This window comes from Rhipicephalus microplus, unplaced genomic scaffold (genome assembly GCF_043290135.1).
Source record: "Rhipicephalus microplus isolate Deutch F79 unplaced genomic scaffold, USDA_Rmic scaffold_20, whole genome shotgun sequence".
Lineage (NCBI taxonomy): Eukaryota > Metazoa > Arthropoda > Arachnida > Ixodida > Ixodidae > Rhipicephalus > Rhipicephalus microplus.
The window spans coordinates 9,760,493-9,832,010 of NW_027464593.1; the positions used below are offsets into that span (position 1 = coordinate 9,760,493).

Here is a 71,518-nt window from a genome sequence, read left to right on the forward strand (position 1 = left end):
AGTTCATGAGGCGCAAACATCTTGGCAAAACACACCGCGTTAGTAGAGGCGGGTACGGCGCCTACGCCACCTACGTCTAAGTGCTGCGTCGTCTGCTCAGCTGCACGCGCGCCTGCACCAAGGCGGCACCGTCAGCGAAGGAGGTGCAGGAAACTCGTGAACCGGTGCTGCACCTCTTCTGCACCTTTCGAAACGAATGGCAGGGTTCAGCGGTCGTCATTGCTGCACCGCTGAAACGAATGGTAAGGTGCAGCACCTCGTGAACTGGTTCACGTGGTGCAAGCGAATCGAACGGACCTTATGTTCGCAGCCTTGCCGACAGTGAAATTTGTAAGGTGTAGTGCGAATTGTGACTTCCGCCATGAAAGCTTCCTCCATGCTTCATCTGGAGAAACGAACATCGCACGCGCAATAATGCTTCAAGGTTTCTTCCCGAGGGCTAGTAGCTAGCGCCGCCGTGTCTAATCTTAGGAAAAAAAAAAAAAAAGCGGCCGACAAGTGCGCGCCCTGGTAGGTGTTCTGTGTGCGCGCCCTGCGAATACCACGTGACCTGCGCGCACTTGCAGAGTGCGGCAAGTGATTTCGCGCTCGTTCGCGTTCGTAGAGAGGAGCACGGAGGCTGACCGCTGCAGGTTAGTTTGTATGAAACTACGTGCTCGCCTCCCGTGTTGTGTTGTGCCGTTTCGAGACACGTCCTTAAATGTTGAGTATCGTGGTGGTGAGTTATTGTGCGGTTACTGCTGGAAGCATACGTTCTTTGCTCGTTGTTAGCGCGTCCTTGGCCTGTCAGAACAAACGCTAGGCCTCAGCTGTGCTCGAGACCATGGCTACCTTCTCTGCGGCGCGTTCGACATGAAAGAGTAGCCAAATGCGAAGCCTTTGTCGCCCAATCATTGACAACCTTTGCGTTTTGCACAGCGTAAACGCATTTTTCATTAGCTTGAACTGAACCAAGTTAACCGACGGGCAGTGTTAGCGCGTACTTGTCAAAAACGGAACACGTGGTTAGCTGTGGCACTCGGACGATTGTATTGGCGGCAGTATGTTTTCTTTATGGATTTTTGAACCATTGCCTTATCGCAGTTCCTACTCGATGGACGCCCTGAAGCGTCCAGTCGCATGGTTGTCATATTCTTACGGTGAAGCATTGCGAAAAGCTCGCCGCGTTTCTTGGCGCTTCTTTGTGCGGGACCCATTCAGTCCCGTTTCCCTGTTTTTATTGAAATGAATTACGTGTGTTTTTTTCTGTTGCAGGAGGCTATGGCAGACTCGCTCAGTGGCTACACGGCGGGAGGTTTCGGGTAAGCTCACTTGTTTATACTAACGTCAGCTTTATTACGGTACGCAAGACGCCGCCGCAGACCATGAAACAGTTTTCTTTGTTGTTTTGACAGTGCTTCCTCAAAACAGGAAGTTTTGTCTGCCGTTGTTTGTACATTTCTTCTGCAGGGGGTCGGAATGATTGTCTGGGTCTCGGTTCGTTATTTTTCTTTACTTTGCTCGGAAAAATTCGGTGGCTGCACCCGTTTTCACCGGGATTTATGGGGTAGCGAGCTCTGTAGTTTCGGAATGGTCGGACTGCGAGCAGTGAGGGCGTAATCGTGTACCGTTCTGACCTGTGTTAACGGTTGTCGGATAAGGAGGGCAATGGAGGTAGTAGGCTTGGCGCCGTTTTGTTTGCGTTCGCCTTTGGTATCTGCGTATTTTATTGTAGCTAAAAACGTCCGGTCAGGCTCCTAATTCGTACGCAACCTCCGACGCCCGGTTTAGTACTGCCGTAGCAGTACGTGCATTCGGCGTCTCGGAGGGAAGAAAAAACTCCGGCCCAGCTAGAGGCGCGAAGTGGTGTAGTCGCCTCAACGGACGTGGCGCCAGTTATTTGAGACGTCGCTTGTATCGGTGCCCGTGCAGGAGGCGCCGTCCCCAACTTCACACCTTGCGTCTTTTGTTTTTCGTCGTGGGAGCTTGTATTAGCATTGGTTAATAAGAAAGCTAGTTATGCATATTGGTGGGTTGGTTGTCTTGGGAACTGGTTGGTGTTTGGGAAGTTCATCATACAACATAATTTTCCCATCTTGGTGATCTTGCTGCAGCTGTGCCTACAACTGTGTTAGCCTGTTGCAAAAGAACGGCCTGAGTGATGTTTTGCTTTAATTTGAGTATGTAGGCTGGCAGTTCATCAGTTTCTTCGATACGGTGTTTAGTAAATTGCACACTAGCCCTGTGCAACAAGAAAACGCAAGAAACCAAATAAAGGAAAGGCAGGAGACATCATCATTTACTTTTAAGGGCTCCTCGTGGAGCATTACTTCAGGGCGGGTTGTAACGATAGGTAACTGAGGGTGACAAGGAGGCATAAATACTGGTTGGAAAAACAAAGCAAAAATGAAAGAAAAAAGAAAACAAGAAAATTAGGAGGCAGACACTCTCAAAGAACAGGGCTGCTATTCAAACTGCTGATAACAATCACATGTCACAAAGTGCATTCCAATCTGATATGGCAGTCGGTAGAAATGCGTAGTTGAGGAAAGTTATAATACAGTTTATGGAAAAGGCAGAGACTTGCTATTTTGTGATGGGATGACAGAGGGGTAAGACGAATCGATGTTTTTATCTTAGTGATGCAGAGTCTAAAATTAAGTTATAAAACGAGCAGTTCGGTTTTGTATTGCCTATAACTCCTGGATTAGGTACTCTTGATGGGGGTTCCAGGTAAAGGATGCGTATTCAAGTTTAATGTGTATGAATGTTTCGTGTGCCATTTGTCTTAACTGCAGGCAAAGCAAATGTAAGTGACAGTCTGATAAAACCTAATCTACAAACCCTTGCAGAAAGTGATGTGGTATGTTCTGACCAACTTAAATTATCAGATTTATACGCTGAGGTACCTATAAGTAAGATTCCACCTGTGCTAGCTTAGCATTGTTTATCGTGTAGGTGATGTTTCTTATGGGTGACGTGCATGAAATTGCATTTTGATACATTTAACTGCATGAGCGAGATCGAGCACCAGTTTTGGATTAAGGTTAAGTCATCCTGCAGTAACGCCCGATAGTTCGTAGTAGAGAAATATACGTCTGTACAGAATGCAGTCATCCACGAACAGATGGCTGATGAAATTTGAGCAGGAAGGTGATTGATAGATTAGGAACAGAAGCGGGCCAAAAACGGAGTTTGTGTTAAAATTGTATTACCATTCAATGGTGAATGGAAAAAAGAATGGCTTTGCATGCATAGTAACTCTTTTGCAAATGGTCTATCGGCTTCTCTCCTTCTGGCAGTCTTTCGTGGAGAAGAGGTTAAGCAAGGAGTAGGTGCGTACTTGCAGGCATAGCAAGATTCTTCAGCTGATGTCTTGACCAAATGTGAAGAAACTTAATGATTTGTAGAGGAGCACAGGCTTTTTTAATAAAGCATTTCAGGGGCACAGCATGTCAATCGTCCATCAGTTTTGCGTGGCGCAATTATGCTCGCAGTAAACATCGGCTGTGAAAAGGCTGGCAATGCTCAAAACTCGGTTTAATTGAACAAACAGGTTCTCAAATAATTGCATGACCCCTCTACTTTCCGTGTTTCACTGTTGCTGTGCTTATCCGATACTGGAAACATCCTGACAGAATGTGTTGCAGACGAGGCGTATAGAATGTATTAACAAGCAGGAAGGCAGACTCTGCAGACAGTGGTGCACATGTTGTCCACAGGGTCGAGTATTCCTGCGAGATTCTGCACGTTGAGGAAACTTCCCTCTTCTACGCTTTATAATCATTGATGCTTTAGTAAACAGAGCAGTGGGAACTTTCCCGTGTGACGCGCTTTGTCAGCTTGCACAGTAATGCAGCCGCCATATCTTTTTCTCTGTGGCACACCTGCAGTGTGTGGTGCTGTCGGAATTGTGTGGTGCCATTTGGAATTTGGTGTGTGTGTTCAATTGAATTGGCAAAAAAAAAACATATGCACTGTGAAGAGTTGACTAGTTGTTTACCGGTATCTCACAAAATGCATGACAGCAACTTGCTACTGCAGGTCGTGGTGGATTTTTCAAGCATTCTCTTAGTGTGGCTCTCAACTGACGTTTTCAGAGAAACCCTTGTTCCTGTTGCTGTGCCCTTCCTCATTTACTTGGATCCTTTGAGATGTAAGGTAGAAAAAATGGTTTTATGATAGGGTATGCCGGAAACCACATGTTTGAAGTTGTTGTACCATGAAGCTGATGGGGAGGCTTCCTATTTACAGTTTGGGCCGAGGCCGCGGTGCCGCCAAGCCTGTGACAGGAGGAGCACTAGCCACAAGGCAGCCTGGTGAGTTAATACCATTTGGGGTTTCTCTTTTTATCCTACTGCTTCCAAGAAGCATGGCTATAATGGGCTTTCAGAGGCAAAAACTTCAAATCATGTGAGCTTTCCATGAGATTGTGGTGGTGGTGCACACTTTTCTGCTTGTAACTTAACTTTGCTTCCAGAATGCACGAGGTGTAAGCTGGAGCAGTTGCTAGATTACCATAGTTTTTTGCGATAGGGTTGTGGTAGGCCATCTGCCTAGAGCAGTGTAGGTATGAAGGCATTTGAGGGCAGTGCTGCTTATAATTGCGAAATATAATCATTAGTGCTCTTATATGCTTTGTAATTAATGTTAGCATCATTATGGCAGATTTTGGAGTCTCTATAAACTGCCGGCCCAGACCCATCATTCCCATGGTCGCTGAACGGTCGCAGCACCAGAGTTCCCTCTAGTTATTTTCAGGAAATTCTATGGGACTCAGCTACCGCAACTCTGCCATCTTGGGCGGGCCTCCCGGAGCTATAATGGTGATGTCAAGAGACTTTACAAATTTGTACGAGCACTCATGCTTGGTTCAAATGGAAACAAGGCATCGTTTGCCACCAATAATGAGCATGTACTTATACAGAGCAGTTAAAATGAGGAACATCAGAGTTAGCAATTTCGTTGCTCAGGATCCTTTAACTATAAAGTAAGGAAACATCTTTCTAGATTAAGAAATGTATCTTAATTTTAAATCTGCCTCGATTTAAAACTGGCTCGTAGTGTCATTATCATGTGATTGCCTTCGCAGTAATTTGTAGCAGAATATAGTTCAAGGGTGGCTTTGAAATGACCTGCTTTCCTGGATCAGTCATGGTTGTTAGCAGTATTAGTAATTTTTTTAATTTAACAATCATAGTTAATAGAAAGAGCTTGTGAATTTTGATGAAGCTGCAAACGTCACCTGGCAGAGTTGGTTGCAGCAGTGTCATCCGGGTCATCTCATCGCATTTAGGATGACCTTGGCCATGTTCCTACCAACATGTGGCCAAAGATTATTGCTTCTCACTGTGTGGCTGGTTTCCCCAGCATGGTTCTTCAGTTGAAGGCTAAATTCATTCGAACGCACCAGGCTGCTGGAGGAAAGTTTTCAGTGTTTTCAAGTTGAAAGGGTAATCTTAATTGTACAGCTGTTTTAGTGTTATTGTGACCGATAGTTGAGATGTGGAAGCTCATGAAATTCGTGTGCATGCCAGTATCTCTGCTGGCTGCGCCATTTGTCCTCTGCCGGGCGCAACTCGATCGCCAAGTTCTGCACAACAATTAAGGAGATGCTACCATGATTTAAAAAATAAAAAATGCGAGCAGTGAGATGTCCACGCATTTGCTGTTGCAGCATTTTTTTAACAGTTGTAGCCTGGCTGGTAATGAATAATCAATAGCCACTCATGGTACATAAATTTTTTTTAATAGCTGCACAAATAAACTCACATTTGTGCAAACAGCAACGGCGCACCGCCGCGGCGGTCTAGTGGCTAAGGTACTCGGCTGCTGACCCGCAGGTCGTGGGATCGAATCCCGGCTGCGCCAGCTGAATTTCAGATAGAGGCGGAAATGATTTAGGTTCTGATTTGGGTTCACGTTAAAAAACCCCACATGTCAATCGGACAGTCATGGCGACCAGTTTGCGGATATTGTAGTGTTGCGCGCCATACAGATGCACACTTTTTGAAGAACGATTATCGCACCCCACTTAGCAGCTGTCCAATCCTCCTTGTACGAAGTCTCGTGTAAGTTTGTCTGGTGCAGCCGATTGTCCGTTGCATGTTGGTTCGTCAAAGCGAAATTCACTTCATCAATTCAATATACAGACCAAACATGGCAGAATAATGTTCTGTTGTATCCGAATGTCTGCTCTACGCAGATCTGTTATGATTGTAGACTGTACATGCAACTAGCTCTATAATGGGAATGCTGCGACTCTGAAATTCTTGACAACTTTTGAGGCCTCCGTACCACTAATGCATAGAGGGCCCTCCGGGAAGAGTTGCCTGTGATTGCAGCCACATTGTGAGAGCACCTTGCCGCTGCAGGTGCTGACCCGGCAAACAATGGCTGGGGGACCACAACCACCTCGACAGACTCCTCGGGGTGAGTATGTCGTGGTGTTGATGCTCGTATGCCTGTTGCATATTCTCTCTTTGCCTTGCTTTGGGAATGTGTATGCACAATGAATGAATTTACAGGAAGGGCATCTAACAGCTCTTCATGCATGCATCTGCACAGTGCAGCCTTTCACTAGAGAATGTTTCAAATGTAGCTAGAGCCAGCATCTTCCCATTTGAAAAATTGGCTCTGAGGTACTGTGGTTAGTGTGCAGCTTCTCAGTTATTCAATCGTATGAGTTGCGAAACTCCCCATAGGCTCCATGTATCAAAATACGAATTTGGCTTTGGCCGAAATGGCTCTCTTAACAACAAAACTAACTATAAAATGCAATATTTTGTTTTTGCCTTTAGCAAGATTGTGAGTGCCGCCGCATTCTCCCAAACAGCATGGCAGTGCATAGAATTTGTTCTTATGAGTTGGTACCCAAGGGTGCGGAACATGTTATTATCTCGCATTGGTGGAGACGTGATAAAGAAGAGAGGAGCTGCTCATTCTCTTGATGCTGTCCTTTTTCGTGTTTTCTGCATTGCGCTAGAAGTAACATAGCTATAAGCGGAGTGTTTGTGTGGTACACAGCATAATGGACAGTGCAGCGAAGTCAGTAGTTTACCAGATTCTTGTGGCGAGCCCACAATGTTTACATTTCGGCAAAATAGTGAGCGGCAAGACGTGATGCAAGCTGGATGCAGCTTGGATCCAGGTGGATCCAACCTGCAAGTCTGTCAACGGCAGCAGACTATGTTGTTCGAGCAGGAAACGCAGGTGCCATTGGAAAGACTCCACAAACATCGCACCTCAAAAGAAAAGAGAGCTTGCAGTGCTAGTTGCAAGTAAAAGCAATGCTCAATGTTCCCACTTTCTTGTCATCGGGCTTTTATAATTATATGGTATCCCAGCCAGTCTCTCATTGAGTTTGCGATTAGTAAAATTTGACCGCTGCGTGCAAGACAAAGCGGCCAATTCGCGGTAAGTACTGATCGGTACGGTTGCGCTTTGATATGCACTCTACCATATCTGTCTTGTGTTTGTGCGACCATCACTCGATCGTGTTAGTGACGCATCAGGAACCGCAGAGCGGAACAGTTGAAAGGATTCGGCAAATTTCTCGTGAGCAATCAGACTCAAGCGCACATTTTCAAACGAGGAGAAATAGAAATAATCAGGGCACAGCGTTCAAACCATTGTAGCATGAAATCGCAAGCACCACCTCCGACGAAATAAAACTTGACGCTTTGACCGGGCTTGACACTTTGACCCGGCTTTAAGGAATACAGTGGACAACAGCGGCGGGCGCCGTATAAGCTAAGGCCATTTCAACGCCAGTGTTGCGTGCGGCGTTTAGCAGCCTAAAGTGCACGCACAAGTGGCGATGCAGTAGTTGGTATTGTCGCTCCCAGATAGTGCGACGATCTGTTCACTTCTGCTAGGTCGGCTAATGGTGTGTCCAGGTTTTGGAACACAGTCTTGCAACTGATATGATTGAATAACTCTACAGCTTCTGACAAGCAGGTTGCCGATTCCATCCAAGCGAAAGTATTGTGAAGGGGACAAAATAAGAGTAGTATTACGTAATTTCAGCGCACAATAAAAAAACATTTCCACTACGGTTTTCTTAATGATTGTGTAGTGGATTTGGCAGAAACCCACGGATATAATGTGGAACCTTGATATAATGTGGCACCAAATTTCAGCTCTCCCTACAGAAGCATCGATACCCATATCCTTAGTTTTTCAGTTATGATGCCCAGATTATGCGACAGTATTGCTTGGTCTCGTCAATTGCTGCGTCTCGTCAATTGCCGTATTGCTGTGTTTCCCCTGTTTGACATTAGTATGTGTGCTGGCTATGCTATTGTGTTGCTGGTTTACGAAGCACACCTCGTTGGTTTTGTGGCTCGCACAGTCTTGTCCAGCAACCGCTACGTTTTCTGTGTTTGAAAAATATTTCTGCGGAATTGTTGGTTTTGTGCTAGCTTTATGTGCAACAGCAATGCCCAGTGCAATGGGATCCCCATGCTCTGCAGCTGGGGCTCGGGAGGCCAGTCCAATGGTGCGCAGACACAGTCCGGCTGGGGCAGTACCAATGGTGCGGACAGCTCTGGCTGGAACGATGGAGCTGGGGACAACAATGGTGCGAGCACGGCACCCTCAGATGACCCGTGGCAAGAAGACAGTAGTAGCGGGTGGAAGGAGGAGCAGAGTTCAAGCTTTGGGGGAGGCTCGAGCAGCTTCGGCGGTGGGGGCAGTTTCGGGGGTGGCCGTTCCGGAGGAGGAGGAGGCAGCAGAGGTCAGTCTCATTTTTGTTCTCTTATTTTTAACAGCTACGCTGTCAATCTACGTTTTTGTTCTGCCAAAGAAGCACCAGACATGAGCATCGGCAAGGGTTGACGCGAGAGTGGGCATGTCCTCGCCATACCAAAGGTGATGCTCACAGAAATGCAGCTGTCCCATACTGATCCAAAGGGTTCTTTGTCAAACTTGCGTCATTGCTGCGCCACAAGGTGATAAACCGCTTGCAAGAACAATTGTAACGCTGGGCGGCAGCGTCCATGGTAAAGGAAGAAACGACAACAAAAAGTGTGCGTCCGCCGGGCTCTGTTTTCGTCTACTTCGTCTTCATTTGACAGCAAAGTTCTACGATATCGTCCATCTTGCCACAATCTTATTGTTGGCAACCAAGGCTTCAGCAGCCCGATTCTTCAGTTTTCAATATTTGTCCAACAAAAACTGTGCAAATTGCACGGACACTTGTTTTTGTTTCTATGTCTAGCGGCTTTCTGTGGGAGAGAGAGTGTCAGCTGTACTTGCAGTTGCGGCCGCTGCAGCGCGACGGGGCAGGGACGGGTGGCGGCGGCTCTCTCAGGGAAGCAGCAGCAGGTGGTGGTTGTCGCAATAATGACCCAATCAGTTGTTCTAATCAGTGTTTCTTTTCTCCATTATCACAGTGATGAAATATTGCAGTGATAAAATTTCCGGATCTCTCCACTACAGCGTCTCTCACAATCATATTGCGCAGTTGTATCCAACTGCTCCTGCAAATTAGTGTTCTGGTGTGCATTGGTGCAATTTGACAGCAGTGAGGGCTCTCAAGAGCTGCTTTTGGCTCCTCTAGCACAGGTAGTGGCACTGTGCTGTGTCGTGCGCGAATGCACATCTTGCTTGTCAGTTTGTGGCTGCAGTGTATGACAAGCACGTGCGTATGTACCACAGCACGCTCCGGCTGGGACAATCGAGGCGGAGGTGGCGGAGGTCGTAACGACAAGCGTCCCACAGGTGGCCGAGGTGTGAAGCGGTAAACGCCATCCGCGCTTTCGCAAACAAACCTCCTTCTTGTGGTTGCTTGCTTGCTTTGTGGGGGCTAACTGGTCTGTGTCTTTTGTCTGGGCTGCGTGGTTGTAGCTGGAGTGGCCTGTCCCCATGTTGCAAGGCTGTGTACATTTCCCGCCTGCCTCCTTGACCTGCTACTTGCCAGTTGTACGCTGCACCTGGTTTCACTGCATACCAGTATAGTTTCTCTCCACCTGGTTCTTTAGTCTGCACCAGATCCTCTGTTGTATACTCAGCGACAACTTTTCTTAACACTAAAAGGTGGCGGAGCTTCTAGACATGTAGCCCTACCCGTAGTTCGTTTTGGCGTGCGTCTAGTAACGTAGTTAAAAGTGACGGGGGCGAACAATCAGCGTTTCATGTAAACGCAGACGCCGCTTAGTGTTTGCGATAATGTAAAAAGGCGGGACTTTCTCGCGCATTCAAAAACGCAGTCGTAAGGAATAAATTATAAAAAAATACAATTATCCTACTTGTGTTAGCTGCGCCCTGTCTCAAATAGCTCCATGTAGAAAATAAAGGAGGAACTTTTGTATTTCATGTTAAAAGTTGTGTGGGTGCTGACTCCCTGTAAAGTTTGCACCGAGTGGCGCACGTGTCTCGTGCAGAAGCTGTATTTCAAAGTCTCAACTATTAAGCGGTAGATGGCGTTGTGTTCGCGAATATCTATCACCACTATCATCATAGATTGCTAGCCCCGGCGGTGACCCCTGGCGGCTAGCTAGCCTTGGTGGTGACACGTGAGAATTAAGCAAGTCCTTTGCGCGTGGCGTTTGGCGCACACGGCACCGCATGCTCTCTGCTGGGACCCTTGCGAGTGTCGCCTTGAATGTGTTCGTTGTGTTGTTTAGCGTGTTTATCGCAATTGATGTTATAATTTGGCTGATATTATTGTTCAAAATGTATTTAAATAAATGTGTGTTGGCTTAGCTCGTTCAGACTGCGTCGGCTGTGTCGGTTCACCCTAAGAGCGTGGTGCTCTCTCGCCAGTTTGAGACCCTACAAAGTATGGGCGCTAATGTAGAACTACTTTCACTAATGGCAGGATGCACGGGGTTTGGCTCTGTAGCCCTCGCTCCAATGCCAAGAAAAGTTGTCGCAGAGTATAGTGAGCTACTAAGTGTGCTTTGGCATCAACTTGGTTTTCTTACTGGCTTATGTGCTTGCAGTGACATGCCTGCATGTGTACGGCACGCTTGCTGCCATCTCTGTTGTCAGGGCTTAGCATTTGTAACTTGCTGCAAGAGCAGAGATTTTTGGAAGCTTGGCACATTTGTCAGACATTTACAAACTTAATCGTGCTTGTTACTTTCACTTTGGTTCGAACCTAAAGTTGACTTTCCTGGAAGTTTTTTAGTAGTAAAAGGGGAAGGCTGTCTGGCACTGATGCACCTGAAAGCAGAGAGGGCAGCAGGCAGAACAGGGTGTGGTGGTGGTTCTCACAGTGGCTTCTCTTGCAGCATGTTTCAAGTGCAATCAGGAAGGACATATGAGCCGGGATTGCCCAAACGCAGATTCATCAGGCGGTCGTGGAAGAGGTGAGCATGTGTGCGCGCAAGGCTATATAGTGGTATCAGCTGCTGGGGAGCTGTTGTTTTGCCACTCATTTTTTTATTACTGGGTTAATGTTTTTGCATTTCAATCATTCATAAACTTGTAGTCTCCCACTGTATAATAAAGTTTTTTTCTATGTTGTGACGATTGCAATGTTTGTGTATACTGCTAAAATTGTGGGTATGATTTATTTTATTAATCCCCTTTAATAATTGTCGTATTGCCATCTCTTAGTAACTTTATGAGAATGGAATTGTTTGTTGTTCAACAGTGTTTCGTTTGAAGAAATATCGTGTCTATGACACTTCGAACGTTATTTTAATGGGTTTTTTAGGATATTTGTGTTAAATTCCCGGCTGTCTTCTAGGCCCCAGTCAAGCTGTTCGATTACAGCTTTTAGCCCAGGTCCTGACCATCCAGAATTTGATATTTAAATTTTTATTTCTGGAAAATAAAAAAATTGGTGAATGAAAAAGGCCCTCCCCCCCCCCCATGATTTTCACTTAATTTGCAGTCATTTTAAGGGGAGACGCTCCTCGAAAAAGTTTCTTTTTTTATTTCTAGTAATAGAGACTTGAAAAGTTCGTTATTAGTATAGTTTTTCATGCAGATATCAAATATGCAATCATTTTTTGTGTAGCTGCTATAATTATTGAGTTATGCCATAAACAATAGCAAAAAGTTACATTTTTTGCGGGCACTCTTTTATGTATAAACTTTCAGTAAAAGCACTGTGTCTCATCTTATTTGACTCTTGGTAGATTGAAAAGTGCAAATATCTATATAGATATGTCACAGAAATATTGGAACCAAGAAAAAAAAAATTGTATTGAATGACTTATTATTTTCAATCTCCCTTGAAACAATAAGCTAATATTTTCACAACTAATGCTGGTAGGCATTGCAATTTAGAGTAGATATTTGCATTCTGCATGTGTTGAAGAATATGTGTGCCAAGTTTCGTTACTATACAATGAATATGTTTCTAAAAGGCTGCCCGGAAAACGTGAAACTGTCAGAAAAAATGAAAATGAGAAAAACAAGTTTGAAAGTTCGCAAAGTTGGCATTTATTAGGAAATCATTCTTTTTGCATCAAATTGGGGCACAATGAAAAGTACCTTGCCTTGAATGCACTGCAAGTGTCTAGAAGTCCCCTGCAGCATAGCTTGGTCCTTCACGGCTCTTGCGGTCAGTGTCCTCAACACGAGCTCTCTTCGCTGTGTTGCGACGGTGTGCCCTCGCTTCTGCAGTTTGCTTCAGGTTCATCTTCCTGATGCGCATGACGTCACAGTGGTCACCATGTGTGGCCAGATCTTGTGAGGGGAGAATTCCAATGCCTTCAAGCACTTCTTCAAAGCCCCTGTGGCCTTTGTTGTACCAGAGTACAGCAAGAGCGGTGGCTGTCTCCACAGTTGTTCTGGAGGCGAACTTTGTTTTTGGACATAGCAGCCATATCTTGCTGTTCAGCGATTCGGCTGCATTCTGTGTCTTGCCATGAAGGCACCGAATAAGGAGTTTCTCCTCTGTAAGGCGCTTGTAGATAGGCATAATTGCCAATCCTTGAGCCTTCGTCAACAGTGGGGTGTGGCATGGTGCAGGCTCCCCCAGTGCTTCCGCACGCTTGTGCTTGCACCACGAATTTGGTCCCGCGGGGCAAAAGTTGTGGCTACTGGCACCATCACTGGAGCAGCAATGAAAATACGATGCCCATATGACAGTGTACATATTTCGGACACTGTCCTTGTTGCTCGTGATGGCGATCTTGTAATATGTTTGTAGTTTTATTATTGTCGCATCTTTCAGTTTTTCGCCTCGTGGCAGTGGCGTTGCCAATTTCTGTAGGGCAGTTCCCAAGCGCTTTGCAACGTGGTTCGTGCACTCTTCTTTGTCAATGGGGGTGTCACAGTATACATTTGCCTCGCAGACTGCAGTGTAGGCCTTGCTGTCACCATCACTTAGGAAGCTGGTGAATCGCAGTGGAGTTTCATAAGACAAGGTCCTCTGCCATATATTGACAGCTGCCGCAGGTGCCATTGCATGGGATGAGCAGTCAGTGTTTTTTTGGCAAACTGGAAGATGAAAAGCTCGCCATATCTCTTCATCCTCCCCAAGGTCCCTGTTTATACTGCAAGCATGGCAGTAGTTCGAAAGAACTTCAAAATCGAGGCAGAGCCCCGTGTCCAGGGACACGACTGTGCCCACTCCATTGTGGTTTTTATGACCTCTTTCCTGCCAGGTGCCATCAAACATGACTGGCACATCTCTGCCGCAGACTGCGTCCTTTGTGATGTTTCGTGCCTGGTGCAAGTTTTTGCTCACTGCCGTCATCGCCGCACCATGGAGCTTCTTGCAAATGCCGTTGAATGTCTTGTGATGCATCGGGCTCGGAAGACCGAGAATCGCACAAAGTCGTGAAAGTTGGTCGTGGCCTGCGCCTATAGCGCGTGCTGCAAGAACTGCCTTCACGTTTACAGCAAAGCTGTCACGCGAGCTGCCGCTGTCAAAACGAGCGCTCGTTCCTTGGTCCCCGGCCGAAGCAGTACGTCTCGACGTGTGCGTGAACGAAAGTGCAGATTCAGGGTAATCAGAATTTTGATAGCACAGTTCGAGGAATGCCGAAAGTCCTTTGCGCTTTCCAGCTGCCTCTCGCACGCCGAGCTTCCGTTCGCGGCAGGTTGGGCATTGCGCACCCGCCACAAGTGCCGTCAGCTCATCGATTTCGCAAAGCAGCATGTTCGCAGTAGCAGCATCTACCGGTCTACGTTCACTCTCGAAGAATCCAATCTTCCTTTGGGATGCACTGACGAATTCCACGGCAGCGGCTATTTCACAACCACTGTCGCAGGGTTCGGTGGCGGTGTTAGGCCTATCCGAAGTCAGGGCGTTGGTCGGGGGCGACATCGTCGTTCGCTGTCGCCTTGCGAAGCGTCCGACGCCGTTTCCCTCGATACTTGTGGCGAGTTCTGAACTTTCGATTATCTGAACTGCACTTCTTCGGGCTTGCCATGACGCAAAAATGCAGAGAAACGCAGAAGAACTCGATCGCGACGTCCGTGGCTTCGCTCTTTTGCCGGAGAGATAGGAGGGGGAGGAGCGTGGAGCGCACCGCCGTCCAATGGCGGCCTCGCGCTGTGTGCCGCAATATTCAAAACGCGTGACGTACGCGTTTTTCTCGTTTTTTGTTTATTCTGCGTGAAGGCACGAGACTGGCTACTAGTGGATTATGAAGGATACGGCCTTCGCAGCATGCGTGCACGATTGCAAATGGCGGCCAACGCGTCGTTTTCGCGACAGGACGACGCGAACTTCGCCGTTTTTCGCGACTTTTGCGCATTTCTCGCGTCACCGCTGCCCACTTGGAAGCATTTTTTGATAATTTCTCGTGCGAATTTCAGCTTGATATTTTCAGAAGTAATAGATTATAGTCCAAGGATGCCAGTACAGCCGGAAAAAAAAAAAGCGAAAATTTTCCGGAAAACCGCGACTTTTCGACCCGAGTCTCCCCTTAACGTAACGTTTTTGGAACTCAGCTTGAAAGTGGAATGGATGCTTTTATGGGGGCAAACACAGCCTCTCAAGATAATCTGAGACCATGCAATGACTCAACCATGCAGCTACCCAATTCGCTCTGATAGTGTCCACTAGTGAGGCAGCCCCTCTAAGTAGCTCCCCATAATGTTCCGTGGTAGCATATCACTTTTTATGTCCAACTGTTTTGTGAACGGCTTGTGACAGCTTTCACAAGCCAAAAGAGAGGGTGGTGGTGGTGGGGGGGTTCAAAGAGTGGAGGCAGATAGTCTTATCGAATACACTATTCCTCTTTCTAGTAGGAGTGCTTAATGATTTGATAGCCCTTCTCAATGTCGCTTGTGCCTACTTGTCGTTTTTGCAGGCTGCTTCAAGTGCGGTGAGGAGGGGCACATGAGCCGTGAATGCCCTAAGGCAGACTCTTCTTCGGGGGGTGGAGGCCGCTCAGGTGGCAGAGGTGAGAACGGTCTTACTAAGCAGCTGTGCATAACCACCCTTGGGTGTTAAAGGGTGGACGCGGCTTTGGTATTGCGAAAAATGGCAAAAGTATTAAGATAATGGTGTTTTTATGTTTCTCAGACACTCTTTTCTTGTGCCCGATAACTGAAGTGCTAAAAAGATTCAAAACTAACTTACCGAAAACCCCCAATACCGAAACCCAACCGCGTGCGCTTTTACGTGTGACTGCAAGATTTGTCTGACGCTACCGGAACCTGCCTGATTGCGCATAATGCCCGCCAGGTGGCACTACCTGTCCACGCAGTCAGTGGCGGTTGGCTAAACCGCTTACGCTGTTACGGTGAATATATGGCGAATCGTGTGTGCCTAACAACGCAACATCACTTGGCACCTATCGCGCGCCTACCAACACAGAAAAGGTGATCACACGCTCATCCAAGGAAGCGCCGTCTAAAGCCGCACAATCCATGGCAGACGAGCAGACGCTGCAGTGGCACAACAGTTCGTCCCTTCCGCCAGGCAAAACTCTTCACGCACACAATGTTGCCATTAAGTCTTACAAGTGATGTGAGCGTTTCGAGGCAAGGTGTAAAATTCATTTGAATAGACTGCGAAACGCTCAAACCTGCAACTTAGCATGTATGGCGCCAGCGTGCAAATAAACGCACCCAGTGAATTCCATTGAGATCCACAATCGCCGGAGTTTGCCTTTAAGCTCATCAGGAAGAGCTTTTCTCCCTGTTCAAATTTTCCGCCTCAGCTGGCTCTTCCATTTTAAAACAAGCGCTCAAAAAGCAGATATTTGAAAGTCGTTTCGAAGTCCCTGATTGGCTGTGGCCGCCATGTTGCCCCAGCTAACCTAGCCATTGGCCTGATGCTCGCTTCGGGAGATAGCCGTCTGCTGCTTGTGCGCCGCGAGGACATAACTGTCAAAAATCACTTCTTCGAGACGTGTTCGCGGCTCTGCGGTCACGGTTTAGTTAAGAGCTGTAAGCGGATGCAAGATTGATTACTAGAAGCGGGCAACTGCAGCTCCAACCGCAAACAGTGAAGCATGGCACTGCTTAGGTGCCAAAGCCCAGATCATAGAATGAACATTGCTATTCTGGGTTTTACCTCTTTGGCACCTTTCTAGAAGCCCTTTATCAGACAGGCGCTCATATACTGGCAGAAGAGCCTTGCATACATGTTGAGGCCAATTGTAATGGTGCCTCGGAGCTGGCTTCCCTATGGCAGCAGCTGCGTTCTGCCTGCACCAAGAGTCTGGGCCTGTGAGACACAGGCTGTGATTCGACTATCATTAGAAGTGACGTGATAACTCTCCATCACATCTCTGTGCATGGTGTCAACATCTCCTTTGTGAGATTTTAGCGCCCTGCCGTAAAAAGAACTCAACTTTGTGTCTAGGTCCCCGGTGAGCTTTCCCCTTCCTCCAAGGGTTTCACAGGCACCTCCTTTTTTTGTTAATACTAAATTGCGTAGCGCAGGGCCCATACGCTTTTGGACGTGATTGACACAGTCCTCCTTTTGTACTTTTATGAAACCGTAGACATCCACTTCTTGCAAAGCTAGAAAGGGGCGGCTTGCGATCTTTTTTTGTACCATTTTTTTGGCACACGTGGCTGTCCTGCCAAGCCCAATATGCCGGTTCGTCTTCATGCTGTCCACGCTCACACCCGGCACAGTAGTTGCTTGAAACCACGTAGTCCAGCACTAGGCCAGTGAAGAGCTCGATCACTGCCCCCACGCATATGTGGCACGAGTGCCCCCCCCCCCCCCCCCCGCGTCATCCACGAGCTGTCGTACAAGACTGCAATACTGTCTGCATAGTCAATATGCCTTGTACAGCTTGCGAACTGCACTTGCCCATCACTTTTTCCGCCGCGCGATTAGCTGCAGGTGTCAATTTTTGCTTCGCATATTTCTGCCACATTTTCTTGTGAAGTCCGCGATGAGATATAGATATATTCATGGTCGAAAATATATCATTCATAGCCGCTTGACGGTTCCCAGCAGGCTGCATGGCTCGAGCGGTGAGAATATTGACGGTGAACGAATTCACTTTCTGTGCGCCATCCACTCGCGGAGAGCTCCACGCTTGCGCGATGTCGCCACAGTTCACGCAACGCGCACACATATTCACGGCAAGGCCGTATTGCCTGTCCTGTCTGTGAATACTGACAATTCCGTGGCAAATTTTAAATCTCATGGCATCGAGCAGTTGACCGATGCAGCCAAGATCGGCGATCAAAAAACTTGCCTCCTCTTCGCTTTGCTCAGAGGGAGCTGTGCCGGCCAGTGCATCATTCCTCAAAAACTCAAATTTTCTCTTCGACGCGGCAATCGATGGCAGTTCCTGCAGCCTCGAATCGGCCTTTGTACGCCTTACCTGCAGCTCAGATTCCGTTAGCCAGGTTGTGTCACGGCGGACGCGGCCGCTGCTTTGCGAAGCGTCGGTGGCCGGCGGACCCACTAGGCCTAACTCCCCGTCGACTGTCTCGGGCGCCTCGGCGATTCCTTTGCCGTCGGCAGATGAGATGGCGGTCGTGGAGTCTCGATGGGCGCAATGTTCATCTGCACATTTCGATGATGGATGTGCCGGCTAAGCGTCAGGTTTGGGAACATCGCAGGCTGGCGAGGACGTCAAGCTTGCGTCGGCAACATCGGCGGGCGACCCATCCCGTTCTTCGTTGACGCTACTGGCCAAGAGATGCGCCTTGAAGTTGTTTGCCTGAGCCTTTCTTCTTTTTTTTTACCATACTTATGACGGGTGTGAAACTTTCACGATGATCTCGGCATTGCAACAACTTCGATCGCGAGCATGCTGTCAAAGCACAGGTGGTATAGCGGCACAACACGTTCGCACGTTGTTGATGCGCTGAGCAGACGATGCGAGACCAATCAGCCAATGAAGTGGCCACCTCATGGTCACGTGCACTCAACAACCAATAGCATCGCCTACATTGCTTTATTTGGTTGCTTTTGTTTCGGCAACCAATGAGCGCAGCAAGGTTGTTTAAGCGGGAATCGGAAGATAAAGAAACGTGCTCTCAAAGGAGACCAAGATCGCGGCTATGGCATTCGGCAAATGGTAGCTCTGAGTCGCGAAACAAAGTGGGTTTTTTTTTCACAAAATTTTGCGCAAATCGAGCTTGCGAGTCCTCTTTGTAATGATATAACAAGTAAATTATTGCTTTCTGAAGTCAAAATTGGCAGGCAGGTGTAAAAATACAGATAACTTGATTTGAAATCCAGATGCCTGAGAAGTCATAATCACAAGACAAACCAAAGATCACAATATTTAGGTGTTTTAGAGACGTAAAGAGGAGGGATCGCGAGAAATGGCAAAAAAATTGATTTTTGAAACTGAAGTTTTCAGTTTCTGGAACCCCTTTTCTATCTGGTTCCAAAATATCTACACTGAAAACCGCGCAGAAGTGCTTTAGAAAATTTGTTTCACCCACCTAGGTAGCAAAACTTCTTCTGGAAATAACGAGAAAACTGAGATTTAAAAAAAATTATAGCTTCACGATGCTTGGGCCGGGAGCCGGCTTCGTGGGCTCATTGGAAAGAGCATTTCTCAGTGTTTAACTTTCCCGCCTCAATGGCTCCTCCCTTTAACAACAAGCGAGCAAAAAGCAAATGTTTGAAGGTCGTTTTGAGGTCCTTGATTGGCCGTGATCGCCATGTTGCCTCAGCTCGCCTCGTCATTGGCCCGATGCTCGCTCCGGGAGATCGTCGTCTGCTGCTTGTGCGTCGCGAGGATATGGCTCTCGAAAATCGCCACTTCCTGACATGTTCACGGCTTGATAATCACTTAAGATATAATTACGCTTTAGTTACGAGCAGTAAGCGGATGCGTGATCAGGTTACTACGAGGGGGCGCACGGTCTACCAGCGCCGCGCCTCATCGGAGTCTTCTTTAGCCCTAACTCCGCCGACAGCGAGACTGCAGGCAGGAACGACGCGCTAGCGCATTCGTGGCGACGTGCTTCTTCGCAAGCAACGAAGCTGTAAGCGGCGGCACAATCCGATTACTACGAGTGGCCGCACTGGGTGCACGATCTGATTACTACGAGTGGCCGCACTGGGTGCACGATCTGATTACTACGAGTGGCCGCACTGGATGCACGATCTGATTACTACGAGTGGGCGCGCGGTAGTCTACGAGTGCGGCGCGTCATCGGAGTCTGCTTTAGCCCTAACTCCGCTGACAGTGAGACTGTGGGCAGGAACGACATGCAAGCGCACCCTTGGCGACGTGCTTCTTCGCAAGGAATGTACCACATCACTCGCTAACTCCTCTGAATCTCGTACGGGCATTTCACGCATCTGCAGGGGACAACACAGTCAAATCAAGCTCGTCACCCCCCCCCCCCCCCCTTTTCTCTGCCATGGATTGCTCGGAACAGCAGCTAGCAGTTTCGCGCGTCGTCATTTAGAAAATGCGATGCCAAGTGCAGTGCACGCTGATTTTTTTTGTCATTGTAGTTACGCATTTCGCGCATCGTCATCAAACGCCGCCGGCAAGTGCATTACGCGCTGGCTGCATTGTCCACGCGGCCGCGCACCCCATCACGGTCATATGGAGTGCTGTCAATTAGCTTTTGTGATGAAATTCAGACGTGCATGGAGCCTTGCTTGATACCGCCACGAACGTCTATGGATGTTCCGAGGTTAATGAATTGCTGTAGATTAGTTACCGCGACCGGCTGTATGACGATGCGTTTCACGGCTAGAGCAGCGAAAGAGCATGTATGAATCAGGGGCACGAATTTTTATATGCCCGTTTCGTGTCATTAATTATACTGCTAGAAATTCCTGTGCCACCAGTCATCTGCCCATAACTTTATTTGGAAAGAAGGCATAGGCCGTCATGGTGTGATCCATTTTCCTGATGCAAGAAACCTCTCTCCAAATAAAGAAAAGTTCAGTGAATATTTGTAATCAAGTACTTAATCACGCTAATTACAACTTCAGCACAAAAAATATGTGTAATAATTTCAGTATATGGTTTTATTCAAATACAATCTTTTCTGTCATACCTATCGCACCACTCCTTCATACAAAGAGCTTGGTTTGAAATCCATACTTGTTCTTTATAAATCATGAAAAGGAGTAAATCGTGAACAGCAGTCAAATATCACAAGACAAACCTGAGATCACAATTTTTAGGTTTCTTAGAGATGTAAAGAAAAGTTGAAACTTTAAACGCAGCTTTCTCAATACTGTTTTTTTTGACATTGTGCTCAGCCCCTCCACATGGTTCAATGAAGAAATTTGTTTCTCGTAAAGTATTTGTGATATCGCTTCAAAATTTTTATGGAAGCACTGTGAGGTAATTCTTGGTGTCTGTGCCAATTTTCATCAATATTCAACGAGAAACAAAAACGTTCTTTGAAAAAAGCCTGTCGAAAACTTCGACAGGCAGTTTCTCACAAGTGTGTTTTGGACATTGTGCATTGCTCATGGAAAGAGTAGCACGGAAATGACTGGACCGATTTTGATTCTCTTTTTTTCCTGAATCCCTGAACACTGCTTGTGGGTACAGCAATCTTCAATTTCTGTTTTATGGCCCTGTTATTTTTCTAGACCATGATTTGTCCATGCCACTGTTTCTGACAATGTGTGTCCGCAGCCATGATTATCTCTAAAAAAAAACTTATTAAAAAATTCTAAAAGTGCCATACCCTGTAGCTTTCTCTTGAGTAAAGATCAACACCATTCGCAGCTTCCTGGCATGTTTTGTTGCAGCGCTAGGCTTTCCACGAGCAGACCATGTAATTGGACCATGTAGCGTTATGTGCAGACCATGCTAGACTCTATGCTACCATGTCAAGACGAAGACGAGTTGGCAAGTGACGCCAAAGAATCCGCAGAGCGTGCTGAGGAAGCCCGGCAGCTCGCGCGACTGCACATCGGCCAGCAACAGCAGGCAGACGCACGACGCTATAACACCCGCCACAGAGAAGTGTTTTACAACCCCGGAGATCTAGTTTGGGTGTGGACGCCCGTCCGCCGCCGTGGCCTTAGTGAAAAGTTACTGAGCCGGTACTTTGGCCCCAGATAAAGTGTTACGCCGCGTCAGTGACGTGAACTACGAAGTGGTTCCGGACTCAACACTCCATGCACGGAGCAGGACCCGACTGAGGCCGGACGTCGTTCATGTGTTGCGCATGAAACCATTTATTGCGCGTTGCTCGTAACTTTTCCTTTACCTACAGCGTTCTTTGTGTTTTTTGTTTATTTTTGTGAACTTGCTTTCTCGTTCATTGACGTTTCTTATATTGGCACGCTCTTCAATTTCTACTTTCACTTTATCCGAATTTCCAATTTCTTTTTCACGTGCCTATGTAGTAGCATCGCGGTGCTGCAATGTACTTTTCTTTCCTCTTTTTAGGACTTGTTTTTTTTTCTTTTCGGAAGGGGGGGATAATGCCACCAGCACGTAGTGGGTCGACAGCAAGAGCGGCTCTCACTCTGGAGGAAAAAGATCGCGTGCTGCTTCTCTGCTCGAGAGCCAGCCACGTCTGACCGGTGGTTTAATAAATCCCCCAGTACTTGTGACTCATCGTGACAATATGTCGCAAGTTAAACTTTGTTTCTCTCACACACCCTTTAATGCCCCAAAGTCTTAGGATTCAATCATTTTATTAAACTTGTGCAGTTGCCAGGAAAAATCTCCAGGATAAAGAAATTTGTGCCTTACCTGTACAAATCCAACCAAACCCAGTCTTTTCCAAGCTTTAAAATTGATTTCACAAGATATGAAATTTTAGTAATCTGAATATACTATGCTGCACTTGTCATTCCTTTTCTCTCCTTTCGTGTTTTTGCCAGTTTTTTTGCACAGTTACATTATGGATACGAAGGATTTTGCTTGTCATTTCTGGTAACTAGGGAATCTTAGTCGTGCAAGTTGTCTCAGTGGCTGCTGGTCTTTTCTCGATGTGCAGGCTGCTTCAAGTGTGGTCAGGAGGGCCACATGAGCAGAGACTGCCCAAACTCTGATTCCTCGGGTGGTGGAGGAAACGGAGGAAGAGGTGAGTGTTCTTTTCGAGATCTATTTTTGTCTGGCATGTATAGGACACCACGCAATTGATGCAGCCAGCTCGTAACTGCACGTGCAATGGAAGGCTAGCTTTGCATATATTCTTTCGTAGACCCGCCACTGTGGTCTAGTGGCTAAAGCACTCTGCTGCTGACCTGCAGGTTGCGAGATCAAATTCCGGTTGTGGTGGTTGCATTTTCGATAGAATCAAAAATGCTTGAGATACGTGTGCTCAGATTTGTGCACACTTAAAAGAACCACCAAGTGGTCAAAATTTCAGGAGCCCTCTACTACAGCATCTCTCGAAATTCAGCTGCATGGTAGTGAAGATTTTTAGGCAGCTGAAATTTCTGGAGCCCTGCACAACAGTGTGCCTCCCAATTGGCACATAACTAAGATTGCCTTGGAGGTAATGTGGTGCAATAGTAACCTACAGGCAGCGTCGGTTCTGTGGTGTCTTTCAGGATGCTTCAAATGTGGCCAGGAGGGCCACATGAGTCGTGATTGCCCAACAGCTTCTAGTGACGACAGACCCAAGAAGGGTGAGTGTGCTCATCTGGTATACTGGTAACCAAATCTCCCGCGTTGATAAGAAATTCTCCTGGAAAGCAAAGTTTTCATGCTTTATCAAGCCACATTAAGATACCGAACCTAATCTGATATAGGCTTTCATGGGCCTCTAGCATCTGGCTGAAAAGCATCTTTTCACCAAACTCTGCTCGTGATTGGATACCGACCAGGGTACTGAAACTGTTGAGGGACAGCAGTAATGCAATAGTCTGACCTCTGGTCAACGTTTGCCACAACTGCTGTGGATGAAGCAGTGCTCGCTATTGACTCAATCATGTGTGGAGGCGAGGAACTTTGTTTCTGAATGACTGCCAGGGTGTATAGAGCTCCCTTGTTTTTATTGTGCTGTTGATATTCTAGTAAATACTAGCTACATCAAAATCAAAGTTGCTTGAACATTATTTTGGATATTGATTTCGTACTTGGTTTCTGTACTCTTTAAAACAGTTAAAAAGCACCTTGTAGTTTAGCAACCTATTCTCTAATTATCAACACCTAATTCAACCGCAAAGTGGAAAAAGCTATTTTCTTCCAAAACGTGCAAAAAATGCCGTAACCGAACCAAACTTATTGCGTGTGCCATTCTCGTACCACGCGGTTGACCTGCGCCAGCTTAACGTTATGAGCGTGAATTTTCTCTCTCGTTTTTAGTCTTGCAAAATGTTTGAGATGCTATTTGCATTTTTCCGCGGAGCAATATGGAGCGCAGACTGGCTAGAGTAATGTATCGTATCTTGCTGGAGAAGGCATGTCCGCCATCGGCTGCTGCGCAGCAACGGGGACGTTCGCATCAGCCTGCGTCTTCTGCATCGCTCTTTGCCTTTCGTGCTTTCTTTTCGATCATTTCCTCCTCTACATTTCCTGTTTTCACGAGTTCCCTATTTGTCTTGGTTGTTACGCACGATGCTAATAGCGATGCTGAAGACAGTGCAAAGGTCCTGTGCCCGGAGGCGCTCTATGCAGTTTGTAGAAGCATTAAAATTCCGCTATTCTGCGGGGAGTGCCCACTGTGTACACGCTTGCAATGGCAGAACTGCACTGTCATTAGTCGCCAGTTGAGACTATGACCACGTGGCCCAGTGCCACCATATTGGTCTTGCTTTGCTCGTGAATTCTCGCTCTTTTTTTTTTCTTCGCCACCTGCTGCAGCAGCAGCGGCAGCATGACTGTTCTGCTGCTGCTTCTCCTATTGATTGCTGCCATCGATGACTCATCTGTTCCCACGGCTCGCAGTCTGCTCTGGCGCCTGCGTTGCAAGCAACGGTGTTTTTCTTTGGCATGCGTTGTCTTGTTTGCCATCATTCCGCTCGGTTCTCATGCATGAGTCTCGTGTTCGCGGGACACGCTGATTGTTCTTCTGTCACTAACGATGAGCAGGGCAAAGTTTGGGACTCTGCACTTGTTCGGTTCAAGAAACGTCCGATGAAGCTTGTACGCATGGTGAGGCTCCTTCATGCGCCAACGCGTGGGCGACAGTCGTATCGATGCTGAGCAGCTTTTTCTTCGTCTCCTCAAGATGACTGCATTGATGCTTCTCGTCATCGAGAATCGGTACAACGCTCAGTCGTCACAAGTGAGGCTGGTGTTAGTGTTTCGTGCTCAAGTGCACCTGGTGTGTTGCGCTGACTAACTGCACTGATTACGGCCCCGAACAGTGCGACCGCGTCATTGACTGCATTTGCAAACACTTTTTTGGACGTGCGAGGAGTAAGCCGCGGGGGAATAGCGAACGTGTTGCTGTGCAACCACAGCTCGGCGCTATGTCTGCAACTGATGGCGCTATGTCAGCAACCAACGGGCGCGGAGAAAGACTTTATGTGAAAAAGGCTCGAGAACAGTTGCAACACAAGCAGGAAAAAGTGGAAAAAGAAAAGTCTTGAAGAACATTTCCAGTGATCTTGTGGGGTCATTTTATACCGAAATATGTTTTCGAAACTTTCAGTCTGGTTTCTCAGAGCGACTTTTTTGGCCATGGGGCCGTTTTGTCTGGTGATATCTCTGCAACCGTTCATCTGATTTCTATCATTTGTTTTATGTACCCTAGTGAGTAGCCCACACAGTTTTTTAAATTGTTTGCAATTTGTGATAATTGAAATTTCATTGATAAATGCTCAATGGCGACTGTTTCAGTTTACACTATTAAAGGAAAGTTTTTAAAACCCATATCTGCCCTTAATGCCAAGCTTGTATTAATTACTCATCATTCACTTCTAGAAAATTGCTTCTAATGTTTTTATCGCTGTAATTTGCAATTTTTGCTTGTAACGATATTACCAACTTCCTCGTAAATCGTCTGCACATATTCTGCAAACAATCTCTTGTGCCTTGCATGATGTAGGTGTTGTTGACTTGCAGTAAGATCTTGGCACGTTTCCCGTTTCTCAGGCTGCTTTAAGTGTGGGGAAGACGGCCACATGAGCCGGGATTGCCCTAACCCACAGCAGGAGCGGCGCTCTAAGGGATGTTTCAAGTGCGGTGAAGAAGGGCATATGAGCAGAGACTGCCCGGACTCTGGTGGTGGGCGAGGGGGAAACTCCGGTGACGGGGCTGACAGGCCCAAGGGTTGCTTCAAGTGCCAGCAGGAGGGCCACATGGCCAAAGACTGTACAAATGAGCCTGTGCCTCGCACGGGCCCCGATGGTGAGCCAGACTTTATTCAGTGCATTCGTAGTGTGGTACTTAAAGACTTGAGACACTTGGCTGTAGGCTAGTTCTTCTCAGTCATGGGTGTTTTGGGTAGCCCTTGTTGAAGTGATAAGAAAACACTGGCAGTGAGGAATGAGGGGGGTCTTTAAAAACTCGTAACGACAGGTGCCTTTGTGCCATGCCAACATGCTATTGATGGCTTGCTAGCTAATAATTAGGTTTTGACTGGAGTGCCAGAACACAGCCTAGCGGCACGCGTGCGGTTCCCTCCCTGCAAGAGTGGCCGGTTTGGGGCATGCGTGCGCGTGTCTGTTTTCTGCGTGTTCCTTACGGCCAATGTCAGTGAGCTTGGGACGAGGCAGGGCAAAGAAAGCAGCTGCTCTCCTATAGGCACTAAGGAACAAGCACAGAGTTCACAGGGTCTACTTTAGCCAGCTACGTCGTCTTTGGTGCCATTTTGGTATACAAATCTCCAAGGCCATGCTTTTGCTGATGGGATCCTGAGAATAATGATCGCTGTCTTTAGGGGCGACACGGGTCTTAGAAGGCCAAAAATCGCGCCTATTTTTGCACTCATCTGAGAAGTTTCTAGCTTCTCGCGTCTTTATTTCTGGCGCAAAATCAATTTAACATCCCTGTGAGATGAATGTGAGCGCAAATATACGCTAAACTCGCACTTTTTCTGCGGCAAACTGTTGCCGTTACACACGAGCTATCGTGTTCATATTAGTCTCGTTTGGAAGGGTCGTTTTCATCTTCAATTTTCCGCCACCGCTAGCTCACCTTGCTCATTGGTTTTTTTAGCAAAAACACTAGTGCGCAAACCGCGCACTAGTGTTTTTGAACCGCGCACTAGTGCTTCTGTTTCAGCAAAAACAGAAGCACTAGTGCGCGATTCAATTGGCTGCTTGGGGCACGTGACCAAATTTAAGCATTCGATTGGCCAAGGGGCGCTTTCGGCGTCTGCTTCCTCATCGTGACGTGCACGGACATGCGCCACTTTGTCATGGTGCTACAGACTGCTTGCGGCAGTAAAGAAGTTTTGTGCTACAGTAGTTTGTGAAGCGGGTGTGGCGGTGGATCGTTCTCTGTGAACTTTAGAAAAAAATCCCCTCTATGACTCTGGACGAATATAACGAACTCAACGCGGTCAAAGGCGGTCGCAGAGTCACCGGTGTAGGCCTAACTCACGTACGAGCCCGTTGGTTGCCGACGTTACTGAGAACGGCTGTGTTTTGCAGTCTCATCCGTTAGAGGACGGCAAGTAAAAAGCAGAAGTGAAGCTACAAGAGCTATCAATCTTTGTAGTGACGGAATGGAACCGCAGTCTTATCGCTAAATGCGCCGATGCCGCGATTTCCCCGGCCTGACGAAAAGACCTTGAACTGTGCGACGGGTAGTCAGAGTGGAGTACGCCGCGCGTCGACGAACAACAGAAAGTCAATCCGTTTGCGGTGAACATGCTCGCGGCCCTCGAAATGGAGGCTACTGGCAACAGGTAGACTGCTTTTAACGACGTGTTCGCAACGTCACGATCTCCGCTCGAAAATGCGGCAGTCTTACGTGAAAAGGAAACTAACACCTCGGCACTCGTGTAGCCTCAATTGATGAGCGAGGGAGCAAGTTTGGTTCGCGACAAGCCAGAAAACATCGCCGCGTTATTCGACAGATCGTGGATGACGCACGCAAATTTGTCGCACATCGCCATCAGTAGTCACCGAACTGATAAGCGGCCTCTCTGCAGACGAGCACACGGCGACAACTTGCTACAGGACTAAAAAAAAACGACACACTCGTACAATCAGTCCTACTACATTCCCGGTGCATATTAACTGACTAAAAGTATGTGTGCCATGAGATTTTTCCCTCTGAACGGCGAAATAGTTTTAACTGCGTTATTCTCGAAGCAGACTTTGACCACTTTATTTTGCTTGTTCGGTAAAAGTGGACCTAGGACAGCTAGAGCTGTAATTGTTTTTGCACAATGTAGCTAAATGTGCACAAAAAACAATGCTGGGAGCCTATTTTTAATGGGCAGCTTAATTTTTTTTATTTTAATATTAAAATTTCTGTATTTGATTACATGCAATGAAATTTACTGTGCTGTAATTCGAGAAGTACTCGTTCAATTTTCGATCAGCTTGCAGCATTGCACTCCTTAGGCTTTCTAGCATTCATATATATGTCAATGACTATGTAATTATAAGTGCATACATTTTTACAGTTAAAAATGTTCGAATTCTTTGCTTTCTTCATTTTCTCAAAATGGCAATTTTGTACACCCTGCATGAAAATTACTGCAGTATATCTAAACTATTACAGATAGCAAATATATTTATTTTGCAGCATGAAGCTATATGTTTGGAGCACACAACATAGGAAGCAGATTTTGATTTCTCTTGATGCAAGTTATTCAAGCTAGTCTTTTGTGTGACCACACAATGGCCACATTCAGGGCTGTGAAGTTTAGTGTACTGTAAAGTAAGAAATAATGACCCATTCAAAAAAGTGCTTCTTATGTGGCATGTCTTATGCTGTCTACTGTCAATCCCTATGTTATTTTGAAATTTTTGACAGGTGGTTATTTTTCTATTATGGTAAGAACAATAGAAATTGTTATCTTAATTATTTTATTAACTAATGAAGCTACATTTTTAGAATCCAGAGAACAAAGCATGCCAACTTTTGTCACACTTGGTTCAAAAATAAATGAGAGAGCCCTAAGAACCATGTCCCCCCTTAAGCCAAGTTTGTGGTGCAGTTGATATGTGCAGTTTGTCTGCAGGCACTGAAAAATTGAGCGGCTCAGCAGGATTACGTGGGATTTAAGGAGGCCGCTGTTGTCTGGATGTATACATTATCAGGGCGCAAAGAAAGAGTCTGAAAGGGGTCCGCAAGGGTGCTCGCTCAACAGCGTGAAAATGTAAAATCTGCACGGAAATTGCAAGGGGCACCTGCACAGAATTTTATGGTTGTAAAGTATAGCAACCTTATTATATTAAAAACAAATTTTTATATAGAAAACTTAAATATACACCTTCATTATACAGTCAAGCCCGCTTATAACGAACATGAGCCTGATGTGGCATCAATTCGCTGTATACCGAAGCTCGTAGTAAATAAAATAATTTTTTAAAAAGTTGCGAGTGAAAACACTTTTTTGCGCAAAAAGTCCGTGATGCACGTGTTCAGAAGAGCAGAAGCGATAAGGGGGGTCTCGAGTTCATTTAAAACAGCAGGGTGCTCGTTCGCAGAGGTCCATGGCATAAGCTGTATGAGGCACTGGCTCCTAAGTTGAGTCGATCTCTCAAACCAGTTCCTCCAAATCGCTCTCTCCACGTACTTCATTCACAATGCTCTAAATCGTGCACGGTTTCGCAGTGTCGACATCATCGGCCGTAATTGAACCATCGCAACAGATGTACCACCCGCTCTCCAGGTCGGAGTCGACGACGCGCTGCCACAAATCTGCTGCAGAGTGACCCTGTTCGGAAGCTTCAGGCTTGGCATTGGGCCAGACATCAACGAAGTAGGTCTCGCAAAGACAACTTCACGCGCATGTAGCCGTCATCACCGCCCACGAAATTTTCACAATCTCCACAGCTGAACACCGGGACCCCTGAAGCACCAAGTTGGCTGCCAGGTGGTCAACAGTTATAAGCAAGCGCTCCGCAACGTGGCACATAGTGCGAATTACGCTCAAGCCAAGCGGTCACACTTTCGACATTTTGTTGAGCGGCAGGAAAAGCCGTGCAAGTCCTCCCGTCTGCCATCCTGACCACACACGCACACCAAGAGTGAGCAAGACGCACACACGCGACACACATGCCAGAAGTGTGCAGCAGCTCTGGGCCCGTTTCCAGTCAGAAAAAGAAACTGTAATTTGAGCCAGTGTGGCTGGCGCTGCAGAGCGGTGGAGACTGGCAAAGGGTTTGTGATCAAGAGATAAGAGCAGATTTGATTTGCGAGAGAAGGGCAAGAAGTGGTGATAGAGTGAAGAGAGGGGAGGATGCGGTGGTAGGGCGACCTTGAAAACCAAAACACACGGGGAGGAGGAAGATCGAGTAGCTTGCTTGAAAGGTCCGCGCAACCCTCGTGTCGAAATACTGCGCGCGCAGAAGTGGAAGCACGGCCGCCTGGACCGGTCGCACGACGGTGTTCAAAGAATTGGCGGCCGTGGTCAAAAAATATTTTTGGCCGGCAGGTTTGCATGGCCTGCGATATTTCACCATTTGTTCCGTACAACACCCGTTTTCGCTTTTCGCGCTTCCGAATGCGTGCAAAGGGCATGCTGAGCCAAGTGTGAAGTGAGCAAGAACAAGTCCTAAACACGAAACGAATCGCAAATTATCATTCGGTGGGGTAGCGCACACGCGTGCACTAGATGCAGACGATCGGATACAGTTGGTGGCCGACGATGTTGGCAAATGGTCTGGTCACTCCAGGCTTGCGACGCCAACGACAGTACCAGCAATCAAAAACAGGGGTGATGGCTGACTGATCTTCGAAAGATCGGTGGCAGTGTGAAAACACAAGCCTCGTCTGGCGATGCGGGGTGCTCAGAGTAGCAGGGGGAGGGGGGGGGGGGGGACAAAGGACGGAGGAGTGGGTAACAAAAAGTGGTCAGGGAGAGTGGCAACTAGAGGGGCGCAGAGGCAGGGTAAGCGTAACAGTGAGAATGTATGGGCACCTCGCCGATGCCTGATCGGCGGTCAAAAGTAGTTTCCCAGTAAGTTGGCAGAGCGCAGACTCCGTTCACTGTAAACCGATCAGCGGCGCTCAGACTTCGTTGCAAGTGCAATTTTGTGTCATTGAACCAATGTATTTTTCACAATCACGTGGATATTGTTTGTTCTCAGCGAAAGTTCATTTTCAGTGAGGCCGTTATATGTGGGCTCGACTGTAATATTTGTGTAGTTTTAGTTAACGAAGACTTTTTTACCCCTTATGTAAATTGATCCATAACTAATTTGCACTTCTCCATAACTCCTTTTTCGATAATCCAAATTTGCTCAAAATGCCATCCCTCTTCCTGCTCCAAAGCTACTTCAAATGACTGAAGCCCGCTTCCACTGTTGGATATCGCTCATTGTGTGCAGGCAAGCCAATGGAGGCACCCTATGTGCCACCCTCTCTCCCCACTGATGAGGACACCCTCTTTTCGACGATCTCCACTGGCATCAACTTTGACAAGTATGATGCCATTCCCGTGGAAGTGAGCGACCCGCAGTTTCGGATGCCGTTCACTAGTTTTGAAGAAATGGGCCTATGTAACCTCCTGCTGCAGAACTTGCGGCGTGCCAAGTACGTCAAGCCGACACCCGTACAGAAGTATGCAGTCAAGATTGCGTTGGCTGGCAGGGACTTAATGGCCTGCGCACAGACGGGATCTGGAAAGACGGTGAGATCTAGCTGTTGGCTTTCTTAGGTGCACTTAGAGCCATGCTTGGTATTGCCGCAACTTTCGCAGATCTTCTGAAATAATGTGAGCCCCACAGATTAGTGTCCACGACCGGCTCAATGATAAATAGCATCACAGGTGAGGTTTTCAAGTGTGCTGGAGTGAAGCAGGGAAATGAATACCATATTTACTTGCGTAATCCTCGCACTCGCACAGTTCTCGCACCCTCCACTTTGCCCAACAAAAATACGATTTCTTTTTTTTTCCTCTAGTAATTATCGCACCCCCGAAAACTGCTGCAATAGTGTCATCCGCTCTTTCCAGCCACTGATGATGATAGCGCACGTCATCTGGCGCCATATCTTCAGCATCAAGCGTACTATTGCACAGAGATCCAATCCAACTCAAGCCAAGCCGAAGTGGCCAGTGCGCGTTGGGTGTTTTGTATGTTGCGTCGGTAACCTTGTCAAGTTATGAGGCGATACTGAAGCTGTACGGCTGCTTTCAAGTTGCAAGGGATAGATAATGCACTAAAGGACGGAAACAGGGCCGCCGGAAGGCCCTTGGGATTGATGGTAAACTTTATTTCTTAAGGGGGGATGCTACACCTTCCAAAAACTCTTTTATTTTTGCGAGTACCTCAGTCAAATTTGGAGAGCCTATGTAGATTTTACTGCTGATTTCAAAAATCTAATTCTTTTTTTGCTGTGCAATTAGTTTTAATGATATAATGAACTGCGACTTTTTCAATTAAGGCCTTATTAGCTAATTAACTGTAACTTGGATATTGATGTGCAACCTATAGAACCAATTCGGTATGTTCAGTGTGCAATAAAGTATAAATCATTGTTCTGGGCTATTTCGAAGCAAAGTTGTGGGATGTTGAATATGACATGAAAAATTTCCCCATCTACACTTGAAACAAAAGATCCATTTAGAGAATTTTCTCCAAAAATTATTACAGTAAAACTTACTTTACGACACATCCCCTGCATTTATCTTCGAAACAAAAAAGAAATCGTAATGATAACCCAGATAGAACAAGAGATATTGCTCCGGCATAATGGGAAGCACATGAAAATTGTCGTTTTGAGAAATCGAGAAAAAACGTGGGCACACATTTTTATTGCAGAAGATGCAACAAGACTACCTCAAAACGCACCAGAAGCATAGTCTGAATGCATTCTGTGCTCATGCCTCCTCTTCACTAGCTTCCGGAGTTCCAATGAGGCTGTTCTTTTCTTGTTAGAGACAATGCTGCGACGGTGGTCTTTTTCTCTCGCTCTCCTGGCACCAGTACTTGTCGCATTCATGTCCATTTCACCTAAGATTGCCGTTGCAGAATTCAAATTGCCCGTGTTGAAGCGCAGCACTGCTTCTGCAACAGCTGCTTCAACAGCGAACAGGGACGCATGGTGCTCCTTGGGGGCCAAACTCCAGATTACCGAATGTAGGCTCTCGTTGGAGTTCTGCGTATTGCCGCGTTCGCACCTCTGAAGCAGGGCTCTTTCCGAAAGCCGGGTATAAACCGGTAGTAATGCCTCTGCCACGTTTTTCGGTAGATTGTAGGCATGCCTGGGGTCGGGCTCACCCTTTGCTTTTGCGGCATTGTGCCGACACCATGAAGTTTCACCAGCTGGGCACAGACTGTGGTCCGAGCATTCATCAGTGGAGGTTACGTGGCGGTATGTGGCCATCACAGCCTTTTGCATCTCGCCCACGTCACCTTCATGCGATTTCAGAGCCCGGCCATATGTGCTCAGCCTGGTGATCAGCTCACCTGTGAGCCTGCCTTTCCCACCAAGGCCTCTTTTCCCATCGCACTTTTGTTTCTGCACCAGGTTTCTCAATGCGGTGCCCATCCGTTTCTCTACATGATTAATACAGTCTTCCTTCTGCACGTCAATGTAATCATACACCTTGGCGTCTTGTATGGCGCAAAATGTCCTAGAGTCTCCATCAGACAGCATAGTTGTGTAGCGCAGGCCATGGCGTTCAAGCGACCTCTGAAATAGAATTAGAGCTGCCTCCACTTCCATTTGCCCCGCTTTGCTGTTCGTATTTTTTTGGCATTTGTGGTTAGCCTTCCATTCTTGATAGCTCTCACTATTAGGCTTTGGGCTCACCTCGCAGCCTAGGCAAAAGTTGGAAAGAACGACGTAGTCCAACACGTAGCCACTAAATAATTCGATAACTGTGCCCACGCCGATGTGGGAAGAATGGCCTCGCGTCTTCCACGTGCCGTCGTAGCTAACGGCAATATTGCCCCGGTGGCCGAAGCACAAGTCATCATAAATTGTTCTAACCTTTTCCGCACATTCGCTCATAGCGGACTCAGCCGCTCGCGTTGCAGCGGGTGCCAGCGTGTTCTTCAAATGCCGCTGAAACGTCTTGTGGTGCATACCGCGGTGTGAGATGCCCATTGTTGCGAAAATATCGTTCATTTTCGTTTGGCCGTTGCCGGTAGCCACCATCGCCCTCGAAGCGAGAACATTTACTTCAAACGGATTGCACGTTTTCGTGCCGTTCGCGCGGGGCGAAGTCCATTCATTCGCGATCTCGCCGCACCTTTCACACTGCACTAGCACTTTCACGGCAAGTCCGTAGTCCCGATCCCCTCTGACGATCGTAGCCGGTCCGTGGCAGGCTTTGCAACACAAGGCACCTATTATCGCGTTTAGGATATCTAGATGCATAAGCAGATAAGGAGCAGCGTGGTCCGAGTCCTGTGCGGTTGCCTCGCTACAACTCGCGGTGAAAGTCAATTTTCCGTGCAGTTGCTGGCGCCGATGAAAGCCGGTCGAGCGTCGCTTTCTCCCGGGCATGATTTTCTTCAACTTCGGCGTTTGTCACCACCTTGGCGTCGATTCGTAGTCGTCCGGAGTTCGCTTCACCGTCATCGTCGTCGGAGGCAACGCGCTCGGTCGCACCATCGCTGAACGGCCGCGGAGCGTCGACACATCGTTCGTCGGAGTCAACCAAGGGCTCTGATGACTTCGTAGACTTTCTCCCACGACCTTTGCGTTTCCTGCGACCAAATGCGTGCACGGTCCGATACTTTTTTGCGTTTCCAGGCATGGCGATACGATCAGAAGCTTCAGAGTGCTCTGCCGATTTCGAGGCGTCACAGCGGTAACCCTTTCAAAATGGCGTCGGGTCGCGTATGCAGGCGCAAGCCGCGAGCTTCCAGCCAACCGGAAAACGCCATTTCAGTCACGTGCGCCGTTTAGCCAATGGCAGTGAGCGCGGCTCTTCGTCTTTGAGGCCCCGTTTTTCGAGCCGGGGAAACGCTCAATGTTGCTTACTGAATAAAAAAAGCAGCTGAAAACGCGTTCTTTCAAACAAGACCAAAATGGCGCCGATCGAGCGCGTAGTTCCCGCGTATCGTAGAGCCGAAACCTGCGCTATTCGCCCTCAATTTAAAGGGCAGGACGCCCGTTTTCGGTTTTTTAAAGTTGAATAACGATAAAAGTTGATGGTATTCGGCTATGAAATTTTGTAAATAGGTGCGCAATGATGTCGGGAACGCGAAAAGAATGTCCGCGAAAACTCGATTTTTGGGCTAATTTTCGGTCCCGAAGTGCCGCGTCCCCCCTTAAGAAGGAAACTGCGGACAATTCTGTTAAATAGCCATCAGCCCAATACTGACGTCTCACGCTTACCTTTTAAGGGGGGAGGCTACCATCGGATACCAACTTTTTTGTTTATTGAGATATCTTAATGAAATTTTCAGGATAGACTTATAGCAAAAGCATTAGAAGAACTACAAAATTTCATCAAGTTATGTTCACTGGTTTTCAAGTTACAGCAGAATATCAGGGTAGTGCACATGGTTCTCTTATTCCAGGCCTGGAGAACTTTCAAAAGGTGCTGGAACTGTGAAATTAACTATGATGATTCCCAGATTGATACTCCAGGGGGTAACAGAGCCCTTTTTTTGAATTTCCTTGCAGAAAAGTTTTAGCAGACCATCAAACTTTGTGTTCGTGATTAGGATATTATCAATCAAATTTTGATTGAATATATTAAATAACACACACAATATATTGAAAAAATGGGCTTGTCACACCCTCAGAAATTTATTCATGTACATAATAAAAAAAGACATATGGAAATCCAATGAGTGGTTCCAGAGATATGGCTGGAATAAGCAGCCTCACTAGCCAAAAAAGTCATTTAGAGAAAACGACGTTTGAAAGTTTTGAGCACATAGGCAGTTCTAAAATGAACCTGCAGCGTAACTGGAGGTGTCCTTTGGCACTCTTTCTTTGCCGCCTTTCCATCTTCTCTAGGGATCGCTTCTTAGCCTTTTTCAAGCGCAGAGAATCTTTCTCGGCTGCCCGTTGAATGGCCAGGTGGCCAGGTGTTAGCCCCGCTGATGAAGCTAGCTCTTGGGTGGCCCTGTAGCAGCCAGCATTGTATCTTAGCACTGCATCATGCAGTGCTGTCTCCACAGCAATCAGTGACGCATGCTGCTCTTTGGGCATGAGGGACCACAGCACAGAGTGAAAAGACTCTGATGCATTCTGCGTCTTTGCTCCCAGGCAGCAGTTGTGTGCCTCCTCGTACCTTCATCCCAATCGCGGTGCACCGGTGGCACGGGGTCAGAGATAGCAGGTCATCTAGGGCATCCATTTGCACAAGGAAAAATTTTTCGCCTTCACTTGTAGCGGTGGCAGCTTCATGATCGCGCTCCATTGCCTGAAATTTCCGCTCCGTCGCTGGCATAGCGCCAAGTTCTCTTTGCACAGCAGCGCGTTGTTGATCCGCCGCCTCTTTCTCCTCGCACGTCAGGAAACTTGTTCGCAAATGCACAGTTGACGACGCGATCGCACTCGAGGCCGATGAAAGAGAAGATGCGGAAGCCAGTGTCGATGAGCACGAGACACCAGGCGCACTTGTAACGACAAATTCTTGCACCGGCGGAGCAGGAGTCCCGTTGGTAGGCGCGTCGATGCGACCACTCTCTTGCGTAGATGAAGCAGAAGCTGCCCCACAGGTACGGTCGGCGCGATCACCGTCGGCGCACGTGCGAGCGGAGAGCCTCGCCGCGCGGACAAGCTTCATAGCTCGCTTCCTTGCACCGAACGATTGTAGCGTCTTCTTTTTCGTTGGGCGCATCGTGAGCGAACACAACAACGGTCTCGTATAGACGGTTGAAAATCGTCTCGTATAGACGGTTGAAAATCGTCTCGTATAGACGGTTGAAAATCGTCTCGTAAAGACGGTTGAAAATCGTTTCGAAGACAGTTGAAACGTGGAGAGTATGCGAACGGCTGCAACGATACACGGAAGCGAGCGGAACACAAAGACGCCGGACGGAGGAGCAGCAGATGAGCGGCCACATCGGCCGCATTATGCGCAAGAGCGCTACGTCGCAAGAGCGCTACGTCATCGCGCGCAGCAGCCAATGGCAGTCGCGGGCTCCCCCGCGTCCTTGGAGAGCGCACGCTTCGCCCAATCCCAGCTGCGCGCCTCAGCCGCGGCAAACTTTAAGCTCTCGCGAGCCCTCCAATCATGAGCGGCTTGCTCCTCTCCTGCGCTGCTGCCGGCGACGCAGGTGGCGGGGAAAGAAAAAGCAAGAATTCACAAACAAAACACCAAAATGGCGGCGCTCCGTCGAGCGGTCGAGAAACTGCGATCACGCCAAGTTGGGGTATTTTGAGCGCTCGCGCGCCGCTCGAGGGCCGCCGCGGCATGTTTTAAACTTTATTTCAAATGGTTTCGCGACGAATTAGACGTTGATGTTTACAGAAAAGGTAGTTTATGACACATACTGCCCGAATATGTGGTTTGCCAAAAATCGACTTCGCGATTTTTCGGTTTTCAAAGGCCGCGTCCCCCCTTAAGGGCTCCTGTTGAGACGAACGCTACTGCTACGCCCGCACCGTCTGCAAGCTTTGCGTATGGTATTCTAATTCTCGACTATTTGCTTCCACTTTTTGTGTCTCAATTAAAACTTGTCTTGTGCTGAACCTCTGCTTTTATTGTTGAGGTAAGTTTTAATTAGTACTTCTTAAACATTTGCTGCCACTTCGTTTTCTTTTTCGCTCTGTACGTTTACGTAGAAAGTTTTCCCCGCGCAATTCTCGCACCCCCCAACTTTTCATCAGTTTTCTGGCGAAAAAAGTGCGAGGATTATGCGAGTAAATACGGTATACAGTCGAATCTCGTTATTTTGAACACGTTTGATTCGAACTTCCGGTTAATTCAAACTCATGATGAGGCCCCGTCAGTCAAAGCTGTGTGTATTCCAATGGGCGAAAACTCCTTGTAATTTGAACGCTCAACCACTTCCGGCGGGTAATTCGAACATATCGCACTCTGAAAATGCTCTCTGCACACCACCCAATTCTGCCGCGGCACCTGGGACACCTCAACGCTGCCTGCGAAGGAAATGAAAAGGAAAGTAAAGGCTGCGGTGAAATGTTTGCTCTCTCTAATGCAGATCTGAGACGACCCGTGTCACGTTATCTTCTGCGGCCCTTGCCCCTGGAAGGGGGGGGGGGGGGGGTCTTTCTTTGCCCCTTGAGGGGGGTCTTTCCCAGGCTGGTGCCAGGCTTTTCTCTTTCCTTTCGCTGCCAGGTAATCCTTCTCTCTTCCAGAGAGAGAGCAAAAAAAAAAAGCTGCCGTGGAGTGTTGGTTTTCTCTGAAATTCTCTCCGCGTGGAGACGCTCCTCATTTCTCATCACGTGCTGGCCGTGCTGCGGCTGCGTAGCGGAGAGCAAGAGGCTCTGCTACGCAGCAGTCGTTATTGTCGTCTTTAGAAAGTGTAGGCGCTGTGGACATTTTTTCGCGCGCAACTTCTCTTGCCAGGAGAATGCTCAAGCCGCAGTAGAAATGATTTGCAAGCTGCGTGCGAAATCGACTCTCTGCAAGGCAAACGTGTGCAGACGCGCATCACCGATTACTTCAAATAACGGTTGTCCTGTGATTTGTGAATGAATGATGAGGGGGAAGTTTTAGAAAACTTCCCCCTCATCTGTTGGCTCAATGAACATGCGCCACTGTATGGAGAGCCCTTCGTTTATTTCGCTTTCATTAGTTCGAACAAATTTTCGGGACACTTTGAGTTCTAATTATCGAGATTCGACTATATCTGCCTGATTTACTCCTTGAACAAACTGCTCAAATTCCTATTCTACCAAGCCTCGCCGCGGTGGTATAGTGGCTAAGGTACTCGGCTGCTGAACCGCAGGTCGCGGGTTCGGATCCTGGCTGCGGCAGCTGCATTTCCGATGGAGGCGGAAATGTTGTAGGCCTGTGTGCTCAGATTTGGGTGCACGTTAAAAAACCCCAGGTGGTCGAAATTTCCGGAGCCCTCCACTACGGCGTCTCTCATAATCATATGGTGGTTTCGGGATGTTAAACCATACATATCAAATCATCCTATTCTACTAATATCTTAACTGCGCCATTGGAGAGTTGAAGCGCTGGTAATGGCAGTATGTGTGCCTGCGAGGCTTGTGTTCGCTGTTGTCGAGTGAGGCTTCGGCTCAAAAGCAAATATGACTGTGCAAATAAAGCTTATCGGAAACAAAGCTGTGGTAAGCTGATCTCCTTCATGCTTATTACATTGTAAAGTTTTGACTTATCTTGACAACACAACCGAACGGCGAAAGAAACGGACATCAAGTGGCAGAGGGAACGCTTGCTTTGTTGTCTGCCTGCCAAGTTTAGTGGCGGTTTATTTTTTATGCTTTGTAAAATTGTACATCGACGCCGAAGTCGGACGTGAGGAATGCTTTGAAGCCAGAGAAGTCTTCAAGGTGTCTAGGCTCTACGTGAACGTTAAAAATCATTCAAGTTCACAGCTCGCATAACGCCGCGTACCTGTCAGTCCGCTCAAGCTATCTTTGCAGCAGTACACTCACAGTCATTTGAAGCACTGTATAATATTTCTGCAGCCGCAAGAAATCCAACAAAAGCATGCGCCAACTTTTTTTTTCACCACCACTAAGGTCACCAGCTTGGCAGATCCTCATATGAATACTCAGTCTTTCAAACGACTTGACCAATGCTGGTGTATGTTGAATTGTTGGTGTATGTTGCTGGTGTATGTTGGTGTATGTTGAAAGGGTATGTTGAATTGTTTAAACATCTTGTTTTCTAAATGTAAGCCTTCTTCTATTTCGATTATGCTAGAATATTTTTAATTTAGTTGCTGGTTGCCGTGGCAGCAGATACATTGGCGGTGCCCTTGCTGCTGCCCTGTACCTGCTTCACAGTAACTCTTCTACATCTCTCTTGCTTAGTTTCATTTAGTGCATCGCTCCACTGAGCCAATTGTGAAGAATCTGTAAAGGTACTGAGCCTACCAGTGAATCAAGGAGTCTGGATAAACGAGTTTTTGTCAATCTGTGGCGCAGGCGGCATTCATGCTTCCCATTCTGCACTCACTACTGAGTGACAGTAGCCTCGAGAACCCGGCGCACCAACCTGTACAGACTCCGATGGCGGTCGTCCTATCGCCGACGCGCGAGTTGGCCATCCAGATTGCCCAGGATGCGCACAAGTACGCCTACGACTCGATCCTCAAGACTGTGCTTGTGTACGGAGGGACTTCAGTGCAGCACCAGCTAGCCGTGCTGTCCCGAGGCTGCCACATTCTGGTGGCCACCACTGGTCGCCTCAAGGACTTCGTAGAAAAGGGCAAGGTGGGTGTGCAGTAGCAGGCTATGCTGGAATCCACCTGCCCTTGCTATTTGTTGTCAAGACTGAAAAAGAATGGTTGTGTAAAGTGATGTAAGAATGCTAGTTTTCATTTGGAAGAGAAACCTAGACTTTTCAGTAGCATTAGTTGCTTGCAGCGTTAAGGGGTGACAAGGCTTTCATTGCTACTCTTGAAACTTCATGAACATACAACTTTTTAATGTAGTCTCCAACCGATTTGTCGGACCTGGCGAGGACCGCGAAACAGTCCGAAAAACTGTAAAGCCGAAAAAGTTAACAAGCCATGATGCCATGCTGTTCTTGTGGACAAGCAAATTTGTGCTACGGTAACGTCGCTCGTAATAGTGTTGGTAATCGCTGCCACCGTCTGTTGCGGGTGGCAAAGTTTGTAACTCCATGGAACCTCGCGAAATTGTCTAGTGGAATCGCCACGGTCTTCACGTCCACATAACCTTGGACTGATAGAGGTGCTGGAATTAGTGGGGTCTGGATGTCGAGACAGCCACGCTCTTGCAGTGAACGGACACAGCAAGTACGGTCGGAACAAACAAAACAACTCGCACATTTAAGTAGCTTTAGAACAATATCATCAGTCGAATTAATAAAACATCAATTGTGTTCAAACACGCTAAACAAATTTAAACATAATTACGCTATGCTCAACAGCATAGCAAACACAAGGCGGCAGTGCGAACGCTTGATTCGCCACAAAGGCCCTGGCAGATGGCCCAGATGGCACCGGGGACCCATGAGAGACAACCGTACGAGCGAACTGCCACGCGCCAGACACTCGCTCAGCTCTCTCTCGTGCCACAATTGACTCCTGCCGCCTGGGTTCGCCGTTGGCCGCTACTAATCTAACCATGACGATAGTAGTGATCAACGCTCTGGAACACAATGCGACCCTCTACAGCTCAATAGCTTCTGCGCGAGACGTGCACCATGCAGCGCAAACAGCTTTACAGGGGGCGTCATCACCCCCACAAGATACATATGGGACTAGGACCAGGCAAGGTCGGTCCTGAAGATTTTTCTCGTACGAGTCTTGCAAGGAAATAACATTTTTATATTTATTCCGCATGCAGGGCAACGCCTGAAAATTCTCATCATTGTTCACTGGAGCACTGTAATGCTGCCTATCAATTTCTGAGGCCTGTTGATTGGTAGCTTCACCAGAGTGCATTTCAATCGCCCATACATCTCTAGCTCCGTCATGGAGCATACTGTGCTCGTGTGCCACGCTTGTCCACAAGCCATGGCTGGTAATTTTGTTCGCAGGTAGATGACTCCGATAGCAAATGCGTTTAATTAGCGTGCTTAATTTCGCGTGTTAACGCACTGACACGTCATTTTGCTGACCGCAGCTACCACTGTTCAGAGTTGTCTGCGCGTTAAGAGCTTGGCTGAGGTTTGCTATCGACGCACATGATGCCTATTATGTGCGTCAATAACGGACTGGACGACTGCTTGTACAGAAGTAACCAGGTTTTATTTTTAATAAACACGTGAGAGAAGTGGCCCAAGCCTGCGTGACAGACCAAGATGATCAGCGGTTGTGATGTGTTGCTTGCGACGAATCGCATTATGGCTTCTTTGCTTTCGCATATTGCAGTGGAATGGTCTTGCCTGCAAAGTTTGGGGCAGAGTTGGGGCTAGGCATGACATTGAGCAGAAAGAGCAGCTGTGGCGTGCATGGTCGTGACCCCTGATGTTTCCAAGTACGACGAGCTTGATAACGAGTACAAAGATCTGTTTTGTGGTAGTCTTCGTTTCAGCCAATCGGAGGCCTCCAAATGGATTTCAAACATCTGCTTTTTGTTCATAGAATGCTCTTTACGAAATACTTTACCGGCTTTTACGATGAGCCCAAAATAGTGGCGAGCAATTGTGCCGTTGTGTAGCTAAAATACACTTTTTAAATGCAGTTTATTTAACTTTTGTGACTTCAACAGGGATTTTCACTACCTCGGCGGGTGCAAGATACTCCTTGCAGCACTTCTACGTAATTTGAAGTTTAATTTTGAAATTAGATTTTAAACATTCGTAAATGACTTCGTGTAATTCTTTCCGGTCCATAAAAGTGTATTGTAGCAATACATAAATTTCACATCACTTTTTTTACTACAGACTAAAATCTTCCTCACTGTGGAGGTCTGTTGTACTAATTAGATTATGAAGCATTTTTTTATTGACTCGCAATAAAAAGTGATACCAATACTTGTGCCCGGCTAATTGTGCAGTTTAATCTTTCTGTGGTTGCCATTATTTCAGATTTCCTTCGAGAAGCTGCGCTTCCTGGTGTTGGACGAGGCCGACCGGATGTTAGACATGGGCTTCGAGCCGGACGTGCGTGCTCTTGTGGGTCACTCCAGCATGCCTCCGAGGGGCCAGCGCCGGACCCTCATGTTCTCCGCCACATTCCCAGAATCCATTCAGATGCTGGCGCGGGAGTTCCTCGACAACTCTGTTATGCTCTCGGTGGGCATTCTGGGCGGGGCAAACTCGGATGTGCAGCAGCAGGTTCACCAGGTCAGCCAGTTCGAAAAGCGCCAGAAGCTTCTCGACATCCTTGCTGAGGAGGGCAGCGACCGGGTCATGGTCTTTGTCGAGAAAAAGAAGACTGCCGACTTCTTGGCCGCCTTTCTGTCCCAGAAGGAGGTCAAGACCACCAGCATCCATGGGGACCGGTACCAGCGACAACGCGAGGAGGCCCTGCTGGAGTTCCGCCGGGGCACCTGCCCGGTGATAGTGGCCACTGCAGTGGCTGCCCGTGGCTTGGACATCAAGGATGTGCGCCACGTCATCAACTATGACTTGCCGCAGTCGATTGACGAATATGTGCATCGTGTGGGACGCACTGGCCGTGTGGGAAACCTGGGTAAAGCGACCAGCTTCTACGACAGTGACGCCAATAGTGCACTTGCACCTGCACTTGTGAAGATTTTGTCAGAGGTGCGTGAGTGTCTGGTCTTTGTTTTGTTTGTGCCATCTACCACTTTTGGACGAGGTGTCGAGGAAAAAGTGCCCATTCAAGGTGTAAAGTGTATAACATAAATGCTTACAATGCAACATCATTTACAACCGCTTAGCAGTTGCCGGAAAGTAGTCCGACAAATGTCCTAGCGAGAGCGTATCTCTAAGGACTTAGGCCACAGGAAGGGAGTGGTTGTTACAGCTTGCAGGGTTTTTGCTGTACATGTACGGCAGCACCTAACACGGACCAAAAGGTTTTCGCAGTGTATGTATGGCATTGCCTCTGTGTTTAAAACCAGTCTTTTTATCATTTTTCATGCGCTGCCATGCTTCGGAAAACAGTGAAATTTTTTTCATGCGCCAATGTCTGTTATTTTTTATGCTCCGCAAGGTAACTCTTTCTTTTCAAGCATGCCCGTGGTGCGGCTGGGTTAAAATGTGCGCCTGATATTTTTTTTCTTAAATGTCAATACTGCATTTTAGATGTCGGTACTGTCAGTACTAGGGCGGCCCGGTGCAGAAAGGCAGAGGGTCAGCCAGCTAGTTCCAGTGCTCTAAGACTGCAAAATCGAACGCTGGGCTAAGTTTGCCGAAGAGCTGAGATATTATCCTCAGGCGTGCGCATTTGAGGTACGACTTTGTACGCTCGCACAACACGAAATAGCAAAAGTGATCGTGTACCAAAAAGAGCTCGAGGATATATATATACCTGCTCAGCTATCGCGTAGTGCATGTTGCAAACACGCATTGACCAACTTTAGTTTGTCTGAAGTTTAAACACGTGTAAAAGTGGCATTTCGAGTAGACTCAACGCCGCCGGAGCCAGAATCTATGCCGAACCAAAAGTAGCTCTTTCCAACTTATCGCAATTAAAACACCTGTGTGCACAGAATACGCATGAGGCTGTATTGTGGTTGGTCGTAAATTGTTATGCGCAAGTGAAAAATGTAGGTTAAAAATTTGTTGAATTTGATCGATTCTACTCGTATATTTCTTGTAGCAAAGTGCAAAATGTTTGTGTGCAGAGTCAGCAAGAAGTCCCAGAGTGGCTTCAAAACGAAGCCAAGTTCGGGGGTGGAGGTGGCGGAGGTGGCGAAAAAGCTCCGGTGAGTGCTATTAGTTTATTATTATTAATTAGTATTAGTGCTATTAGTTTATTAATGCTATTTTGTGTTTAGGACCTGTTCTCGCTCACTTTGCGCTCGGCTCATTGCACGCGTGCGGAAGCATTAAAGCGGCTGTTAATTTGCGTGGAACGATTCACGTCTGTAAGGCCACGCAAACCCGTTGGCGCAACAAAATGATTCTTTGACCACGGCAGTCAATTCTTTGAACACCACTGCGCGCGCCAATCCAGGAGGCCATGCTTAGACCTAGTTTTTGTACGCGCGAGTTGCGCGTTTCGCGGATTTTCCAAGCAAGCTACCAGACCTGCCTACTTCCCGTGTGTTTTAGTTTACAAGGTCGCATGTCAAAGTTAATGGAACTACCGTGAAATACCGAGCAAGGGTCTTCTTTCCCAACCGAATGGGCCGGCTCGTTTCACTTCCGCTTTAGCCGCATTCGTCGCCTTTGTTCACGCGCTTTCAGCAGCGAATAGAACATTGACACGTGGGGGTACTGTTACTTCATATGGGAGATCACTGCGACGGTAGTGTTTATATCGCAGTTCTGAAGCAAATGGCACAATTTAGCGGAAGTGTTTGAAAAAGGCAGCGCAGTCAAGCCCACATATAATGGCCCCACTTAAAATGAACTTTCGCTTAAAATAAACAATATCCGTGTGACCTATATACTAGCGTGGAAATATACTTCCTTTCAATGACACAAAATCGCGCTTGCAACGAACGTCTCAGAGCGTCGCCGATCTGTTACAGTGAACGGAGTGAGCGCAGACTTCCCGGAAATCACTTTCGACCACTGATCAGGCATCGGCAAGGCGCCCATTGTAAAACACCGACCCTGCCTCCGCGCCCCTCTGGTTGCCGCTCTCCCTGACTGCTTTTTGTTAAGCACCCCTCTGTCCTTGTGATCAGTGGCCCATGTTTTCACACTGCCACTGATCTTTCTAAGACCAGTTAACCATCTCCGCTATTTTTGATCGCTGGTATCTTGTTAGCATCGCCGGCCTGGAGTGACCAGACCATTTGCCAACATTATATCTTCGAGCCAATTCTTCGAACACCGCCGTGCACGCCGATCCAGGTGGCCGTGCTTAGACCTCGTATTTATACACGCAGGTTCTGCATTTCGCGGACCTTTCAAGCAAGCTACCCGACCTGCCTCCTTCCTGCGTGTTTTCGTTTTGTCTCCTTCTTGCTGTAACCTCCGCTCTCTTCACTCTATTGCAACTCCTTGCCCTTCTCTCGCATATCTGCTACTTAAATTTCCTAAATGCGACCTCCTAAACGTGGTACATCGGTGTGTCAACCTGTCAAACTCATTTCTCAAGTAGTAATGCGGTGTGGGGAGGGTGAAGCAGTGAGTGCGGTAACAAGCTATTACAATGTCACACGAAGGGCAAGCAACTCCATATATGCAACCTGCTGCTCAAGCATGAAGGACGCACGAAAGGAAAGCACACAAGACGAGTGCAAACAAACCAAGAAGGGTGCTAGAAAAGAACACATTTGTATCCACAGGGTGAGTGTAAATTAACCACTGTCACAGTTGTTACTTCTTGGTTGTTGAGCAACATGCTGCGAGTGTAAACTGCACAAGTTGTCACACTTGATGCAGTGGTGCCATTGAATTTCAAGACTATTGCAAGCACCGTGTGGCTTTAAGAATATATTTTAAGTCACTTCCAAGTGTACCTAAATGCTCATTCTCCTCAAGAGGCTCATCGCGAGTGTGTCCAACACTGACATAGCTCTATAGAAGGGGTAACGAAAGTTCTAGTGAAGTCGCACCAGACCTGTAGTCTGGTGAGTGACCGTGAATTTCTCCAATGTTGCAGAGCTATGGTGGAGGGGGTGGCAGTGGCGGCGACGAGTCTTGGGGCGGTGGTGGCGGCGGTGGATATACATCCCAGCAAGCTGATGAGGAGGAATGGAACTGAGCATTCGACAAGCCTCCAAAGGGGCCAGCCTCCGTGCGTTTTGTGTGTGTGTTCTTTTGTTTGTGTGTGGACATGACCCCCTGACCAAGAAGGGTAGATTTTTTTTGTACATACTTCACCACAGTTGGGTGTCAAAAATATTTTACCACGTGTTCAGTTCAAATAAAAGTTTTTTTTTTCAATCTCTGTATACTTTGCAAGGGTGAGCAATTATGTGCTTAGAGGTATCCCCCTCCCTCACACACACACACACACACACACACATGTTCAGGATTAATTTGATGTACATACATAGCCTTACAAAAGGTTAGTTTGCAATGATGCTGCTTGCTTCCTGTTGCTTGAAAGTGCTCGGAAGGCTGACGTGCCATCGAGACAACCAGACGCTTCTACTGGTGTGTAGAGGAGGCTTAGTGGTGTCCTTGGAGGGTGCGGCCCTTAGTTTGTGTACGGGGCAAGTGCGACTGCACATAGTGTGATTTGTAGTACGAGGCTGCTGTGTACGCAATGCTTGTTTTCAGTGAGCCTCTGTACTCTGTGTATAGTGCCAATGTCCTCCCAACCGAGGTGTGCCTGGCAGTAGGGGTCTCGTAGAGTAAATTTATTTTACAGTTGTCAAGGAGGCGTAGATGAGAAAATGCAAGCGTTAGTTGTGCTTGCATGTGCGTCCACCATCCCCTTAAAGCAGTTGCATAGACAATACTTTACTCTAGTCTTAAATCTGCTAGACATCTGGCCATAATCCTGCTAGCACATTTGTGTTCGCTGAAATTGTTCAGATATACCAGATGGACAACTCTTACGTTTGTTACGTACACAGGTGTAACTGCACACTGAAACTTGAATGGAATTAAATGAAAAACTTTATTTCAGTCCTGCAGGACGTGCTTGAAATTATTCCAATTAATCGTGGCTGTTCGTTTGCCGTGCCAGCTAGTTTGTGGCTCCAAGGTTTGTTTTTCAGCAATACCTGGTCACCAAGACTACAGCCGCATGATCAAACTCTGGCTGTAGCCGCAATTTTGATTGAAGTACTCCACTACGGAGTCCCTGATAAATAAGAACCAGAACTTCAGGCAAACTGACATCTTCATTGCAACACAATAGTCGCGCATGAAAAGCATGTTGCCTGCTTCTCGCTTCTCGGAGAGTGTGTGGTGAAATTGGCAATGTGTTTTGGCTAGAAAGTCTCCATTAAAGCTTTCGGCCAGTTGCAGACCCTTCTGGCTGCTCCAAGCCCGCTAGATGCGCATGCCAATTTTGTATGTCGTGGGTGAAGGAAGTTCTACTGGAAGGAAGAGCATGTGTGCTCTTCCTGCAGTTCAGGGATGAAGCTTCCGTCAGTGCAGAGGTGGGCAATTTTAATTGTTTATCGAAAATGTTTTTATGCTATTAATAATTTTAGGCAGCCTCTGGCATGTTTACAAAGCATGCAGCGCTACCCGACCTCGTTAAGTTGGATTTGCATTTTTATGTTGGCAGCGTCTCCAGCGGCGCAGCAGCCAGCCCCACATATTATTATTATTACTTAAAGCTAGTTAATTGTGTAAATTCGTGTGTTGTGCATTAAACCTACAAAAATTTTACTAAGCAGGTGTTAACGAGTCAATTAGCCTAGGTTATGTAAATACATGTCTGTATTTTAAATACAGGGGGCGCTGCGGCTGCGAAAGGTAAACTGCGAGATGGTAGCCGCCTGCGATGTGTTATGTGGTGAAAACATGAAATCGTGGCCATGGCCTAGGCCACTCCCAAGGAGGACTGGAGTGTCGTCGCTGCTTCATGCGATTGCTGGATGCTTAGTTGAACTTGGTGGTTGGAGCTAGCGCGGCCGTCCACCGCGCCGCAGCTTCATCTGAGTGTGTGCGCCATAAAGTTTCTCAATATGATGTGCGGATTACAGTTGCTGGACGCACTGCATTTTCTAGGTTGCAATGCCAAGCGTGGTGTTAAAGGTGAAAGTGTTCTTGCTGCCGAGTTTTGCTTGTCGTGAAGGACAAGGTCGACGATGAAATAAAAGCTCTCGCACAGTTCACGTGTGACTGACCGGACGCACATGCGTGAAACCCCAGTGCGTCGGCGAAGTGTTCATATGGTGGATGGAAACAACTTTATTGTAATATTCTTACGAAGGCCAGAGCTACTGCATTGCCGTCTGTTTTGTCAAGTGTGCTGTCACAAGCCGCGCGTGTTATTGAGCAAGGCAGACAAGCTGTTTTGTAGTTACATGGGCTAACGCCGTCGACACTTGCCCTTGGGCATTGTTTATCAAGTGCTGATCGCCTAGAACATTGCGGTGACACGTCAGTATTTTTAAAGAAAGCGGCCTGCCGGTTACCTCGTCAGGTGATGGTACACTGAGCGAAATAAAAAAAAAAGTTGCCCGAGACTACGTTGCAGAGCACCTTTCTGTCATCAAAACCTTGATAAACCGTGGAAATCAACATGCCTGATACCTGGGCCGAAGAAACCAATGCAGCCAGCTGCATTCGAGTTTTTTGTCTTCTTGCGTCTCGCAGATTAAGAGCACTAATTCGCAAAACACTTTATCATAACAAATATAGTCAATCCTGCAAGAGTCATCGAAGATCCAATATTAAAGAGCCTGTGGACGGGACCACCACCAGCAGCAAGTCGGGCTGATGAGGAGCCGCAAATGTTAAAACAATACATGCGTGCACACACACACAAAAAAAAAAGAGAAAGTATCGATAACTGCTATGGGACTTGAACCACCGACCTCACCAGTTGATGTGTTGCTTTTACCAACTACGCCACAACTGCCGATCAGTTTGAGATGGCAAACAAGCCAGTTTGGTATTGTTGTCACGTTAAACCTAACTAACGGTAGACACTGCCGACTATTCAAACAAAGCGCCCTACCGGAAAAGGCATGACGTCACTTCCGTGCGGCGCAGCAGCCGTTTCTGTGTGGGGCAGGCTCGCGCACCGCGCGGCGCAGCAGTCTCTGCCTTTTATGTTTACAAAGCCGGCTTTAGATTTTGGAAGGCGTGGGTCTGTGTCCATTCTCCGATGTTGTTCGTAACAACCGGTGGCACATACCTGCTAATAGAGTGGGTATGTGCCACCGCGCGAGATAACAGTTGGCGGTACTTGCTCACTAGATGGACAGACAGACGGACAGACAGACTAGGAGGCAGATGGACGGACGCGCGGAGCTGGTATGCGCCGCAGGGGATGCGAGATGGCAGTGCTTTGAAGTGTTCACTAGATGGACGGACAGACTAGAAGACGGGCGGCTGGATGGATGCATAGACAGACAAAAGGACCCACGGATGGTCGCGCGGACGGACGGAAGCACGGACGGGCTGATGGACGCTTCGCCCCACTCCATCATCATTCACTCCGTGGATATGCTGCGATTTTTTCTGCAAATACTATGTGAATCCAATCAAGGCTTCGATCGACACCCGTCTGGTGTGGAACATTCATTGATGAGAATAAAAAAGCGTTGGCGTTGCGGGATTCAGAATAGGAGCTTTACGAATCCCCAGTGAGTTGTTAGTTTTACCGCGCCTATCCCCATCGATAGTAAGCTTTCGATGTTTACAGTTTCAACATTTGCCCCGTTTCGAACGCTCTTAGTCCCCTTGCGCTATCTAACGTCTGAGACAAAAATTATTCTATCAGGTGATTTTATAAAGAGCCTTTCCGTGCACGCGAATGGGCGTGCATACTTTCAACCATGGCGTCGACGTTGTGTGTGACCGCATCACGAAAACGGCTAATTTCGGAGGCTTTCGTGCATTTGGGCTGAAATATCGCAATTATTATCGACAATTTTGGTTTCAGCGCGGACGACGAGAGTTTGTCGAACCGCCCCGGAACATCGGCAGGCGTCCACCGGCGGGTTCAGCTTTGTGCTCGGGCCGCGTTGTTGCCGGCGCGTGTCGGTGTAAGTTGATCCGATGTGTTCAGAAGAGAGAGAGAGAAGAAACTTTATTCAAGTGTCCCTGCTGGGGTCAAAGGTGGCGGGGGGCCGGGAGACGGGCCCCTCTGTAACCCCCTTCCTCAGGCGGTGGCCAGGCCTTGGGTCCTGGCGGCGTCTTCGGCCAGCCGGACAGCCCAGAGCTGGTCCTCCGGGCACGTGCTGAGCAGCAATGTCCCCACTGCTCGGCCGTGGTGATTGTGAATGTACGCCGGTTCGTGCTGTGTTTAACTGAGTGAGTAGCTTCGGGGCAGGCCCATATAATATGGTCGAGCTCAGCGCTAGGTGCACCGCACATTTTGCATTGTGGTGTGTGAATAGCGGGGTGTGTGAATAGCAGCTGGCGAAATGCGTCGTCACATGCAGGTGACCATGCAGATATACCTTTGCTGTTGGAAAGCAGACTATTCAGAGGTGCGATGATGGACGCGAAGTTGCGCACGAAGCGACGAAAGTAAGAGCAAAGACCAACGAAACTTCTTAGGGCTTTCAGTGATGTGGGCATTGGGAAGTCAGCGACAGCTCGAAGCTTATCGGGATCCGGAAGAACACCGTCTCTTGTTATGACGTGTCCCAAGATGGTTAGTTTTCGGGCTGCGAAGTGGCACTTCTTGGTGTTAAGTTTTAGGCCTGCAGAAGCTAGACACGTCAGAATCTCGTGGAGACGACGAGGATGTGTCGGGAAATCAGCTGAAAAGACTACGATGTCATCTAGGTAACACAAGCAAGTTTTCCACTTGTGGGCACGCAATATGGTATCTATCATGCGCTCAAACGTCGCAGGCGCGTTGCAGAGCCCAAATGGCATGACTTTGAACTCATATAGGCCATCCAGCGTTACAAAGGCTGTTTTAGGGCGATCACATTCAGCCATTGGCACCTGCCAATACCCAGAACGCAGATCCAAGGATTTAAAGTACTCGGCGCCTTGTAAACAGTCAAGAGCATCGTCTATTCGTGGTAGCGGGTAGACATCTTTTTTTGTAATCCTGTTTAAGCGGCGTTAGTCCACTCAAAATTGAACGGTGCCATCTTTTTTCTTTACCAGAACCACGGGTGACGACCAAGCGCTTTGCGACTCCACGTTTAAGCATGTCATCTACTTGCTCCGTAATGACGCGGCGCTCTTCGGCAGAAACGCGGCAAGGACGCTGTCGCAGAGGCGAATGTGAGCCGGTGTCAATAGTATGAGTGACAGTCGTGGTGCGGCCCAAAGCAGGTTTCTGAAAGTCGAAAGAAGAGCGAAACTTGTTACGGTGAGCAACAACTTGGCTGCGATGCGAGGGGGGAAGGTCTGCGTCAATAGCATTGTCGAAGGCTGGCGAGCTTGATGGCTCAGACGCATGAGTGATTGCGGCAATGTGACATGGGGATTCGTCGGGAAGAATAATATCATCGATAAGGTCGACAGTTTGTACATATCCTAAGGTTTCACCACGGAGTAAGCCAATGGGGTAGTTGCAGCGGTTGGTAACCAGCATTACGGTTAAACCAGACGCAATCGTAAGAACGGCAAATGGGAGCACGATGCCCTTGCGTTCAGTAACAACAGGAGATGGCGTAAACATCACCGTGGCGTCAGGTTGCGCCACACATGAAAGGCTAATAGGGACTGAAGCTTCCGGAGGCAAGGTGATGTCGTCGTCAGCGATGAGTTTGCTGAGCAGAGGTGAATGGTCGGGCGATGGAAATTCACAACTTGGCAATAGGGACACTTCCGCACGGCAACAATCGATGATAGCTTCATGACGTGATAATAAATCCCAACCCAAGATGAGCTCATGAGAGCAAGAGGGTAGTACAAAACATTGCACGATGTACAAAACGTCTTGGATGACGACGCGTGCCGTACACACAGCCGAGGGATGAATGCGTTGTGCGCTAGCCGTGGACAGCACGATGCCACAGAGAGATGTGGTCACTTTCTTCATTTTGCGACAAAATTTTGCGTTCATCACAGAAACGGCGGCCCCAGAATCAATTAACGCTTGTGTGGCGACTCCCTCAACATTGACATCAACAACATTTTGCGGCGAAAATGGAGGCCTTGATAATTGCGAAGAAGTTGCAGTTCTTGCCTCTGGAACTGCACTGATTAGTTTCCCTCCTCAGGAGGTGGTCTACGACGCATAGGAGATGGCGATCGGCGACGAGGAAATGGGAAACGAGAAGTTGATGGGCGACGATCCGAGTCAGAGTGCGTCTGTTCGTATGCAGACGTGGTGGCCTGCTGCGATGCATAGGTAGGAGTTCCAAAGGAGGCGTACGCAGGTGTGGGACGGCGGCGGCAGTAGCGTGTAATGTGGCCAGCGATGCCACACGCGAAGCAGATAGGATGGTTGTCATGCGTGCGTTACTCATTAGATTGACGGAAAAAGCGAGGTGAGGGCCAGTATACCGGAGGCGCTGCCGGAGGAGGTGGAGCCGATAAGGATACTGGATGCGGTGGGGGCCGCGCAACCACAGCTGCGTAGCTGAGAGCTGAAAATGGCGCAGGTGGTGCGTAGCTCACAGATGAGAGATTAGATGCTGCTGAAGTGCATGCGCAAAGGGCCTGCACTGTAGGTAGGACATCGCAAATTTCAGTGCGTATGGCCTGCTGCCGTGTCGAAGGCAGACTTGCGGTGGGCGCGTCGCTATGCGGCAGCAGGGAGAGCTGTCGGGCGACTTCCTGCCTGATGAAGTCTTTGATCTGGTTGGACAGACTTTCTTGGCGAACGTTGTCACGTTGGCATTTGCGAGTGCGACAGCCGAGATCGAATCCGGTGGTGAGACACAATGTCGGGCGATGGAACGCTGACGGCGTAATTCATTGAAGCTCTGGCACAGGCTTACGAGGATTGCCACCGAGGTCGGGCTTTTCGCTAGCAACATCTGGAATGTGCCATCATCAATTCCCTTGAGAATCTGCCGAATTTTCTCTTCTTCGGGCATAGATGGGTTAACACGCCTGCAGAGGTCGAGCACATCCTCAATGTAACTCGTAAACGTCTCGCAAGGCTGCTGGGCTCTGTGGCGCAGACGCTGGTCAGCGCGGAGCTTGCGGATCTCTGGTTGGCCGAACGCTTCAGTTACGAGAGTCTTAAAGGAGGACCAGTTGGCGATGGCGGTTTCGCGGTTGGTAAACCAAAGCTTAGCTTCGTCTGCCAAGTAAAAGATAACGTAGGCGAGCTTAGAGTCGTCGTCCCACTTGTTGCTGGCGCTTACGCGTTCGTACAAGGAGAGCCAGTCTTCGACGTCTTGCTCACCACTTCCGCTGAAGATTGGTGGGTCCCGCTAACGAGTAGCGCCGGGGCAGGTAGACGGGGCTGCCGATAGTGCCTGCTGGGCTGGGACGGGCTGGTTGGCGACTGCGTCAGTCATGTTTCGCGGTAGTCTTTCGGGCAACTTGCGATAGCGAAGCTCCATGTCTGCTTGGGGATCTCAGCAGCCTCCACCAAATGTGGTGACGTTTATTCGAGCAGAGAAGTCGCAACGAGGTCGCGACGGAAAATGGGCGTACGGCAAGTCTGGCAAAGGGGGCACAAACTCTCGCGCAAGCAGAGCATGGGGCTTTTCGTTATCTTCCGAAGGCGCATACGCGTTGGTGCGTATGCTTCACTACAAAAGGTTAAAGAGTTCAGACTGTAGAACCTATATTACTCCTACATTACTTGTTTATCAAATCCCGGCAGCGTTTCCGATGGAGGCGGACATGTTGTAGGCCCGTGTGCTCAGATTCGGGTGCACGTTAAAGAACCCCAGGTGGTCAAAATTTTCAGAGCCCTCCACTAAGGCGTCTCTCATAATCATATGGTGGTTTTGGGACGTTAAACTCCACATATCAATTATATTGATACGTGTATGGAACTGTCACTCCGTCACAGCTGGAAAGGCACCCAAAAGGAGGAACACGACAACGTGGTTGTTGTGGGTTACTCTCTCGAGTTTCCCCCGTTAGCCTGCGTGACTGTGCGCTCTTTAAGGCGTTAGCAAGATCCACTGTCAGTGAATAGATCTTCCCCGTAACATCTTTTGGTGGAAAGTGCGGGATCTTCACACAACCCGGCTCTGGAACTCCGCAGTAGACGCCAGCTTTGCCCAGCCGCGATGCCTGAAACCGGCACTCAGGCCTCGCCATCCGAGCCGACTCCATCACCTGTGATCCCCCCCCCCTTTTTTTTCTTGACCCTGGCACGTTTTCCGGGACGGACAGCACGGACGTCGGACGTCGAAGAATTTTGTGGGCAGTACTAGCGCACAAACTCCCGGGACGAAGAGAAGCGTCACAAACATCGTCCCGTGAGTTTGTGCGCTGGTACTGCCCATAATGCATCACCAACTAGCCCAAAACTATCAGTCCTGCGTCGAAGAATGGCTCGCATTATTCGAGCGCGTCAGCAAGCCCTACAGGTGAGACGAGATGCTTTTGCTGGCAAATATTCTATTCTACCTACGGGGTACGGCACGCGCCTGGGGCGCATGAAGAAGAATTAACCAGCTGGGACACATGGAAGCAAAAGCTTCGGGACTTGTTTGGTCAGTCAGTTGCTCGTCAGATGGCAGCCAGGCAGGAACTCACGTCGCGTGTTCAATCATCGACGGAGTCGTACGTCACGTACATCCAAGATGTACTGGCACTGTGCCGGAAGACTGACAAAGACATGTCCAAGGCGGACAAGATCAGCAACGTGTTGAAAGGCATTGCTGACAATGCTTTCAACATACTAATGTGTAAGACTACTACTGTCGACTTCATAATATCTGAATACCAACGATTTGAACAGGCTAGAAGCAGGCGAATAACCTACCTCTTCACGAGACTACCAAACACAGCTGCGACTTCGTCTTGAGAGGATTCTGCTACGCCCCGTTCATTTGCGCCTCCTGCCAATATCGCAAGGATTGTTCGCCAGGAGCTGGAGGCCTTGGCACCCGCTTCTTATCAGCCCCATGTGCAAGACAACTGGGGGGGGGGGGTGATTTTAAATGAAGAGAAAAGTTAGCCCCGTAACTGTCTTTCAAGGGGGAGGACACCCTAACAGTAGCTCAAGAGGGACGGGGGTAGAGAAGGGAATAAAAGAATAGGATTAAAAGGTAGAGGGATAGAGTGTAAGGTAGAGAGGTAGAGTGTAATGTGCATAAGAAGGAAAAGAAGAGAAAAGTGAGCCCCGCAACTGTCTGCATCAGGGTGCGACACCTCAGCAGTAGCTCACAAGGGAGGGGGTGAAAAGGGATTAAAAGGATAGGAATGAAGGTGTAGAGAGAGAGAAAGAGAGATGCACTTAGCCAGCGAGCGAGGACATATCGAGGAGATAGGAGAGATAGGAAAGATGGAGACACAGTCACAGGAGTCCGAGGACGGGGCACCACTTGCGAGAGCTCTTGTCGGCGTCAGCACATGGCGTAGAGCAAGTCCAGTAGGTCAGAGCTACGCTGTTGTCGGAGATCGGCGTCAGGAGATGACGTAGAGCGAGCCCAGTCGGCCAGAGCTACGCTGACGTCGGAGATCGCGAGGGCACAACCGGTCGGCACGGAATCCAGCGAGCGAGTCTCGAGTTGGGCACATCTTCGGCCATTGCCGCAACAGGTGGTATTTCCGGCCAAGCTTTCCTAATGTCGACCGCCGTCAGGACCGCGGACATTCCCAACCCGCTCTTTCGGATGACCATCTTCAGGACCCTTCACGTCGCCGTTCATCTCCACGCTTCGAGCCATCCTACACTGATGTCGTCGCCCAGAGAAACTGGTCTAGCCGCTCGCCGTCACCTGCAGGGTCGGCCGTCACGCTCCCCTCAACGCCGCCGCTATCCGTCACTGGCTTATTCTGGTCATTCCCCGGCACGGAGGAAGGAAAGGTAGGAGAGGCCTAGACGTCACTCGTTGTGAAGCCTCGATGAAGCCGGAAGTCGGCCATATTGACTGGGCAAATTCTCTTGTTTACATCCGAATGCAAAACAGAAGGCCCGACTCTCTCTCCGGCTCGGAAAGCACGTGATCTGCGCAGCGCGCGTGTCGTGACGATCCGAAACTAACTGAATGAGGCTCAACAACCTGGGCAGACAACAGAAAACTGTACAGACAACACGATCGGTCGTGCGCCTTCTACAGTTGCATTCCGCCATGCGGCCGACGCAGCGTCCAGCCACTGTGTCCATGTTCTGCGTGAAACTCACCGGCGTCAGCCTTCTCCGACAGTGGTGACTTTGAGCACGGTGCAAGTGACACTTTAACGCGGTTGCTGTTACGTTGAGATAACATGCAATGCTGAGGGAGAGTATACGAAGCGGAACAGAAAAGGTGTTTTAGTGTGCACATGCAAGTTGTTACTGTACACACACAACATGAAACTACGTATGTGCACATGGTCCTCATTGCGTCATGCCCCAGATGAAAATTTTCTGCTAGTTCCTTGCTTGGAGTTGCTGGTTTTTGACGGAACCAGCAGTTAGGCTGCTGGTTTCTTGCTAATTGTACTGGTTACAGCAGTGAGCCCTACTGGTTTTCAGCTGGTTCTAGCAGGGTGTCTACTGGTTCTTTATTGGGACCAGCACGCTGCCTACTAGCTTGCTGATGGTCCCAGCAAGCTACCTGCTGGTTTTACTGGTTCCAGCAGTGTGCCCATTGGTTTTCTGCTGGTTCCAGCAGGGTGACTAGTGACTCTTTACTGGGCCAGTACTCTGCCTACTGACCTGCTGGTGGTCACAGCAAGCTGCCTGCTGGCTGCACTGGTACCAGCTACACGTCAGTAGGATTAGTCCCATATTTATTATTGGCGTTTTTTTTCAAACTAATACTGAATAGTTAGCTACTTAATAATAAAAATACTGCACAATAAAAAGTATTATTATTCATCTACAGGTAAAAGCATGAGAAATAGAAGTCTTATATAACGTACAAATTATTAGGATGTTTCAGCGCCGTAGTTTAGTAGAACACATGTTGTGCTCTTGTCGTCACTTGTCTGTCTTTGAATTCGTATGTTTGGTGTGTTAGTTGCAAGTTTCCTCTGGAATCTGTGTGACATGAGCATGTAATAGTTCATTTTTGGGTCAGTTACATCTGTGGAAAGTGTAACAAGTGAATATCAGCCGATTTGAGCTGTTCTTGGTGCTATGCTATGCGATGTCTTGATTTCGTGAGTGCCGATCGAGGCCCACCTTGTATCTCAGGGATCGATCTTTCAAGTTTTATGCAGGTAAGTTGCCTATTTATTTCAAATATAAGTAAACCATGCATATCCCGAATGCTTCTGTGCTTTATGAAGCTCACTGTCGTCGTGCATTAGTGTTTGTGGTGTTTATGAATTCGTATATGCATGTCGGTTGCTGTAAGTAAGCCATGATTCTTTATCACCGTGTAACGAAGTATTAACACACTGCTTAATTCTAGTTTGCTGAGTGAACTAATGGGGCTGTATAGATGTAAAAGTTATTCGCTTAATATGTACGTCGTCATGCGCACTGCTTCCCGCGAATGGACGTTACATAGCATTTTTAAAGATTGATATCTGCTGTTAAAATTTGCATTGACAACAAAATATTGCATTTTCTTATAGATATCCTGCCCCACTTGACTGCCCTTGACAACACAGGCATCTGTGGTGTGGATCAAGGTCCCCTGTGGATTTTCATTCGGAATAATTTCAGTGGGAGCCGAAGCTGGCAGATTACCTTTTTCAAGTGTAAATACTAGATTTTTAATAAAATGTACTAGATCAACGCTTGTGTGTTATGGGTGTATTTAAGGACTTTTGATAAGCAGCCCCTTTAGAACTACATGCTACTAAGGGAGCTGCTCATTGGTACCACTTGAACTTGTATTACTAACTCATATTACTAAGTACAACGAAAATAGAATGTGACGATTGTTCAGCTGTGAAGCAACTAACTTCTAGTTAGAAACAGGCCGTATTTAAGCTGGTTTGAGCTGCAATAAAGCTTGCAGCTGACAATATGCAGCTCGAATCAGGCTTATTGCCTGCTTTGTTGCTTAGAGGTGTGCTCCATGTCGGCGAGTTACAAGTAGGCCGACTGCCTGCAATACTGCGCTGGAACCACCAGCTACTGGTTCCATCAGCTGCTGGTTCCATCAGCTGCTGGTTTCAACACCTGCTGAAACCATCAGATACTGGTTCCATCAGCTACTGGTTCCAACAGCTACTGGTTCCATCAGCTACTGGTTCCATCACCTACTGGTTACATCAGCTTCTGGTTCCATTACCTACTGGGAATGTGCTAATAAACCAGCACTGCTGGAACCGATAGCCAACCAGCACGAAATTTTCACCTCAGGCTGTGCTCAACAGCGTCACCCGTTATCACAAGCAGGAGCACCGCCCAACCGTCACTGACCTGCAAGGCGTTCATCGTCGTTCCGCTTCGTCATGGTGCCCAACGCAATTTCGCTGAACACTAATTGCTTCGTCCGCGTCATCCGCCGCACGACACATAGATATGCACTCGTTCTACGCACTGTTGAAACCCCGTGATGGACAAAAGAATTTGTAAACGTTGCTAAGAGTACAGTAACTGCCAGGAGAACACTGTTGCCGCATTCAACCTGCAGAGGAGAGCTCGCACAGCCAGAGAAGAAGACGATTCAAGCTCTTGCCCGGTCCTCTTTACGAGCGCCTTTCATTTTTAATTAAAGTGAGCTCTTCTATATCGAACTCCTGCTGTGTCTGCGTCGTGACACTGGTGGAGGTGCTGGGTACATGTCCAGGACGCCTTCCAACAGCCCGGGATCTAGTCCACAAAGACTTCCGCTCGTCGAAACACCCGTTCACCGCGCCAGCCGCCGCCTGTTAGGCCTGAGCCCAGAGTTCGGTCCTTGGACGGAAAACATGACTGCCCCGGGAAGCAGTTGCCCCACCATGACGAGCCCAAGCACGACACAGGTGACTGTTTTCACCCCTAAAACTCCTGTGGACTTCCATGGCAACTCATATGAGGACGCAGATGACTGGCTTGAGGAGTTCGAGCGCACAGCCAACGTTAACGGGTGGAACGCCGCACAGAAGTTGGGGTACGTGTATTTCCCTCTTCAAGACGGGGCTCGCACGTGGTTCACGAATCGCGTGTGGTCAACGTGGGACGAGTTCCGGCGGAAGTTCCTGGACACCTTCGCAAACACCGAAAGGCGGGAGCATGCACAACGACTCCTTGAATCACGGATTCAAAAGCCCAACGAGTCTGTTGCTATGTTTGTTGAGGACATGGCTCGTCTCTTTCATCGAGCCGATCCCGACATGTCCGAGAACAGAAAGATCAGCCACCTCATGCGTGGTGTTAAAGAGCAGCTGTTTGCTGGTCTCGTACGGAACCCACCTTCAAACGTCGACGAATTTTCGAAGGAGGCGACCGCCATAGAACGCGCACTACAGCTACGGTACCGCCAGTACGACCGTCAAAACAACAGCGGACAAATCAGCGCAACCGCCGTGACCACGGTGACTCCTGACGAGCGTTCTTTGCGTGACCTGATACGCGAAATTGTGCAAGAAGAGGTGAAGAAGCTCGCCGCCACACCGAATGACTGCGCGATTGCGTCGGTCACAGAAGTTGTTCGCCAAGAAATAAGGCAAGCGCTTTCACTTCCCGAGCCGAACACTGAAATTGTTAGGCCAACATATGCAGATATTCTCCGTCGACAGCCTAGATCTAACGTGCCGCCACCTCAACAGTACCACCAGCAACAGCCGCCGACAGTGCCTTGGTACTACAGGGAAACGTCGACGCCGATGCGACCCCCACTCCGCAAAACCGACATATGGCGTACCCCTGACTACAGGCCCCTGTGCTTCCATTGTGGGGAAGCAGGCCACATCGTGCGGTATTGTCCTCATCGCGTTGCCGGGTATCAAGGATTTCCGTCCACTACCCCTCGGCGCTATTTCGACGGAAGACGCAACGTTGAAACGAGCGCGACGATCCCGCGAGACGTTTCTCCTGGGTTCCGGTCACGCTCGCCCTCCCCAGGTCATTTTCCCCGATCTAATAGAGGTAGCACCACGGACATGGCGAGAGGAAGGTCTCCCAGTCCACGCCGGGGAAACTAAAAGCAGCGACCTTAGGGGGGAAGGTTGCGAATTGCCGAAGATTTGAAAATCCCCCATTGCCGCCGCATGAAGTGCCACACATTTCGAATGAACCGACGAAAGACGAGATTGTCACCGCCGACATTACACTTTCAATTGACGGTCACGACGTGACCGCACTGGTCGACACTGGTGCGGACTTTTCAATAATGAGTGCGAATCTGGCCGACCAACTCAAGAAGGTAAAAATGGAATGGACGGGGCCGCAAATTCGAGGAGCCGGAGGCCAGCTGCTGACACCTACCGGAAAGTGCACCGCACGAATCAAGATCGGGGATTCATCATTCGTGGCAACCTTCATTATTCTTTCTGAGTGTTGTAAACAGGGCATCTTGGGTATGGATTTCCTGCGGGAGTACGGTGCCATTATAAATATACCGGACGGTGTACTGACCTTCTCAGCGGACCATAGCGCAGCGCTGCAGCGCAAGCCCATGCGCGTGATTGACGACGTGACCATGCCACCGTTGTCATGCCGCCTCGTCTCTGTCACGTGTAACACGCAGCATAGTGGAGAAGGTGTCGCGGAACAAATATCGACGCTTTTACTCTCTCGAGGAATCGCTATTGCCAGAAGTCTCGTCAGTGTAGTGTCTGGGCAAGCAGAGGTCCTGTTGACAAACTTCAGCAACGAGCGTCGACACATTGCAGAGGGTACCACAGTTGCATACTTTGAAGAAATTGTAGAATTCCGCGAGTGCTTCGCAGTACAACAGGCAGAGACGCCGGCCGCTTCAACACCACTGCCTGTCGACGTGAGCACAGATTTATCGCCAGCGCAGAGGCAGAGTCTTCTAGATGTTCTCGGCCAGTTTGAAGATTGTTTTTCGTCGACCTCGAGAGTAAATCAAACGCCACTGACAAAGCACCGAATTATAACGGAAGAGACGGCAAGACCAATTCGACAAAACCCATACCGCGTGGCACCGAAAGAACGCGAAGCAATCCAAGAACAAGTCCAGAAAATGCTCAATGATGACATCATTCAGCCGCCAAAAAGCCCTTGGGCATCACCGGTAGTGCTAGTTAAAAAGAAAGACGGCAGCTTACGCTTCTGTGTGGACTACCGCAAGCTGAACCACGTGACCAAGAAAGACGTATACCCACTACCGCGTACTGACGATTCACTTGACAGGCTGAGGCATGCACGCTTCTTCTCGTCGATGGACCTGAAAAGCGGTTATTGGCAAATCGAGGTCGATGAGCGGGACAGAGAAAAGACTGCTTTTGTTACGCCTGACGGGCTTTACGAGTTTAAAGTCTTGCCCTTCGGATTGTGCTCAGCCCCAGCAACATTTCAGAGACTGATGGATACCGTCCTATCAGGCCTTAAGTGGCAGACGTGTCTGGTATACCTCGACGACGTCATTGTTTTCTCACCAACATTCGAGGAACATCTAAGACGGCTGCTATTAGTATTTCGAGCAATACGGTCCGCTGGCTTATCGCTGAAACCTGAGAAATGTCATTTCGGTTTCAAGGAACTCCGATTCTTAGGACATGTGGTGAGCCATGAAGGTGTTCGTCCGGACCCCGACAAGATCGACGCCGTCCGAAAATTTCCGGTGCCAACAGAAAAGAAGGCCGTAAGACGTTTTCTTGGCCTTTGCGCCTACTACCGCAGATTTATCGCCAATTTCTCGCACATAGCGTCGCCCTTAACACGCATAACGAGAGACGATGTTCCATTTTTATGGGGCGAAGAGGAACAAGCAGCATTTGACGGTCTACGACAGCGCCTGCAGACACCCCCTGTGCTTGCTCACTTTGACGAGGACGCTCCAACCATGATCCACACTGATGCCAGCAACGTAGGTTTAGGCGCTGTACTCGTCCAGTGGCAAGACTCAGCCGAGAGAGTGATTGCATATGCAAGTAGGACGCTTTCCCGTGCCGAGTCCCATTATTCCACAACGGAAAAGGAATGTCTTGCTGTAGTATGGGCAGTTCTGAAGTTTCGCCCATACCTCTACGGCCGTCCCTTCCACGTAGTCAGCGACCACCACTCTCTTTGCTGGCTGACCAACTTGAAGGACCCATCCGGTCGGCTAGCGCGCTGGAGCTTACGCCTACAAGAATTCGATATGACGGTCGTCTATAAGTCGGGACGACAGCACTCTGATGCTGATTGCTTATCCAGGTCGCCTGTAAAGCAAGATGATGTCTCAGAAGATGATGACATGGCATTTTTAGGAGTGGTCGACACGGTCACCATTTCGTCTAAGCAGAAAGAAGACAGTGAGTTGCTCCCTCTTATTAATTTTCTTAACGGCCAGTCTACAAGCGTTCCCAAGATATTTTCAAGGAGCCTGCCATCATTCTGCTTGCGCAGTGGTGTCCTATACAAGAAGAACTTTGCCCCCAGCGGAAACGCCCACTTACTTGTCGTCCCAACATCCATTCGCGATGAGATCCTGAGCGCTTGCCACGATGAGCCACCCTCCGGCCACCTCGGATACACGCGCACATTGGCCAGAATCCAACAAAAGTACTACTGGCCGAAGCTTCCAGGCACTGTAAAGCATTACGTCCGCACGTGTCTCGATTGTCAACGACGAAAATCGCCACCTTTAAAACCAGCCGGATTGCTGCAACCAGTTCAAGTGCCCACCATGCCTTTTGCACAAATCGGAATGGATCTCCTTGGACCATTTCCGACTTCGCATACTGGAAATAAGTGGGTAATTGTCGCTACGGACTATCTTACTCGCTACGCAGAAACAAAGGCTTTATCAAGTGGAACCGCAGTAGAAGCGGCACGATTTTTCATTGAAAATATCGTTCTGAGGCATGGTGCTCCTAGAATTATAATAACAGACAGAGGTACCGCTTTCACAGCCATGCTCCTCAAGTCAGTGCTTGAGTTGAGTGGAACAGCGCATCGAAAAACTACCTCCTACCACCCACAAACCAACGGCTTAACAGAACGCCTCAACAAGACAATTGCTGATATGCTTAGTATGTACATCGACGTGGATCACAAAAATTGGGACGACGTTCTACCATACGTGACGTTTGCTTATAATACGGCGCAGCAGGAAACTACGCGGAGCACGCCATTTAGTCTTCTTTATGGCCGTGAAGTGACGACAATGCTTGATGCCATGCTGCTGCACGACTGCGAGGATACAGACACGGATGTTCAAGCCTTTACCCAACGAGCTGAAGAGGCACGGCAGCTAGCACGCGTGCGAATCGCCCGACAGCAGAGTTATGACGCACAACGTTATAACTTGCGACACCGATACGTCACTTATCAACCAGGCGAGAAAGTGTGGGTCTGGAGCCCTATTCGCCGACGCGGCCTTTGTGAAAAGTTATTGAAGAAGTACTTTGGTCCCTACAATGTTATACGGCGCCTAAGTGACGTGAATTATGAGGTCATCCCTGACAGTTCCTCGCGAGCTCAAAAATCTGAAATCGTACACGTTGTGCGGATGAAGCCATATTTCAGTGAGCCAGTTGCGTAATACGTCAACTACATACACCGCGTATTCTGTAGCCGAGCATCGGGTCGATGCTCTTCCTGGAGGGAGGCAAATGCCGCATTCAACCTGCAGAGGAGAGCTCGCACAGCCAGAGAAGAAGACGAAGCTCTTGCCCGGTCCTCTTTACGAGCGCCTTTTATTTTTAATTAAAGTGAGCTCTTCTATATCGAACTCCTGCTGTGTCTGCGTCGTGACACTGTGTAACCATTAACGAGGCGCAGAGCACGGATATTGTCCGCCACGGCTCAGCACGAGATCTGCATGGGAAGGCACACATGCCACCGCCAGCTGCGGTCGCTCACTGCTAGGCCAGCTCCACTGCACAACACGTAACAATAGCAATGCCGCCATTGTGCCCAGTAAGTATGGCCGCCATGATGTCATTTACTTCACACTTATCACGTAGCGCGCCGGCTGGGCATGTCCTCTCCTATCTTTCCTTCCTCCGTGTTATCCGGGAAACTGACAAGGGCAGCTGATGGAGGTGGCGCTGCATTGACGACTCAGAACGGAAACCCTCAATCGGCTACAAATTCAAGACGCAATTTACTTCGAGTGTTCCTTGATGGCCTCGCCCTTACTGCTCTAATTGGCACTGGTGCCCAAGTATCTGTTAAGAGTTCCACACTTTGATCTCGCCTGAAAAAGGTTCTCACACCTGCTATGTTCTCTACTGTTCGAGTGGGCAACGGATTTCGAACATCGGTGCTTGGCATGTGCACTACCCGCGTGACTGTTGCCGGCTACCACACTTCCGTTCTCTTCGCAGTCCTCGATGCTTGCCCACATGACGTCATCCTTGGAATTGATTTCTTGACCTCCCAATCCGCTCTCATCGTTTGTTCTATCGGTATCTTACGGCTCGAATTGCCTTTGTGCACCGATTTCACTTCTCCAATTCTCAGTCGGCCACGATCCGTGGAGTGTCTACGGCTACCGCCCCAGGCTGCTATGTACATTCCTATGTCGCCCATTCCGTCCGTTCCTGATGGAGACTATCTGGTGGCTCCCCTCATTGATTTGACCCTTACGCACCGCATCGCACTACCGCGTACTATAGTGGTTGTTGCTAACAACACGGTGCTACTTCCTGTTCTGAACTTCTCTACGTACGTCGACCCAAGTTCTTCCCCAAGGCATCACTTTAGCTGATCTTTCCACCCTGGATGAATGTTCGATTTGTTCTTTCACCAAAGACACTAAGACCGTGACGAAACCTGTCGTCACCCTGCAATATAAGGCGTGCCTCGACAAAATGATATCCGGTGACCTCTTACCTTGCTAAGTTGCAGCGCTCGGGGGTGTTCTATTTTTTTTTACCAAGATATTTTTGACGTTTACGACCGTCCCCTGGGCCGCACAAGTGCCGTAATCCACCGCATCGACACCGGGGATGCCAGTCCACTCCACAAACGCCCTTATCGCGTGTCACGTGCTGAGCGCTGAGTTATATAGACGGAAGTCGAGAAAATGCTGAGCAAAGACGTCATTGAGCCTTCATCGAGTCCTTGGGCATCTCCTGTGGTCTTAGTTGAAAAGAAGGACAATACCTGGCGCTTTTGCGTCGACTATCGCCACTTGAATCGGATCACCAAGAAGGACATTCATCTTCTATCCCGAACCGACGATGCGCTCGACTACCTCCATGGCGCCAACCATTTCTCGTCCCTTGACCTTCGACCCGAATACTGGCAAATTTCGGTCGACGACCGCGGCCGCGAGAAGACAGCATTCATCACGCCCGACGGTCTTTACCAATTCAAGGTCATGCATTTTGGGTTGTGCAATGCCCCGGCTACTTTTGAACGTATGATGGACTCTCTTCTCCGCGGTGTAAAATGGCCGACCAGCCTTTGCTATCTGGACGATGTAATCGTTTTCTCGCTCTCCTTCGAAAGCCACCTGTCTCGTCTTTCGGCAATTCCTGGCGTTTTTCGTTGCGCTGATCTCCAACTGAATTCGTCGAAATGCGCATTTGGACGCCGGCAGATTAAACTACTCGGCCACCTTGTTGACGCCTCTGAAGTTCAAGCCGACCCTGACAAAGCGCGTGCAGTCCGAGAATTCCTGGTTACGCGTTCCACACAAGAAGTTCGCAGTTTTATTGGGCTATGCTCATACTTCCGCCGCTTTGTCTTCAACTTCGCGGATATTGTGAGGCCCCTCATTGATCTCCTCAAAAAGAATGTGGCCTTTTATTGGGGGGAGGACCAATAAAATTCCTTCGCGTCGCTGAATATCAACCAATTACATTACTTGTTTCCAAATTGCTTTGTTCGTTCATTTATTTATTGTTGCTGAATGTATCTGCTTCGTTTTCTATATCTGTAACCTTTTTTGTCAATTACTATTATTTATGCTTTTTCCTTTTATCCCTCTCATTCTTTAAACAAGCCATTTCCTATCAGAATAAAAAAAAGTATTTTGTTAGAACTACCTGGTTCTTGGCCAATCCCCCAGCATGGGTGTGTGTCACAGTTTCCAGGCTCTTCTTTTTCACTTGTCGTTGGGCAAAAAGTCAAATCCTTAAAACCCAGTAAAAAAAATTTACCCAGACCAATTGGAAATTTGCAATCGTGTTTGGCACACCGATTGGAAAATTCCAATTGGTCATTGCCATAAAGTTTCATATGGTCATACCATTTGGTGTGAATGCGCCTGACTACATAACCAATTGGTAACACATACAACATCCAAATGGATTCACCAATGAGACTGAGTTCTAATTGAATTTATCAATTGTGTTGATGGGTTTAATCAATTCAATTGGTAGCATAAACGTAATCCAAATGATTTGACCACTCAGGTTAATCGGTTAGGCCAATCTCTCAAATTGGAAACACCATGTAGCTCAGAAGGGTCTGACCTATTCATCGTATTGGAGACGCATAATTGGTGAAGGCTACCTTGAAATGAAAAATTTCTCCACGTGTGTCATGTCCATCTCTCTAAGCATGGCTCAATATGCCAGTAATTTCAGCCTGTTAAGTTATGCGAGGTCTCAAGAACGATCGGGTAATTTTTATGGCTGAATGTGAAGATGAAATAGATGACACACCTTGCAGACCCTATTAAAGTGCAAAGATATTTTATTTAGGGAGTAATGGTTTAACTGCAAACATGTTTTTATGAACTATTGTTTTGTTTCTCAGCTTTACTCACTTTTGTGATGTCTAATTGAAACCAATTGGCAATCAGTAAAATTCGAATCAATTGGTGGAATTCCCATTAGAAATATATCTGGTGTAAAGGGTCCTTAACCCGTACCCATTGGTGAATTTTACTATGAAGCTCTAGATTAATCATTCAACCAAACTGAACACTGGTACATTTCTCTTGACTGGATAACAAGTATAATTAATATTGATTCAATGCGTAATACGGACCGCCCGGAACTATCTTATATAGAGCACCTGTTGGACCCATAACAATCTCTCTAATTAGTGACCAATACATAAAAATGTCAAATCGAAGGTGTAATGCTACATGGACATGTATAATGATATCCAAACATTTCGATTGGAAGAACGATCTTCAAATATGGACTGACCTCAATTGGAATTGCACAAACATTTGTATTATCAAAAAACTAATAGTGCGTTGAAATGAAAAAAACTTAACATCAATTGACGGGACAACTTAGAACGATTAATTCAAATCGGGCTATCACATTGGAGTTCAAAGTTTCAATTGGTTTTAGCTTGGCCCCCAATAATCCTATTGGGGGCCAATTGGTATGACTAGTTAGACCAAGTGACTTTAACTTACTCTGTTGGAAAATCAATTGGAGAAGAGCCAGTTGGCTAGCATTCCATTCAGACATTTGAAAACATCCCAATGAAACCCCTTGGATAATGGGTCGCATCAAGTGGCACTGCCTGGCGTCAAGCCGAGTGTCCTTCAGGACCCCGTTTTGGGTAATAAAGTTTTACCACCACCACCGCCAAGTGGTGCCAATTGAGACTAACTGGAATTCCCAATTGGTGTCAGTGTTTTTTTTACGGTGAAGATACTGCCTTCAAATGCGCCATGAACTGTTGCATCAGATATCCTGCTGCGCTTAAACTAGTTTTTCGCACGGCTTGCGCTAGCCGCATGGGTGTAGGCTGGAGCACTGCACGGGCCAGCCCCGCAGGCCGGCCCGTCCGAAGCATAGAGTTTCCTAATATACACTAGAGGGAACTCAGGCACTAGTGTATGTGGGAGCTGCAACCATTCCTTCCTCCCTGCTGCAACGCACGGCGCTTCAGCGAGCATGGGAATGATGGGTAATACACACATTTGTATTGATAGGTAGTACACACTGCGCATAAGCATTCATTATTTGAAGTTTTGGCCGTTTGTTCAAAGTGTGGGTGGGGGCCTGCAAGCGACGGTGGCTCGTCGGCGGGGTCCCATTTACAAGTACGCGCGGGTCACGCTTAATTCGCTCAAACTGCGTCGATAATCCGCCTTCCAGGTGTATATAGCTGTAGCATATCCAACGTACCCCGATTAGCCAGCCTTGGGGCGTTTATTCGTCACATGTACACGAGTGCGAATGATATGTCTTGTGCTGACACAGCTAGCGGAAGCGTAGCGTCTCCGTCGTGGCGCGCGGTCGACGCGGCACGATCAGCTGTGAAAAAAAAAAAAATGGCAGATCCCACGTACAGTGGGAATCGATGATATGCGAAGCACGAATGAGAAAAGTTGATATGTCAATATAAAATCAGCACAACGTTACGAGGTGGAGGCAAACGATGCCGTACATGTCTTCCGTGTCATGATTATCATGTTTAGATGGGTTGTTTACCTTCATCTATTCACGTGACGCAACACCAAATTTGGTATATGTGGAGCTAGCAAAACTGCCGCGAGCGCGTCACGAAGGGCCCAATATACTCCAATATAGCGTCGACGCGCACGCACGCTGGGCACAATGACACTACGTTAGCAAAATGCGAGCACTCTATAGTCTGACGCCAGGCGCGACCAGCGTCCGTCGGCGCGGCCCGACGGCAACCGGCGCGAAATGCTGCATTTCGCGCCGAGGTGTTAATCAGACAACACTGCGTCTCCCTCTTTTCAAGACGGAGAGACGCCGGACGCACTGAAACGCGCATGCGCCAAAGCAACGCAGTGTGGCGCGCGTGTGCGAGTATATGGCAGGACCGGCGCCTGGCGTGGCGTGACGTGACGAAATGAACGCAAGTGAGCATGGTCACCGTGTCACATCGAAATGTATTGGTGCCTTGGCTGTGGTATGTAGTCATGTCTCACATGACGCACATTCCATGATTATCATGTTCGCACCAGTCACATTCCTTCGTTTGATCTCACGTAATACCAAATTTGTCATATGTGAAGCCAGTTAAACGGCCGTGAGCGCATCATGAGTGTGGCATGTAGTCATATAGTTACATGACATGTCGTGATTATCATGTTTGGATATGTCATTCACCTCTGTCGTCCGTTCTTGTCACGTAATACCGAGTTTGGTACTTGTGAAGCTAGCGAAACGGCCGCAAGTGCATCATGAGCCTAGCATGTAGTCATGTTGTTATGACACGCATCTCATGTTTATGATGTTTGCACTAGTATCATACATTCGTCATCCATTCACGTTCAATAATACCGAAATTCGGTATAAGTGAAGCTGGCGGAACGGCCGCCATCGCATCATGAGTATGACATGTAGTCATGCTGTTACATGACTCGCATCTCATATATCATGTTTGCACCAGTCACATACCTTCGTCATTCATTCACGTACCGTAATAATAAACTTGGTATATGTCACGCCGCAGCGAAACGACCACGAGCGCATCATGAGTGTGGCATAGATAGTCACATTGTTACATGACACGCATGTCCTGATATTCATGTTAGGGTCTGTCACTTGTGTTCACCATGCAATCATGTCATACCAAATCAGTTTTGCAACATGCTATGTGGACGAAACCACCGCAAGAGCTGCAGGACCATGAAATGTAAATCATGACATTCATGACCGACAGACAGACAATGAACTTTATGTGATCCTGAGGAGCTTTCGCCGGAACCCCTATCGGGGACCCGCGGAAGCCGCTGGCCGCGTCCAAGTCGGGGCTGGGACACCGTGATGTTCCGCCCTTTCTTGGGCGCTCTGGATTTCCTGGGTTTGTGCTTGGAGCGATCGGCTCCGGAGTGCTTCTTCCCAGTCGGCTTCGCTGGATAAAAGGGCCGTTAGGTAACGCGGGGCATTGCCGAAGCATGTGCGCTAAGGAACAATAAATTTCATTAAATTCCGGACAACTTGAGTCAACGTCTGTGGAGATACGACTGAGAAGGCCCCGCGAGGGGAACGAGCCCGTCTGGAGCATTCTAAGTGTAATTCACTGAGACCTATCTAACTTCGGGTGAGGAAGAGAATAGGCCCTTCTACTTAGCCGATAGTGAGATGTGATTTCATTAAACGTAAAGAGTGGATCGTTATGCTGGATTTCATCCTGACCCCATAAGGCCTCCATGCCGCGGCGGCGCGTTAGATCTCGCGCACGGTCATGGGCAAGCTCGTTGAGGTTAGGTACGTGCTGATGAACGTCCGCACCCATATGGGCGGGAAACCAAGAGATTAACCCCCGAATGCAGAGATGTTACTTGGCTCGCGACTTCGACTTAACTTGAGCAAGTCAGCGTGAAGCAAGCAGCGGACTTCAAAACGCCCAAGTCAGCCTTCGCGTTTCATAGATGCTCAGGCTGCCTTGCTTGGTCAAGTAAAGAACGAGATTCAAAGCAGAAACACGCTGCTCGCGTGCTAACGGGGTAATAATAAAGTTGTTCGCGTAAGGCATGCATTACATCAAATACCATACGTTTTAAAATAACTATAAAAACGAAGGGCCACAAGCATATTCCTGCCATTTTACGGCTAACGAGCGGCACGTGGTTCCTGCCGCCACGGCGATGCGCAGTGTTGCTTCTGTAAAGCGTTCGTCGCCCGCTGGTTTTAGTGGCCACCCAAATGCGGCGTGTTTCTTCACGGTTGCTTGTTTGGAGGCGAAGCAAGCATCACGTTGGGTTGTTTCGTCGTTTTTTTTTTTTTCAATTGAACGCCACGACATGTATTTGTGCTGACCTGGCTCGCGAGGTGACGCGATTTTCACGGTATTTGCCTTTCTGTTCGCCTGTGTGCATGCCTAAAGTGGGCTAGGTATCAGTTATATATGAAAAAAAAAACAAGTTCTGGGAACAAATGTGATTCGTATCCTTTTGTTGAGCTTGGTAAACAAGAGAAAAAGCGGGGTTCAGGACATTGCCCTCAGCAGAATTCTGTCTCGCAGGGTGCAGCAGTGTCTCGCTGCATCATGGTGAAGCGGACAAAAAAAAAAAAAAACCGTGATAGGGGCACCTTTTTTTATGTGTGTGGAATTTTACGTAGCGTTGTGCTACAAATGATGCCTTTCTGAGCGAGAAACAGTGACCTAGACGGGACGAAAGGATAGACGAGGCACACAGACACAGCGCCGAGTCAATTTTGTACCGAAAGAGGCGGAAATCGTCGTCGTGTTTAAGAAAAACGGAAACGGCCTTTGCGCTTACGGAACACTTCGGTGTCGTCCCCACCGAAGCTATTAATACGCACGTGTGTGTAGTCGACACAGCCTGTAACACCAGGGAACTCAGCTACTTCATAAAAGTCCCGCATAACTGTAGAAAGTGCTGCCGGCTGCGGAAAGCGCACCAGCATAGCGTATAGGTGCTTTGCGATGAGTAGCGTAACTTTTCCTACTGCATGGCAAACTGCCGACTACGGAATGCGGACGAGATTCCAGGTGACTGTTTGGAATGTGCCAGCGCCGTAAAAACCCGAGAGCCATCAGTAGCTGTAACACTGGGGGCACAGGCTGTCCTCGGTTGTCCCCACTTTCACGGAGCGGCAACATACCCAGCAGCTGCCGCACGGCGTTCTTCGTGAATCTGTACCGAGCATGGAATTGTTCCTCGTCGTACAACTCCTTCGGATTTCCTCGGTCACGTAAAGCGGGTCCAATAATCTTCGGCAGGCAATGCGCCTCAGAAACCCCGCATCAGAATGCGTACCTTTTTGTCTTCCGTCATTGCAGAATCCGCTCGACGGAACAGACGCGACATCTCCTCAACGAACATGGCCACGCTTCCATTGGGTCTTTGATTGCGTGACTCGTTCGGCTTGTTCTTTCCGGTCGGCGCTACCATACGTGTTCCGCAGCTGAGTGCAAAGCACCGGCCAGGTTGTCAGGGCGGCCTCGTGATTCTCGAACCAAATACGCGCCGAATCCTCCAGGTAGAAATAGACATACCGCAGTTTCCGGTGCTCGTCCCACTCG

General features: G+C 48.3%; 1 protein-coding gene and 1 long non-coding RNA gene across 4 annotated transcripts; both read left to right on the plus strand.

Moving 5' to 3' along the window:
• Positions 1–516: 516 nt before the first annotated feature.
• On the plus strand, positions 517–45,855 carry LOC142785281 (ATP-dependent RNA helicase vasa-like). 3 transcript variants are annotated; one of them, XM_075883736.1, is made up of 16 exons: positions 517–632; positions 1,255–1,301; positions 4,234–4,298; positions 6,354–6,411; positions 8,454–8,716; positions 9,640–9,711; positions 11,217–11,294; positions 15,204–15,296; positions 22,255–22,341; positions 22,814–22,891; positions 25,305–25,559; positions 30,665–30,966; positions 39,336–39,623; positions 41,911–42,591; positions 43,638–43,718; positions 45,572–45,855. In XM_075883736.1, exons 2-16 carry the CDS (start codon positions 1,261–1,263, stop codon positions 45,671–45,673), a joined length of 2,544 nt encoding a protein of 847 aa, XP_075739851.1. In that variant the 5' UTR covers positions 517–632; positions 1,255–1,260; the 3' UTR covers positions 45,674–45,855. The 3 variants fall into 3 exon arrangements, with proteins under 3 accessions (XP_075739851.1, XP_075739850.1, XP_075739852.1); XM_075883735.1 differs by lacking the exon at positions 517–632 and adding an exon at positions 686–718; XM_075883737.1 differs by lacking the exons at positions 517–632; positions 9,640–9,711 and adding an exon at positions 686–718.
• Positions 45,856–55,310: 9,455 nt separating this feature from the next.
• Positions 55,311–57,322, plus strand: LOC142785275 (uncharacterized). Its single transcript, XR_012888907.1, has 2 exons — positions 55,311–56,799; positions 57,160–57,322. It is a non-coding gene; the product is annotated as an uncharacterized LOC142785275 (long non-coding RNA).
• The last annotated feature ends 14,196 nt before the right edge of the window (positions 57,323–71,518 follow it).

What these genes read in the sequence shown, in the direction of transcription:
- LOC142785281 (XM_075883735.1), top strand. An exon ending in TGGAGGAAACGGAGGAAGAG is followed by an intron (nt 22,342 to 22,813) that starts GTGAGTGTTCTT and finishes GGTGTCTTTCAG; the next exon opens with GATGCTTCAAATGTGGCCAG. An exon ending in GCCTCGCACGGGCCCCGATG is followed by an intron (nt 25,560 to 30,664) that starts GTGAGCCAGACT and finishes CATTGTGTGCAG; the next exon opens with GCAAGCCAATGGAGGCACCC.